Genomic DNA, 72,089 nt, shown 5'->3' on the forward strand with positions numbered 1-72,089 from the left:
TTAATAAAGTAGACCACCAAACCTTTTATTTATGGAAGTGGTACTTGTTGTCTTTTTTTAGAATAAAACTCATTGTGCCTCCAACAGGGAGTAATAGCATCAATTGCATAGAAATGTCTGTAACCATGGTTTTATCATCAGCCACCCTCAGATGGCTTTTATCAGAGCTGGTATAGTCTGCCTAATGAGGCAAGTCACAATCACAGAGTGAGCAGCAGTAAAAAGGAAGGGATGGCCTATAACTCCTCCTCCAAACCGGATCAATCATTCACTAATGCTTTCTAAGCAGCTGATTTCAACTGTCAACACAAGGTCAAGGTGTCCAGGTCCTCGAGATGACAGGAGGTGATGTGAATCTTGACGTAGGCAAAACAGATTCGCAATCAGCCTGTCAACCGGCACTTGAAAGCCCGGAGGATATTAGAGATGTAAATGGGACATAATGGTGCCATTATAATTGAGCTCATCCTGTTCAGCCTTTAATGGCGATGTCTTTTCTCTGTGATTTGACACCATCTGGCTAAATCAGCATAGGCGGGAGAAGCGGAACCAGGAGTAGTCACGACGACCGGATGCAATCATTATCTTTGGCTGCCGACACATCCCATTTGCTGCGACTCAAAGTTGAGTTTTCTTTGGTTCAGGAGCGGCAATTACTGTTCAAACCTTTCATCCATTTTTAAAGTCAAACCTCTTCCTTCAAATTCTCCGAATATGAAATAATGTAGTTCAACTGTCCAATAAGCATCTGTCATGTTTCACCAAAGGACACTGAGTGCTTTGTGAGGCTGAGGCAGTGAACTTTAAGGGCATGCATTGTGACACTGTGTGCTGATGTCGGCAAACAGTTCTCTTGGGTGAGTTGATCAAACAAACAGAGCAGGTTATACAGACCTTGTAAATATCTGCCTATTTCAGTAGCAACACTCTAAAAAGTTCATTTATTCAATCCAGAGTGCAGCCACAGCATTCAGCATTTTGACAATCAAATGGGATATTTGGAGAATAACAGGACCAGTTAACAAAGAACGTTTGGTTGCCAAATTGGCTGGTGGAGTAGAAGAACCTGCCAGCCGTTCAGATTGTGTTTTGTGCAGTTTCCACTCCATCTCTTACATATTGTAAGGAGAATTTGAATTGGCAAATGTCATGTGCAAATGCTTTCGTTCCTTCTTCTTCTTTAAAGCAAAGCGTGCTGTAAAGTCAGCATCAGACAAAGGTTACAATTAATTTAAAAAACGAGAGATTTTTTGTTTCCCTTGGTCTGGATTTCATAATTTCATCAGGACTGCTCATCATTGTCTAATTTAACAATATCTTGGGATATTTATTGATGAGATCAGATTACCCCTCAGTTAGTATAATACCGCGTATATCAATCATTTGGTTCTGAATTATATATCATGAAAAGGTCTTTTGAAACTTCTATCCAGCTGCTCTTTTATCTTTTAAAATGCATTGATAAGCAGAAACTGAATTTGGCGGAGACTCATTAAATGTTGATATGGCTCCTCTGCATTGTAATCGTGCGTTACACAGATTTAACACATCATTTGGATTTATATACTTAATGGACTCATGAGTCTGGAATACAAGAAATATATATATATATATTTATATCAATAGAATCAGAGCAAAAGAACCAAACTTGAAGATACAATAATTTGGGAGATGAGCATGAATGTACACAATAATCTATCAAAACCAGGGTGTTCACATTTTCACATGCTTTATAATGAATAAATCAGGACCAGTACAGGTTATTTCCAAACTGGTGACATCTGACAGATTACTGATGCATCTTTTATGATCCCCACTTTCATCACGGTGGTGAGATTTTGGTTGCAGTGTTATCACTGTGAAAAGAGGCATCTGGCTCCCATCTGGGCTTTGTTGTCTTTCTGCTGCACAAAACATATTTAAAAAAAGCAATCAAAAATTGCACAGCTCTTTGCTTGTTTTTACGCATCTGCTTTGCATAGAAATCTGTCAAAACAATCCACACACACAAACACATTCAAGAGAACATTCAAAAAGACACAGACATTTAGTATGCACATCCAATTAAGCTTAATCAAACTGGTTTCATGTAGCTCACATGTCCTCCTGCACATCCAAAGCTGTCTATTGTTGTGTTTCTGATGTCCCGTTGAAACTCGTGGAAGTGGCAGGTGGCAGAGGAAATGGAATAGCCTGGCGGTAGACTGTATACTAATGACAAGACAGAAGAAATGACACATCCATGTTATATACTGCAGTCAATACAAGTTTTCAATAGTGGTTTTCGGTGGTGAATGTTTTCACCAATACCTCTGGGAATTTAATGGTCACATCGATGCTGTCTGCTGACGTTGCAACGAGTGATGCAGAAATCTCCTGCTTGACATTTTTCTCATGTTTCTGGTAGAAGTCCAGAAGGAGAGCAATACCTGGGATGTAGCTTTCAAATCTGGGAGAGATAAAAAAAATTGAAAAAAAGAAATAAAAAAGCACCTTGAACAACACATGTCCAACAGTAACTGATGTAATTGTAAACACAGGAAATGTTCCCACCATGCTCTGTAAAGCAAAGCAAGTGAATCAAAGTCATTCTTCAGTTCAATCTCCTCTTCCTCCTTACATTTAATATTCCTTGATACACACTTCACCTTGATTCCTCTGAGGCTCACCTTGTGCAAACCTCTGCCAGATTCTTTGGGATCGTGGTCCACTGTATTTTTGCATTGATTTTTGGCTTAGCACCAGGAAAACGTGCATTTTCAGATGTTATTGACATTCCATAAGTTTGACATTCAGCTCCCCATCTAATGTTTGCCTAGACCAAAGACAAGAGATCAATCATGAAGGGATTCTCAACAAACAAAATATTTGGTTTCGACCTCGGTATGCAATATAATAAAAAGAAGAAGTATGATATCTATGTATTTATAACAGAGTATTTGAACTGATTTACTGGGCTAATTATGCAGTATGCAGATGCTACACTGTACTGTCCCTTACAATGCTGCCATGAGAAGGACATTGTGTAAAGCAAGAATTTAAAGCACAAGTAATATGTTTGTCAGCATAAATGTACCCACGTGACAGTTAAGAGGAACCTGAACAAACAGAAAGAGCAGAGACATTAAATATGTGAGATGCTATAACTTTGGCGAAAGAGTGTATTTTGAGGACTGGTTGTAATATATGTAGTTTGTTCATGTTTCTTAAATGTTTTTTAATGGATAAGGCTGATTGTAGTCTTCTCAGGGCAATTGCTGTAGTATAATAATGATAATAGTGTTATTTGTTCAATTTCTTTACCATGGCCTCAACATGGGGCTTCACAGTCGTGTTGATGCACATCTTCCAGTTGATGTTTTCTCCAACCTGCGACACAATCAGCTGGGTGCTTTTACTTGGCTTGGGTGTGTAGTAGAAGACTGCATCGTAACCCTCGGGCTTCTGGTTGCCATTCATGGCAAAGAAATTGACATTGAACACAGCTTCGGGTGTTGAATTCCAGTCCTATTGAATGAGATAGAAAGCAATCGAGTTGGCTGTTATGGGTTTGTGTGCATCATGTGCAGAGAATTGATTTCACGTGTGGACCTAAGGAAACTGTATCTGCTGTATATTTCGGGTGAACACCACTTTTTATGGAGGGTTTTTATGCGCCCCAATAACATGGATCACTATTTTTTCGGGGGGATGGAATCACGAACCATTAGCACAGCTGAAAGATTTGACACGGCTCAGTGCACACTGTGCATACTGTTTTGCAGTGTAACATTATGGGTCAATGTCTGTGGAACAGGTTTAGCATACTTCCATTAAGTTGTCATCAGGTCTTTGATGAGATCCTCTTTCACTTGAGGCTGAATCAGAGGACAGGCGTACTTGCTGGTTGTCTTCCTGTAAACACGAGAATATTTGAAGTGATAAAACATCAGAGCAGGTGCACAGATAATAACATTCCAAGGGTAGCCAAATACCATGGAAAGCCTCCTCAGGGTCTCAAGCAGTTGGCGCGTGCTGACTGGATGTCCGCTCGGGCTGGCATTGACCTCAAAGTGGATTTTGTCGACAGGTTTGATTGACTGGACTGATAAAAGTGCACACGTTACAATAGCAAAGAGTAATACAAAAAATGCTTTTACAGGCTGACACAATAGCATAGCAAAATATTATTTTACTTTGATAATAATGCAAAAAACCCAAATAATGAATTAAAAAACGCAATTAAATCTTGTTTTTGCTGACCTGCAGTGGTTTATTTTGCTGAAGTGAAGTAAACAGGTACTCCAGGGTGTATCAGTACACAGTGAAATCACTCTTAGGTGTGGTTACAGGTGCTTATTGTGACTCAAATAAGTTTAGCAGTGTGACACAAGTTGTTTGCCTGAACTGATACATATTTGTTATGTTCTCGTGGGCATATGTAAGTGTGCTATTTTGAATAGTACAGTACTGTATGATGCAAAATGCTGGACCTGTTGTGCATACCTGGTACTACTTTGAATGCCATGTGGGTGTATCCCAGGAAATAGTACAGGGGGTATTCATCATGATAATATTCTCTCCTGAACTCAGACTCCACACACAGACCAACTCCGTAAATGTTGCTCTCAGCACACATGTTGTCTCTTTGATTCCAGGTGTTTGTTGTCAGGGTCTGTTGGATTGGTTGAAAGTCACAAAGACATCAATCTGCTTTGAGTTCAGTAAATGTTAATTAGTTAGTTAGTTCAATCTGCCAAAGGTTTTGGACTGTACCTGATCTGAATCAGGTTTCACAGCTGTGGGCCCACTGTGGACGACTTCAGCATTGGAGTCAATAGGATTTGGTATTATTGGAGTCATTTTAGCCAATTCTGGCTCTTCAATGTTCCTGGTGACTGCATACACATTGGAGCTGTTGGTTGGAAAGGAAAATAAGAACTTCTGGACTTGGCACGCAGGCTGCATTGTTAAAGGTGCAGTGTGTAGGATTTTCATTAGTCTCCCTTAGTCACCTGAAAATAAGAATTATTGTGTTTTTGTTACCTTTGAATGAGGCATTTATATTTACATACAGAGTCCACTGTGTTGCACCAGCTTGTTTCTACTGTAGGCCAAAATGGATAAACCAAACACCGGTTTCAGCAAGGACCTGTCAAGCTTTTACATTACCTCAAGGCCACCGTAGTCCTTTAACACGCTTGTAAAGGGACCGGTGAGAGGAGGGGTAGTCATCACTAGATGCCACTAAGTGTTATAGACTGCTGCTTCAATAGAAAAATTGTCACTCTGCGTGCTAGGTGCTGTTGATTTGGATTCTTAGTGTGACGACTGGATTCAGTTTAACTTCATTTCGAGGTTGGTTTGCGAGTCAATACATATGTGAGGAGAACTATTTTTACTCCTGTGCACTGCACGCACAGATCATTTATTAATATTTTCAGTCTACTGAGATGCAGTATGTAAAATAACTGGAACCAATTAGTCTTGATGTCGTGCTCTACTTTGCTAACGCAGAACTGTCTGGCCGTCTTGTTAGGGAGGAAGAGCCATGATTTTATGATTGACATACAAAAATTGCATTTGGAAATTAGACATACTTGACTGAATAGATAGCAATATCTTCTTTGCATGAAGGGAAGTCAAGTTCAAACTTCTTTTCTGCGATGTTGATCTTGACAGTAAACTTCCACGGGATTGAAAGAGGTGTTTTGGCTTTGAACTCGGAACCACATTGGAAGAGCTCCGTGTTGATTCCGTAGTAAACCCAGAAATCCTTTGTAAAACTAAAAAGGAAGAGGTCAATTCAGTAGTTGTAAAGCCACACAATTAATATAGATATAATACAAAGGCAGTTTGGGTTGCTAAACATGATAGAAGAACACATTAAATATTTTACCCAATAAAACCATCAGTCTCCAGGGAAATGTCAGAAGTAAGCAGTTGTCCAAGCTGTCCATTCAGTGGTGGATTTGTTGTGGCTTTGGCTATGTAAGAAAAACAGACTTTAATAACGGTTTAGATAAAAAAAGTCATTAATCAATACTAATCTGATTTCTAAGGTGTCATACGCAGTATGATTTGACTCATCACCATTTACAGTGATTCCACTGATGGACTCATAATATTTGCTTATCTCCAGTGGGAGACCCAGGATGGTAGCTTGGAAGTAGCGAACCTCAACGATTAAGTAAGGCTTTGTCCAATGCCATGACACTCCTCTCTGTAGACTCTCAATCACGACCCACAGAGAACTGCCTTTCCCTGCAGAAAGACTGACACTCTACAAGTAGGATCGCAAGAGAACAGCATGTAAGAGGCTTCGTACGCACATGGTCCGTTTACCTGACTGAACTGTTTTCACTCATTCTCTCACCTTGATGAGGGCGTCGATGGTCTCTTTCTTGAGATCAGCGTAGAACCACTCTTGTCCAGAGACCCGTGAATAGGCAGTCATGATGGGCTTATCATTGGGCAGAACTTCCCAGTTTTTAAGCTGAAAATGATACAGCACAATGGTTACACAAACAAATAAAGCTGACAAAAGAAAGTATTGATGCTGCCGTTATACTCACCACATTGAGAACAGCCTGGAAGTCACTGAAACTGAGATCTCCTTTAAAACCAGGGATGCCGTTACCAAGTAGCTCCACGAGTCCCTCAGCATGTATACCCAACTGCGGCACAGAAAGAAGAGATGATTACTGTTCGACACCTAATCTTCAATTAAATCTTCGATGCAAAACACTGTACCTCCAGGAGCTGCAGAATTCTACCAATAAAGTAAAATTTTCCTTTCATCATGATTTCAGTCGGAAAGATGTTCGTTGCACTTTTCAGCATGAAGACCTCTGTGGCCGTACCAATTAAGAAATCATCTGTATCGTGGAGAAAAATCAAATTGTCATGAAACGGTTTCAGGGAAATCCAAGAGTCTATATTCGGACCATACCATTGAACCAGTCCATGCGCATTGCTTTGCTGTAGTGATAGCTGAGACGGCCAAATCTAGGGGCCAGGATTTTCACGGCTACGTTGCAGGCAGTTGAGCTATTTTAGAGAATACAAAAAATGAATGTTGAAAGCTGGAAATCATTGGAAATGCTGTGGCTCAAACAATCCCACCCAAGTGGTTCTTATTACATTGTTTTACTCACAGGAAGTGGTTGTTTGGAGTACTGGATCTGGAAAAGCTTTTCAAATAGGAGTATGCAAAACTAATGACATGGAGGTCTTTTTCCTCCTGTAGATGTACAGTCACGATGGACACCAGAGCCATTGAGGGTTTTGTGTCAAACAGGATCATGAAGGCCAGCATGCGAAGCTCAGTGGCAAGCTTCTTCTGCAGGAACAGACTCATGGTGATCTCTTGGACCTGAAAACACAAGTATTATAATAATTAGGACTTTAGAAAGATTGCACGTTTAACCGCCAACTGTTCTGAATTTCTGTTCACAGTCTCATCACATTATTTTCTGAACTGAAGATGAACTTTAAAAAGGCTGATGAATGTAATTGTTGTAGATATAAATATGTATTGTATAATGTGACAATAGCATGACTGACTTGCCATGTTCACATGATGGTTAAAGCTAATCTTACCTGCCACAATAAGGCAAATTAAATAAGCTTTACAAGATTAGCATAGTCTGATTTTTGTAAATGGATAATTAATCTGAATCTTACTTTATCACAAGGAAATGTTCGACTTGACTATGGAGCATGTAATTAGCATAAACACAACTTATATAAAAACCTAGTACATAGCTGGTAACAACAATTCTTATTGCTGCATGTTGTATATAGTTACTATCTGGGGGTCCCTGGCAGCTATGAGTCTCATAGACTGCACAGCGGCACTCAGCACACGAGGTGGCAGATCCACAGGCGTGGCAGCAACTCCGGGGAGGAAGCGCATGATGGTTTTAATGCTGCCTGGATGACCTGCGTTCCCCAGAGCTTTCAGAGCGATGACCATGTCAGTGTGGTTGCCATTGCTCAGACTTTCCCTGGCCATGTCCAGCAGTGGCTAGAACAGATTAGGATTTTCCACACAGATAATTTGTTGATGCTACCAGACAGCCTTCTTGTTTCTCATCACGTAGAAAATTAATTTATGGGACAAAGTGATTTGATTACCTGAACAGCCGCCACAGGACAAGGTGTATAATAGGCACAGTGCTTGTAAACCAGAGAGCCATAGGAAAGCACCACAGTTTGCCACAAATAGACGTTGGATTTACTGAAAGGCATTGTCAGGAACATCTGTAAAAAAGAGACACATATTTTGAGATGATCTGGTATCATTGTGTGGTATTGTCATTCATGCACAATGAGATAATGGGCCCATGGGCACAGACATCCAAAAGGCCCCACCACCTCTCCTACAGGAGCAAGACACAAGGACTTTATAGATGTTTAGCTTTTTTTATGTTTAGTGTCTCTTTGTAGTCATCTCTCACGCAACAAATTTCTCTGTCTTTATCATTAACTCACTTTAGCCATCTCAACCAGATCAGGAACAGCCTGGAGATGGTCAAATGCCAGCAACAGGGTCTGCAGAGCTTCATTTGCAGACAAATCTCCAGTCTGGAACCTCGTTTCCAGGAACTTCAGGATTCTGGCATCGTTGACTTCAACAATCATGTCCAAAAACCAACGTCTGATTATTAGTAAAAGGGGAGAAAAATGGATAAATCAGACAATACTAAAGATAAGAATTTACTCTAATAAAGAGCGAAAAATGAAAAGATAAAAGTGTCAAGGACAAGTTCAGATGTCATGTTTAACTGCACTTGAAATACAAGGTGTCGACTACGACCTTAATCCTAACGAGCCAGGCATCACCTTTCTGTCACCGTGCCTCACATGATAATAAATTATTCATCGATGGTAATGTGCCAGACTAAATCCCTTCTGAACGAAGTGGGAGGAGGCTCTCCAATTAGCTATTCAGTTGAGTGGATTAGTATCATATTTGAGAGATGGCCATGGACTATTTTTATTTTTTAAGTTTGGTTAAAGGTTATCTACAAAGGCATTTCCCTTTCAAACCTTGCTGCAGTGTTCTCACTGGGTACAAAGACACGCTGAATGAAATCATGTTTGAATTATTGCCTTTCTGAGAAGAGCCATGTTTGAGTAACTGAAATAATTTAGTCAAGGTTAGAGAAGAATCACACGTCTGAGGCTATAAGCTCCATGCACCACCCAACCTCCACAGCATGACCTTGTGCTGTACTCTACGACCTTCACATTACTTCCTGAACTAAACATTTTAATTTCTCACATTGGCTAGAGATTGGTCTTTTCCTATATGTTTTGAATTTCCATTTAACAAGTGCTTATTGAATCTCTGTTTAGGTCTTTGTTATTCATCATTGGCAACCCACTAACCAAGTCCTCACCGATTCTCTTCATTTCCTGCAAATTGCTTCCACAAGACGTCTAATCCTTCATAAGGTATCACTCGGAGGAGCTGATACAGCTTTATAGTGTCCTCAGATGTTGTGGTGTCAATCTGGTAGCGATTGGCCTCAGCCAGATGCTTGATCAACTCAGCAGCCTGTAAAGAGGAACAGACGTGATGATTCCTTCATTCGTGTTTGTCTGCCACTTTCGAATTGGGTTCTCTGTGCACAAATTATTCTACTTTTGATTTACTTAACTTCGAGAGAAATAGTTGATGCTTTTTATTTCAGTTGATTTTCAGATAAGGATTTTTATTTTTTTATTATTGTACCGCTCTCGTTGAATTGTTTCTTTTATTTTGAATTAACTTTGTGTGTTTTTTACACAGCTTCCTGCTGCTTTCTGGAGACATTTCATCAAATATGAAGCAGCAGTGTATCCTTATTACCTTTGCTATTGGGTTGTCCAGGTTCTGCATCACAATGGGGACATTGACTTCCGCATCGACAAACTTAAAAACAAGGTTTCCCTTGCTTTCCGTTGACCCGAGCGGGAGGGCTCTCGCTGTGTCATTCACGCTGAGCAGCACCATTTCGGTCCTGCAGGCGAGGTTATGCATAGCAGATGATTTTTATGGCAGTCAAGCATTGTGGGTAAGCGGACATGATGTGTGCAGATATTCCCTTGTCTTACGTCGCTTCCATCTTGAAGTTGCCTCCCTTCACGTTAAAGGGGCTGAAGTTCTGTTGCTCCAGGCCATGAGCCATGGTGATGAGCCCTCCCTCTACTGTCGGCTTGACTGTGTAAACACTTCTCACTGTTGAAACCACAGATTCCCCTCTCTAGATCGGAGGACACACAAACAAACAAACTCAAGTTGCACCGACTTTGGTCTGTTTCAATTCTAATTGGTCAGAACAGATGCATAGGAGCTAAACAGACCTGTCTGGAGACTGGGTCGAGCACAGCGGTGGCCAGTCCTTTGTAGATGGCCGCCTTTTCCCTGCAGTTATTGACATCCACGACCTGAGTGATTGTCATGTCATTGGTTTCCGCGTTGATTTCAGTAGCATAACTACTCTGACACTTGCCATGGATGCCAGCCTACAAAAAAAAAAAAGAACATTGTTGCATTTTATTTATTTACACTGCAGAAATGAGCTTATTTGTCAGAGGTGACTGACCTCTTCGAGCTCATAGATCCTCTGTGTGATCTTCACAGTCAATTGGAACGAACCCAGCATCCCTCTCACAATGTTGACAATAGTGTCAGAAATCTCAGCAGAGGAGCGGATGTTGTCCACGTGTCCAGCGACATAGTCAAACATGAAGGGTTTGACGAGCTGGGAAGCAATACGCTCGGTGAGCTTTGCGGACACCTCAAATTCGTTTTTCCCCTCGACTCCGTTGAACTCTTCAGAGGAAAAATCTGAAACCTTTGAACCAGAGAAGGAAATAGGCAGTTTTATTGCTCATATGCAACAGGATTTCTTTCTAATTCTCTATGACAGATGAAACACAGGACAATAACTAGTAAGTCTCTGTTAAAGCCAGCTTTACTGTAATTACAACAACGTTTGCAGCATCTGTTTGGGACTGAAAGCTGACAAAAATTCACCTCGCAAGATGACTTTGCATTATAAGTGCACAAACAGTCATCTGATGGTATGCAAAAATGTATCGCTGACCTGATTTTCAGCACTTTCATTAAGAATCCCAAAGGTTCAACCTCATTAAGTGGTTTACAAAGAATGAATGAAACGTTATCTTCCCACCGGTGTTTATTAAATTGGCCTCAAAAGAATTAATGAGACCTCAATTACTGATCGATGCATTTATTTAACTTGATGGATGAATCAGACATGAATCATTGTTGTTGTTGTTGTTGTTGTTACTACTCAGTAACAGGTTGCATTACCTTCTATAATCACTCTCACCTGAAGGACAAACGTTTGCTCAGACACACCTCGGATCTTGATCTTGCACGACATTCTCGTACCAGACTGCGCCAGGTTTGGAATACCGAGTCCAAAATTCACAGTTCCCACATATTTGTATTCATATGTTTTGTTGGGGTTCAGGCCGAGCTCTGGAAGAAGTTTCCAACATGAAATGTCACTTCACTCATTTCTTACGGAACGTTTTGGGAAAATATAATTTTTACTTTCATGATGATTAATAAAAGACTCACCGTAACGGATTCTTTGACTTGCTAAAGGAATACAATTAAAAAAAACATAGCATCACCACCTTTGTGAATATATCAGCACCATTTTGTTATTTATGATTTACAAAACACTAATCCAGCAGACAGCATGTTACACAGCGATATTTGCAGATATTTAAAACAAGACATGAAAGAAAAAATCAACAGTAGAATGATAAAAAATACGATAAAAAAAACGACAAAAACGGCAAAAGTAAAATTCCCCTTACTCTATAAGTGATCATAACTCACCCCTAAAAGTAATTTATGATTGACTGCAAGTACATTTAGATATTTCCTTTCCTGTTATCCATTTTTAAAAGTGTATTTGTCATTTAATGGTGGAATAAATCACAATTGTAAAGTAAAGTAAAATAATTACGAGGCTGGATTGTGAAATCCTTCTACGAGTAAATTAAGATGTATGAATCAATGATAACTTACTGGCCAGAGCCACAAGGCAGCAGAGGATGAGCCCCTTCATGTTGAAACTGAGGAGGTGAAAGCAATATTTTAGAGTTGTGCTGTATTTATATAGCAGCAAGGTATATGGTTGTGGGAACTGGTTGCAGGGAGAGTCTGTGATTGCGGTTTAGAAGTAAACCAAGCTGTCTGCAATAGGGCCATGTTGACCTGCGACATTGTCACAGTGACACAAGTAATATGTGTTCGATAACTGTTCGGTGTGTGTGTTTGTAGAAGGACGAGTATGTTGCATTAACCAATGTTAGACAACACAGCATGTAACGACAAAGATAAATAATTCAGCTACTGTGATAGTTCTGCAGCATTTCAAACTTTTTGATTCTGCTTTAAAAAATTTAAATGGAGAAATTTCTGTAATGGTTCTTCCTTATGTAAACACAGAACCAGGGGTGGTAGAAGTATTCAGGTACTTTAAAAGTACTAATATCACAATGTGAAAACACTCAACTACAACAAACCTTACTTAAGTCACTTAAGTACTTAAGTATTATGAGTAAAATCAATCAAAGGTAAATGTACTTATTGTGCAGTAAAATGCTCAGTGTCAGTGATTAATATTAGTGCTACATTAATGGGTTTGTTGCATTTTGTTGACATTTAAGGGTTGTGCTCATTGTATCTACTTCAGGTACTGTTGGTAGTGTAATTTACAGCAATGCATCATATTCTATAAGATTAACAGATGTATAAACAGCCCTGTTTTCATTTTCCAGCTGATCCAAGAGGATACTTTATTTATCTTAAAAAGCAGGATAATTGTCTCAACACATTGAGGAACACTTAAACCTTCAATTTATCAGGAAAACTCACCAAATTTGGAGATACATGGCTTTCAACAAGGAGATGATACATTTTAATCTGAAAGGCAACTAAAGCTGACATGGAGTACAAATATTAAGTTGTATAAAACTGAAATACTCAAGTAAAGTACAAGTACCTTCAATGTGTACTCCACTAAATGAACATTGTCACATTCCACCACTGCACAGAACCCAAAACATGACTTGTTTTGAATGAAAATAAATAAATAAGAAAGCGAAAACCTCATTTTGTAGGAAATGAAGTAAACAAGTTGTTCAAAGCTGAATCACGGGATAAACCCGGCGGGTTGTGCATCTATTCCCTCAGTGAAACCCAGCTCTGTGGAGGGAAGGCAGAGCAGAGGCAGGCCGGTTTACTCTTTTACTCCTTGAATATCTGGAGCAACTTCTGGTATTAAAATGTATGAACTGTCCCCTGGGATCACAAACGTCAAACGTGTGGCGAATCGCTGCTCTTCGTGCCGATTCTACAATCTGCCGCAGCCTAAAGGTCTCCACAAACGGCCCTCTTTATATGTGCAGTCTGAAAGTGATGCCACCGAGCAGCAATCAGCCAAAAGGGTCTATTTCTGTCGTATTTTGGGGTTATGTATGAATTGCACAACACAGGAGCCCCTGATGTAATCTTACATAAACCATGCTTTTCCTGTTTTTCATTTAAACTACAGCCAGTAGAGGTCTCCAACTTTACATTTTTATCCCTCAATTGAATCGAGAAACTTGTTTCTGCAGACAAACAATGGGGGAAAAAAGCATAACAAATGCCTTTGAAGATCAGTTTGGCTTAGTCATGTCATGATCTGAGTTTCAGCCAAACCGAGTTATTGCTTGTGAGGTGGGATCCAGGAGATCTCCTTAATTAGGGGAAGACAGATGAGGGAACAGAGTGTGTCAGTGGGAGGTAAGAAAAGGCCAAGCTTGAAGTGTGTAAACTTATTTGTCTTTAACATCTGTGAGTGAATGGGTCCTGATGGGCAGGTGGCACCTCGCATGGTGGCCTCTGCCGCCAGTGTACGAGTGTGTTAGTGGGTGATTGATGACATGTAGTGTAACGCGCACATATTCTTTATTTACCACACAGGTTATATATTACACCTCCTGGTATTTATTGATGTCTATAAATCAGACAATGTGTAACTGGAATTTGGTTTGCGTCTGTTGATGATGCCTGTTTTTAAAAATATGTTTAAGATCCAACCAACACTGGTCCGTCTGTAGCGTTTCTTGGTGGCAGCTTGCTGTGTGCACTGGGGACTGTTTCATGTGGCACGGCACCTGCATTTGCAGTGGTGCATGCTGGTTGTTTGTGTGTGTGGTCGCCTAGTGCATTTGGGTTTTTAGTAATAATACTTTTTGAATCTGTCTTTGGTGTCACTGTGCTGCTCAACTGTCCTCTCTCCCTTCAGGCTCTTCTTGAGAAAGATTAGCAGATAGTTTGGTCAATTTGAATACAACTGCTTGTGACAGAGCTTGAATTGGTTATTTGGACTGCCGTTGGATCAGAACTAGCAGCAGCTGTATTTACTGTTTCACTGTTATGTTTTGTCGTCATACCTCAAGCTACACTAGTGAATTCTTTATCCCTGTATTGTGTTTGTGAAAACCAGACATTCAAAGCTACAACGACACAAAGCTCGATACTCAACAGAACAAAATGAAGAAATTATACATTTCATTTACAAGGATAACATTTTTGCACATCATTTACTCATAATATGTCTGTGTGCAGATCTAGTTTTGTTTGGTTTTAATTATTTGGGATTCAGACAATTTATGAATAAAATGTAACAAACACATTTACTGTTGATGGTAAGATCGGTAACTTAGTTTGTTATTCAACACTAGCCTTCTTAAAGTCAATACCCTGCAGCCCAGAAAACTGCTGGGTGATTGCAGCAATAAGGCAAAAAACACTGCAGGAAAATAAAGGTTCGACCACAATATGTATTTCTGTACAGCCCAGTATCAAAAGACCTTAAAGGGCTACAACATGGCTCACATGGACCAACATGCTACACACATCAACACGTACACAACGAGGAGCTAGTGCAGATGATGCAGGTGGGTATAATAACCAAAGTGTTGCCAGCTCTGTGTCATATGTGGTTCCTCATTGTGTCCAGTAGAGGGGGCTGTTGACCTTCTGCAATGCCCTCGTGTGAAACCATCCTGACAATTCAACTCAAATATACTGTACACTGTGTGATCTTCATAAAAGGGAGGTGGAGAATGCATTAAACAAGATTATTGATTTTGCACATAAATGTGAGCGGCAGAGATGCGTTAGTTTGCCACATTCATTTTTAATAATTTACAAATCAATTTCAAACACCAGAAAGGAACAGAGACAACAAACTGTGTTATATGAAGTGTAATGCCAGAAACTGCAGAGGCGTTAAATTAAACTGAAAAAAATATATATATTTTGCTTTACACAGAAGTATGTATAATGTGAAAATATTGATACAGAAGTCTATTTCTATTGTATGTAAAACAAACGTATAGAGCAGTCTTTAACAGGGGGGAAAAGATGTTTACGAATGATGAGTGCTCATTTGTAAGACATCTGTTCTAAATTCCTCCCGTACTGTTTTTCAAAACTGAAAGCGTCGACTATTATTGTACAGCATAAGGGATCAGGCTTCGGTCGCGGTTCTTCATCTCAGGCATTCAAAACAACATGGCACGTTTTTGAAAAGTCTGTAGTACTCCTCCTGAATCTGCAATGACACATTCAGGAAGGTCAGAATTGGATAAAAAATGTAGAATTTAAATACCATGAGTTACTTGAGTATTGACATGTTATCAATATTTATTCCTTTACCTTATCTTCAGTGGGAAAATTGTGTTTTATTCTGCTCAAAATGTAACAATACAGAAATTATAAAACATAGCACTATGAATCTGGCAATTTCGCATGAATCATTTCAAAAAAAAAAAATTCTGTAATTTACACTAATACGTATATGTACTTCTACATTAAGATTTTTAATTGTATTGGAGTATTCTTTTCTTTCTGGTATTGATACTTTAACAAACCATACCGTATCTTCATGCTTCTTCTACTGTTATAGAATAACATTTTCAAATAACATTTTCTAAATGGCAAAAAGATTGTTTATTTCCTTTCTATCAACATACTATCATGCTGCTCATTAGCAACTAATTTACCTTCCTTTGTCTTGATGTGAACTGCTTACTGACCACAACTATAGCCACACGAATAATGTTGAATAGATACATCTTAGAAAACACAACTCAAGGGACCAAAGGTTATTTATTACCTTTCTAGACAAGACGCAGAGGAAGATGAAGATGAACATGCCCTGGAAGGTGTTGGCGATGGTGAACAGATAGGCAGTGAGGGTGGTCTCATTGAGGATGTGCAGGACTCCTAAAGTCCAGGTGGCTCCCAGCACAAACAGCAGAGCCAAGCCACCACGGGCACAGGACCTGGGCGGGATAACACTGACTTTAGCTGAGAGATTGCAAAAAATACATCTTCATTTTAAGTCAACAATAGCTAATTGGAAAAAGATGCTACAAGGACACAACATGAAACCATTCCAATCCACAGGAAGAGGAAATTACTGCTGGATTTTCAATATTCTTTTGACTTTCTCAACAAGAGTACGGATAATCCTACCTGATATTTTCATAGTGGCTGATTTCCGGCTTTTTCACAGCAGTATGCCGGTACACTTTGTAGATGATTACTCCAAAAGCCAAGAGATTAACCTGTGGTGGAGACCGACCAAAACAAACATGACAACAAGCTTGACGAACCAGCCGGACCAAATGGATACCAATCTTTTGAAACGATCCCTATGTGATGATTGTAATTAATAATTTAACAGTCATTATTAGATCTTACCAGAATGATCAAACACGCCGGCCCAATGAAACTCCATATGAAGTGGTTTTCTGTGCTCAGCCAACACCTGCAACACAAATCCTGTTATTCAACAAACACCTTTATGTGTGTGTTTTAGATGCAATAATCCCTCCTCCTGCAGCAGCAATGCCCTCCATCACTTCACTTCAGTCCAATCGCCTAATCTTAATTCTGACAATATTGTATGGGCTACATAGCCTTCTTATCTTACACGCACAAAAACAGTTGGTTAGAAAAAGCTACCTCTGCTCAGAGGTATGAACAATCGGCACTTCTTTTTTGCATAACCTCAATCTTTTAATTATATTTTACATTAATAAACAAAATATGAACTTTTATTTATTAATGGGTTTCCATTTAAACTCTCCATGTTCAGCATTTCTTTTAAACTACTTATTACCTTACAAGGCAGTCCAAGCATCTTCTACTTCCTTTATGTCCCCGCAGGCCACATTTAATCTCTGTCCCCATGTATTTATAATTAATGTCATTTGTTTATCTTTCTTCCAAGAAAAATGCTGAATGAGATTGAAAAAGAGGTGTTTGTATAAACACGTGCGTCTCCCCCTCATCTCTCTTTGCACTTACACTTTATCAGTGCCGTAATACTTGGAGCCGAGTGTTGCCGAGATGGCCACCACCACCGCAGGGCTCCCATAGCCGAAGATGTAAAAGTTGCGGTGCAGGAAGCCTTTGTTGTAGATGACGCCGACCACAATTAAGTACAGATGGATGCCCTCGATGCACATCCAGGCAAAGGCCGCGAGGAAGAAATAGTGCAGCAACCCGGCAATAACAGAGCAGAAAAGCTGCCAAGAGACAGACGGAAGAGGAGGGATAGAGACAAAGATTGGAAAAAAAATGTTAAGATGTGTAAAAGCACAGTTATTTTATACCTTGACGTACGAATCGTCATGTGCGTTTCTCTTTTGCCTGATTTATGAGATGTGTTGCTAACATGTAAGCATTTTTATGTCAGAGGGATGAACCAAAATCATATTGTTCTGTTAACCAACAAAGCAAGTGAAAGTGGTAGAAGTCGAATGAGAAGGGTTTTAATCAATGACATGACAGAATAGTGTCTCTCACACTTCGGTTTCACCGCCTTCACCCGGAGGCTCACCTTATGTGTGTTCATGTTGATCCCCACCAGGAAGATGAACTCGGCCATGAAGAGGCTGCAGCACAGGTTCTTGTGGATGGTGGTTCTGGTGCTCTGGATCTCACTGAAGAACCAGAAGGTGAAGATGCACATAGACAGACAGATGAGGGAGATGATCATCCCCAGCTGGGTGATCCGGGTCAGGATGGTGTAGTGGGCGACCAGCTGAGAAGCAAATGGAAAGGGAGGCGTTTCATTCGCGGTTTCATGGTATGCTGAAGTGTAATTCCTTGTGTTTTCTGCTTGGAGTCATTCGATATACAGTATATAACATGGGGGGGTAGGCTGGGGTTACACCAATATGTTGGGTTGCAGGCCTTTTCTGTTCTGGTGCTGCTGTATCAGATGATATCTTACAGAAATAGGGTCGTAAAAAAGTTCATTTTAATTTACTTAATTTTAAATTAGTTTTTTGGACAAAATAATTCTAAATTTATAAATACACTCCCTGGTTTTGTTAAAGCAGTGCTCCGACATCCCTACAGAACATGTACGAATTTGAGGGCACGATTGAGTGCTATAAAACAACAGGGAGTGTATTTTTAAAGGGTGTGGGTGGGTGGATATCTCCAACATTTCTTTTTTCCTTTTTTAATATGTAGTGAGTCACATTGCCTTTAGGAGCTTCATTGTTTTTGGTTTAGACATTTTGTGTTCCATAAAACGCTGTCTTGCAACTTGTTATCCTGAGTGTAAATGAATACTTAAAACAATAGCAATATGTGGTTTTATTTTATTAAAAGCTAGTAACATTTATTTAGCGCACATAGAGATTTAGTGTTTGATAAAACCACAAAGGTTTTGAATTTGAAGACCATAAGATTATGAACTGAGAACATTCTCATCCTCTGCTTGATCAACCTTCTTCCTTTCAACTATTTTGATGAATAATGTAAAACCGCGGTGGAGAAATGCGAGAAAAGAAAAGAAAACACATGCACAGTTGTATTTTAAATGTATGATTACTCACATTGGCTCTCCCAGAGGACATGAGGATGGCAAAGTGTGTGAGGTGATTGCAGGAGCAGGTGGTTGCATTGCTGCTGACGTGGACCGTCTTGCAGCCGTGAGTGGCCCAGTGGCCCCGGAGGCTCTCTGGCTCGTACTCCCAGAAAGCACACGTGGTCACATCAGCTGTCGTGTCGACGGGCTTCAGGAGACAGAGAGGAACAAAACGCTGATAACTGTTCATGACTCTGTTTGGTATTCTGCTCTGTGACATCACGGCGGGGGATAAAAACGGACTATACATAAATTACTATACATCTAAAGTTCAAATGCATCAGACATGATATTTAAAAGGTTACTTTAGTGTCATTTTCATGTTGAAAAAATAAATAAAAATGTTTTGCTTTGTTTGCATTGGTTTTTGGTACAATTCTTATTGTCTCTCAATTCTAAGACTTATTATTAAAACAATATCGTGTCATATAATTATCATGCATGACTTTGGCTCAATACGACACAGGGGGCAGCTCGTTAAGTGCAGTCATGTGCTGCAGCTCACTGTGTTTTTATGAGAAAACATTATTGGGATGTCCAAATTAAAATTCACATGAACATATTGAAAACAGAGGTACAAATATTTCCATAAATTGCTATGTTAAATTTACATTGAATTACACAAATCCACACAACATCTACACAACCTGTAAAAACACAGACTTCACTATTGTGAATAAATAAATAAAATCTTTTTTGTTTTAGTATTTTCAGGTGGATTTTTATTTTCTAAATCCTTACTAAGCTGACATTCAATTAGATCTGTATTCAGACCAGTTGGTGTAGTCTTTATATTTTTTTCTTTAGCAATTAGTAATGTATTTAAATTACAAAATGTTTCTATCAAATGAATACGCGCAGTGTGTCACAAGAACAGGTGGAAGCAATAAAAATAAAAATACCACAAGCAGAAAGAATCTGCATGAAAATGGAGCCCAAATTATTGATTGTTGCTCTTTAAAGGCAATTTACAGAAGATGTTCATTGCTCAACATAAATCATCACCTCCTTTGTTAGGCTTAAGCCTCAAGGGTCCAACAAAAATAATGATTTCACTTTCTCATACATTTTAATTATCTTAAAAGAAAGAAATACCAGTACATTAACTTTTAGGGTTATTTCCCTCATTACTCCGCTTTCCTCCATCATCTATTCACCTTTCCTCTTCAATTTCCCCTTAACTGAGAGGTCATTGGAAGAAATATATTAAAATTTCATAAAAACCTAACACAAAGCACTAACTATTCCTCCCATGTGAGTTTGTTTGAATTTGACTTTAATGGAAACTCTTATCAAGTTCCTGCAAGAGTCAGTGTGGGAATAATGTAGCTGTACTTTGACAACAACATATATGATGGGATGTTTCAAACTGAACAAGATCCATTTGGAAGCTACCGTAATGTTATATATAACGATAGAAAGACATATTCGTAAGAAGAACGATGCTACTTTGGTCTCACGGTGAGTTTTAAAATGCTGCTTTTATAAATCCAGTCAATAATAGACTGAATAAGAACAAAGATCTGCCTCACAGAAACTATACAGAAAGACTTTTGGACCCAGTTGTACAGTTGCTGCGAGGTGGATCTTTGTTCCAAATTGAACATGTAGGTATCCGCTCTGTCGAGTCTTTACCTCGCTGTGTCTCAGAGTGAAGGAGACGTGGTCGAGTTGGTAAACGTCAGCAGGTTTGACGGCAGCAGCGATGACTTGGGAGTTGACAGTGATTTCCCCAGCCTCTGCATAGCGAGAGGAGTCGGTGACACCCGGGTCGCTGCTCGGCTTCAGGATGTCACCGATGCTGTCGTATCGCACAAACACCACTGACACACTTCCTGATGGACACAACAAAGTTTAAACAAATTAAAGTAAGTTGCTGTATTTTTGTATCAAACTGTCAGTCAATTACAACTTTGTTTTAGATCACGCAGAAACAGAACATTTGTTTTGGAAATATCATGCAATCAGAGTATATTCAACCAATTTATTGACAGTAACTTGAATGTAGATGAAAACCATTTAACATTTACAATTTTCTTTGATTGTTTGATCAGTTTTTTTTGCATGTACCAGGCTACCTGATGAAGAAGCGTTGTTTCTGGCCTGCTGCATGTGTAACTGTTGCCATAAGGACATGGAGGACGGATTGTGAGATGGGTGTTTATACTTGCTCAGATGTTATTGGAGCAAATTCTAACATATGCACCTGAAGGCATCAGCAAAAAAATAACAAAGATAATATGACGATCCTGTACAGCAAAGCAGATGGTGATACATGTGACCATCCTTTAAACATGTAAACTCAGCTACTTTACCATTCCTATCCTCCTCTGGTTTCAGTTTTGGAGTTAGATGGATATGATCACCACCCATCGAGGCAGACAGTTTGGCTTTTATGTGACGAGCATCAAAGGTAAAGAGTTTCAGTTCTGTGGTTGAGGAGGAAAAAAAAGACAGAGATATTAAAGAATTAAAAGTATGAAAATGGCAATTATCCAAAAAACTCACTTTACTGCACACAGGTGGTAATGAACGGCAGGACAATTTAATATAATTGGAGTGTCTGTGAGGGCGCTCTGTGTTAATAATGATCTCACCCATTTCTGTGGCTTTGATTTGGAGCTCAGCTGGAGTTTTGTAGTTGTTAGCCAGAGTCAGAGCACTTTCCTCAACAGTGTGTAGCAGCTTGGTGACGGTTCGTTCCCGTCGCTCTTCTTTCATTCGGCTCCAAGCCACCAGTTCATCCTTCTCCACCAAGTTGTTTACTGCTTCCACTAATTTCTGATGAAAAGCAGATTTATCAGTGTGACATGTGTGTGATAGTTTACCATGTAACATATGCGTGTATTGCGACGTGTTTTTAATCATGGTTAGAACATTATGTTTATCTAGGTTTCGTCTCCGTTGACGTCTCAATAATTACTCCATGTGGTGTGGCTTTTATTTTTTTTGGGCACGTCGTAACCTTGGTAACCTATCGCAGACATTCCTCCACTATTGAATGATACGTTATATCAGAGTGAATTTTTAATGAGAATAATAAATAAATAAATATTTTAGATACAATTCTAAAGATATCATATATATCAAATAAAATCAGCTTGCACCTTTAAAACTAAAGTATTGAAGTGTCTGATTTATCTTTCTCAGAACTGCACAGCACAATAAGAAGGAATACGATGGACTGCGGTGCCTCTTTTTCCCCGAAGCCAGTTCATAGCAAAACTCCAAATGTTGATTGAGAAGGAAGAATGGTAAACAAAGATTACTGTAAGTGTGGAGTTGATGACGGATGGTTTGACAGTGTAATCCTTTCCTCCGGCGGCCAGTGTTGATGCGGATCGACTCAAGGCCTCAACATATGCGATCACTTCCACTGAGGTGAGTTCGCCGGACGTCTGCTTGGCAATTTCCTTCAGTAGACTCTGGGGCTCTGTGAGGTTGCTCATCTGGGATGGGTGGACAAGTGAATGAGAAGAGTATTTATATGATATCACATTCCTGCAACATATCACATCCAGTCCTTCATGGTTTATTAGAACATATTGATGTATTTTTTGTTGATACAGACTTTGAAATGTCCATCATTGATCACAGCTTTCTTCTTTTAGATGGAACTGGTATCGAGCTCACTCAAACTCAATAAAGTACATATCCATATTGAGCAAGTTGGATGTTCCCCACATGGAGGAGCTGTTTGGTCATTCTCAGAACAAATTTTCTCCACCTCTATCAAAGGTGCAGTTTTTCTATTTGTTTTCTGCTGCTCCTTTAATGTGTTTGTTTCTGTTAAATAAAATAAAAGTGGCGGAGCATTTTCAGACAATATACTTAACTGGAGATTGCCCTTCTATACATGCTCAGAAACATTAAGGATTAAAGATGGAACATAAAAACACAGGAAATCAGAGGAATGCAAGCTTGCATTTCTGTGTTTTTATGTTCCATCTTTAATCCTTATATATATATATATATATATATATATATATATATATATATATATATATATATATATTACACAGATTTATTCATCAAACATTTAATTTTGTTATTGAAGCTCTTTTGACAAATACGAGAAAATAGATTTTCAGAAATGACCTCTTATCTCGTGAGGAAAGAGCCTGGAGGACGTTTAAATTAGGGAGTAAAAATTATAAAATCAATACCCACAATTGTACACAATATTTGTTGACGTTGTCATGGTAACAGCAAGGCGCTGTCAATTCATATTTACACCATTTCAAGCCCTCACAGCCTCTCCTACACTCAAAGCTTTTACCTGGTGTGACGTCATTGAGGGCCCAGGGTTTAAGCCCTTAGGGGGGACATTGGGATTGGGACCTTGCAACTTAAAATATTGTTTCATTTCATGTTTTTCATGCTTCTCTCCAACAGAGGGCAGTGTCATCACATCTATTTTTTACCATATTTGGCTGAAATCCCGAGGAGGGGTACTTACATATTCAAGTGTTTTGTTGACAGTCTGTGTGATGCACCCGATGTTGTCATGGCAGTATTTTTGGGGATGCTCTGAAAAAACAACAGTTACCTTAGGCATCTCTTTGATTGCAGAATTTATTCACAATATTTCACCAAGATAAAGCGTGTTACACCAAAGTCTGAATTGCATAAAACCTCTACAGAAATGACATCAGATGGCTCTCTGCGTGATCAATATTAAATCAGCGGTAAATTTAAGATTGCCCCGTTAACTTGATGTATTGCATAATAGATTCTTTAACGCAAATTTCAATCAGCTCTGTGTTGTGTGTGACGGAGTAAGGGAGGGGGGAAAAAAGATGAAGAAAGATGTATGTCCTTGGATGAAAGTACCAGTGCGTGTGCATGCGTGTGTGTGTGCGTGCGCGTGTGTGTGTGCAGGTGAGCTCTTCCATCCTCATACCGACCTTTACATCTTACACCTCTCTCTGGATGAAAGTGCTTAGTGCCTGAAGTTGGGATGTAATCACGCTGACAGTTGCAATAGCAAGATCCATTCGTATTCTGGCAGTGTGAGTTTGGTCCACACACCTGTCCGGACTTGCATTCATCAATATCTGAAAGGTGCACATAAAGAGTTCAGCTCCACTTTAAGATGAACACATAATGATTAAAGTCACTCTCAACATAACATAATGCAAACAACTAATAAATACAGACTTCAACTGAGACATTTATTGATGTCTCTGTTGAAGTAAATGTGTCCACCTCAAACATTTGTAAAAGGGATGCTGGAATTGAAGTAGAGTTAATGTTCTATCTTCACACAAATAAAGATTGTGGCATAAATAGTTTCACGCATTATACTTATTACACTGTTTAATTGTCTTTGGAAGAGAAACTGCCATTCTTGCATGCGTGTTACACATCTGAATATTCATAAATCAGCTTCTAAAATCTGAAAGCGACACGCTTCTACACGGTATTAAATGATGTGCGGCACCGAGTTGGATATCTGAATGAATACTTTGTACACCAACACGGGATAAAGGTGTTGTTGTTCAGTTCTGCAAATGGAGCAAAAGATTTCGTGTGGTTGCTCAGAATAGCAGATGGGAAGGAAGTGAAAGGCCGAAGGGGAGAAGCAGCTCCAGCACGTTCATCCTCCTCAGCTCCAAAGAAAGAGAAAACAGTTCACACACAACCCTGACGCCCTACACAGCTGTGTGGCAACTGCTTCCCCACATATACACAATACCTTGCTACGTCAGGTCCTCTGTCAGCATGTGTGTCCGTGACCGAAAAACACATTTCTCTGCATCTAAAGTACCGAGCCACGGAATCGTACATTACCGATGCATTCAGTGCCATCGTTGGGCTGGAACTCAGCCAGCCCCGTTGATGTGTATCCAGAGACACATGTACAGTAGTAGCTGCCCGCGGTGTTGGTGCAGCTCCCCCTGTCCCCGCAGATATTAGTCACATTCTGGCACTCGTTGTCATCTGTGGTGAGAACATCAAGGTAGAAGGTAAACTGGGTTAGTTGCAAGAGAAAAAGAAAAATCAAATTGTAGTGATGCTTTCATGTTCATGCAACATGAAAGCATCACTACTTAGGCATTCTCATTCTTGGCTCAAATACAAATGTATGATACATATTTAGATCTACACAAATCTACTAATTCAGGAAGTTAAAACTCCTCTTTATCCAACCCTTTATTTAGACAATGATATATTTGTTCATCCTCGGACACTATATTATCAATTTATGATGTTTAATGCATTATTTACAGGCTGCTCTTACATTAATTGTCCTGTAATAGTTTATTTTTTGCTTTTGTTCAGTCTACCATGTCTCGGCCCTCCTCCTGCCACATTTTCCAGAAGGCTTTTCAACGTACTCTCTAGAGAAATGCCCTGACCCATTACAATCGATTCTTTTGTAAGTTTTAGATGGAGAAATCTGGTGATAATTGTAGTTGAGTAATGACAAAGCATCAGTGCAAGTTTATTTAAAGTGGCTTGGAGGCAGCAGTTTGGTAGCTCGGGAGCTGGAGGATAACCAGGTACAGAGTTCTTCTTCTTCATCTTCATCATCATCATCATCATCTTCATCTTCTTCTTCTTCTTCTTCTTCTTCTTCGACTGTGAAGCATTATGCAAAATGGCTGAACTGTCAAAGAGCTCTGGCAAAAACTGATGTAAATCCTTTAATTTGTAACTTAAAATTGTGCAGTAAATTATCTCTGCTTGAGGAAAAGGCTACAAACACTACAAACAGCCGAATTAGCATGACGTGCTTGGACATTTTTTTTCTATTAACATCTGTTTTCCAAAAACAGAAGGGACTGCTGTAACTTCTGATGCCTTTCGCCATCAACTAAGAAATTATGATTTGATCGAATTATTGAGGTGAAACTAACCCCATACAATCACCATAGCAGCATATTTAATCTTTTTTCGGCGGGGGCTTTGAGTGCATGTTCACAAAAATATTGTCTTCATTGAACCTCCACAATTTAATTACTATTGAAAACACTTTGATTTGATCCTGATCAAATGTGTTTGAGGAGTTTGAACTTGATGAGGCTCCATTGTGGTCTCGTCTCAGGCTCCACTAACTTAGTCTAGTCTTGATTAAAGCCTTGGCTGGCTTCTATGCAATTTGTATTGTTGACATTTGTGATTGCTGAGCAGTTATGTGCCTTTGTTTGATTTTGATAAAGTCAAATTGTTGCCCAGATTTAGAAAGCACCAGATACAGAGCAGTTTGCTGATGATGCTGTTTTGGACCGCACATTATAGAAAGTGCCGTCTCTGCTCGCTCAGTTTATTGGAAATGACCTGGGAAGACTTTCCACTGATGTTTAACTTGTCTGTGATGGACGCTGTGCTCTTCCTCTCCTCTGTACTTTTTGCACAAAAGCTGTCCGGGAAAGGAAATCCTCTGCTCTGAAGAGAGAGGTGATTATATTCAAAAGGGAAATACCTCCATAACACACCCTTGGGCTGTCACTGTTGCGTAAACACTGTACCACATATGTTATGATTCACTTTCATGTATTTGTGTTGTCTGTACAAAGTAGAGAGTGCTTTTGTCACTTTGTTTAAAACATTTTAAAAAGTTTAAAAAAAACACTGAATGGCTCAGATAAACAAATCTATGAATTCCTTTTTGGGCATTCTTTTCACCTTTTAATTACATACATAGAAAAAAAGTGAATGTATCCTGAACTGATTCATGGCCCCAAACTTTGTACTAACAATCTAATGACTGGTACAGTATTCCCCCTGATCGTTTTTGTTTGTGTTGTTTTCACACACCAAATTAACAGAATAGTTTTTAAATCTGCTACTGCACCAGTAATCCGTTAACCTTGAACCTCTGTGTACCTTTTTGTTTGAAAATCATTGGCCACAGTGTTTGTGTCACTCACAGTTTGATTTACTTTTGGCCCTTGAAATATGTAAGCTGCACTGTGATTGTGCTCAGGTTTGGTCAGGAAACAAAAAGGGCTCCAGGAATTCTAAACAGCCCAGAGACAAAACAGGAGTAACAATGCAGACTGAGACAACACTAGCCATCAAACATGTTACTCACAGAGCTCTATCGTGGGGATGTCTTTTCACACTGCAATGTGTTGCCTGTAATAAACTCTCAGCTGTGAGCTACCAGCTAGCTGTTGGGGAAGTTTATGGTGGACAACAAAACCCACACGGTGCCTTCATGTATTGAAGTGGACATTCAGCTCACTCGCAACAATTAAATGCAACATTTTACGATAAAAACGTTTTTAATAATTCTAATTTACACTTTTATTAGGGAAATTCTTCTCTGCATTTGACCCATCCTCAGTTATTAAGGGAGCAGTGGGCTGCAGGGGAGCAACTGGGGGTTCAGTGTCTTGCTCAAGGACACTTCGACATGCAACTATGGAGAGAGCGGGGATCGAACCGGCTACCTTGTGGTTGCGGGACCCCATGACTTACAGCCGATTCCCAAAAGAAAAAAAGTAGGTTACTTCCCTTCTAGCCGTGTGGACTGAGATATGCAGCACACTGGATTTACCATTGTTGAACATAATGTGTATTTTGGGGCTTAGATAATAAGAGACAAACAGTTGCAGAAGAGCAATACAACATAAAACACCCTGATTTGCGTTGATCAAATGACCACAGTTAGCATTGTATAGGCGTTTACGTGCATCCTATTTTAATTGTTTTTTTGTGTCATCTTAAGAAGCTTTAATATAGTGCCTGATATATTTTTAACTGCATACATCCAATCTATTTTACATTGCACAGTCAACCACCATTTTCAAAAAAAGTAAACCCACATGTGTCATCATAGAACATACTTATTCACACATGGGTGGCTGTGTGTTTATATTCACCATAGCAAAATGAAGTTCCATCTCCAGTGTATCCATTGTTGCAGAAGCAGGCATGGTTTGATCCGTTCAGGGCCTTGCACGTTGCGAGTTGGTGACAAGAATCACAAATGTCAGAGAGGCTGCATGGGTCCATCAGACTGGAGAGCCATGCTGCGTAGACACAAACGCCACACACAGGGGTGTGTAAGTTTACTTACACCATGAAAGAAATTGTGTAAATCCTTTAGTGATGCAACTGCTGCCTGTGTGATTCTAGTGAAAATGTCATTGTTATCTCCGGCTCTCTGGTTAACCACACGGTATCCACTGAAATAATGAATTAAACCACAGTACGTACACATTTTAAATACAGTTCATGTAGCAAAACAATCTGTTGTTAGTGAAAAAGAACATCACAACACCAATTCATAAAACAAACAAACAAATCGTATATCAAGCTGAATTGTGTCCCCATCACAGAGCCCAAACCCATCATAGCTAACACGAAGAGCCCATAAATACAGATACATCCACCGCTGTCTCACTATTAGACACCTGCCGTGCTGGAGGATAGATAAGTTCACGTACCTGTCAAAAGCACAAGCTTCATTGGTGACTTGAGCAAGGACTCCATACTTGCTCTGCGTTGTCGATTCTACTTTTAACTCAGACTGTGGTGGGCAGGCTGCTGACGTGGTCCACTTCCTGGCATCAGTTTTCCTGTTTCCCTAAACCTGGCCCTTCCTGTCTTGATCTTTAATCTGTTTTTGAAAAACATGCAGCCTGACCCCTTCAACAAACCGCCCCCACACACATAACCCAACACACACTTTCTCATTGTGTGTCACTGTACACCCCATTTAAAAGAAGTCTGAGCAGCATTCGGTCACTTTTGCGCTGGGTGGTTGACACTGTGACTTATGTCGCCATTTTGGAAACCTCCTCCCCATTGTTCTCACTTGAACAAGTACAGCAGGCTGTGTAAACACAGGACGAAACAACACTGACTAACTTCATGGAAGGACGACCCCCTCCCTTCCGCAAAGGATTGTACACAAATTCCCACTCACATTCCAGTGCTGTGTGTCTTCCAGTGGCCATATCAGTGTTCTTCAGACAGACGCTGATATATCCGTATTTCCTCCAGGTTTTTGCTGGTCAACAAACTGGATACAGGCCTTCACATTTCAGTTTATACACTGAATAATGTAATGCAGATTATTTTAGTGTAGTGTTTGATGTATAGGGTTACGCACTGCTTTTTAAAATATTATAAACAACTACATTCTTGCCTTACTGGGTCATATACAGGAACTATGAGTCACACTTTGTTTAAATGAGAGAAAAAAAGAAAGTGAAAGAAAATATTTCATGTCTGGTCCAAGCTCATATTTAGATCCAAGGTTCGGTCTTTTTGACCTTTTCTTTTAAACTGCCTGGTAGTATACACATTTCCTCTAAAACAGGGATATATTGAAGAAACTATGTTCAATTTAAATGACACATTGTGCGGTTTGCTATTGTTCACATTGCTATGCACAGTGCCTTAAAAAGACAAGTATGTTTATATCAGCATGGTTGAAGTAACAGTGGTGTTGTACAAATATGGTTATATAAACAGCATTGTAAGGCCCTTTGTACTGCAGTTATGAGCCTTTGAAGATAAGCGATAGACATATTTTATTTTTGTTTCTTTGACACCTGTCATGGACTAATGAGCTCATTCTTGTATGGGAAACAGGCAGCGCTGGGTTTTTTAGTTTTTTGCTGGTGGGTTACTGACCCACACTAAACAAAGTTGTGTTGGGTTGCCGAATGGCAGATGTCAGTTTTAAGTTTGTCATCTTTCTTCAAAGCATCAAAGCCATCGCATATATTTACAGGAACATTTAGCTAATCCACCATATCCATGAATGTCCTTTTTTTTTAAAGAAGAATTTAATTGTCAGTGGCAGTTAGGAAACAGGTGAATTCACATGTGAAACAGTGAGAATAGTCCAAAAAGAGAAGTGGCCATTCAGGTGTAACTGGGGTCTTTTCAAACTGCCTTCTACTATTGGCACACAAACACATTCATTGATGAATAGTTTCACTTGGAAGATAAGTTCTTTGTTGACTGTATTGCAATCTGTGGAGGCGGTTTGAATTGCTTAGGCAAGGCGTTCAGTTCATTGCTGAGAAAGACAGCTGCTTTGAATGACACCATTAGAATTGCACAGCATTACTGTCCTGGGAAAGTGCTGGATGGAAACCACATCTGAATGTCTCGCTCTGACACTCTCTTAATGCTAAGGAAGGAAGTGATGTTGTTGAGAACAAACCTGGACTGATTGCACCCTTCTTCCTTTGCGTTTTTGTCTCAGGAAATCTCTCATTTAATTTGTAAAGCTCACAGGAGCTTGCTTGCTCCACAATGACATTGTAAAAAAGACACCTAAGAGAAAAGATCTCTTCAACTATGTGGAGGCAGTCTTGTGTAAATGTTTCCTCTTTTCCTTTCCTCTCTCATGGATATGGAGATTTTGACTCTGCATGAGTATCATTTTGCGTGTGTTACTGTGTATGTGAGCAATTGAAGAATGTTGTTTACGGTATTCAGGTGATATTGAGATTTGCAATACAAAGTATTGAGTATTCTCACACATATTTTCTGATGTTGGCCTTAAGTTCAGCCATGATGGGGGAACTGAACGATGGGGCACAGATGGCAGCAACTGTCTCATAAACTTGGAGCTCTTGAATATTTCAGTACACAAGGTTGAAGACACAAAGTACGCTCTCTGTTGGGGTTCAGAGATGACAGCTGCTGTGCGAGGGGAGAACGCTACAATATTTACGTTACACTTAAGTATAGATGGTGCTGGTTTAACAAAACAGTCTACAGTTCATTCAGACAGAATATCCATTTAAATAATACCTGACGAGCGTTACAAGAGTGGACCTTGGGTTTAGTCAGCATTTGGTCAGGGGAAGATAAGAGGATCAAGAATATCCTCTTATAAAGTCAACAAATCAACCAAACATTCAGGAGTCTTTTACAAGCTATTTGGCTGGCCAGTAAAAAATATACCTTACAGGCATTTCTTTTGTCAGCTTATATGTTTTGAACTGTACTTTTGGGGATCAAAAACTATCTCTTACATATAAAGGCTGATTTTATATGACAGGACAATACCCATATGCCCTGCTGCATTATAAATCATATAAGTGATATACAATTCAATATAATTCATGAATGGTAATACCAACGTTATTGTGTAAAGCAAAGCTGCACTCTGTGATCTCGTACAAAAACTAACATATTGGTATTGAAAGAACAGGGTTTACACTGTGAGAACCATACGTTAGGACATAAGAGACACATTTGATAATAAACTAATGACAAAGGGAAAGAAATGTCATAGAATGTATTTCTTCAAAAAGAAACAATTTGACTGATTAAAAATACCACAGTTGTTTAATAGTTTTCTGGGGTCCAGTTTAGTAAACTTTGACACCAAATTTGCACCGTTGACCAATAGCAAACAGTTTTGACAGTGACGATGACCTTTGAGCTAAGTCCACAAAGGAGGAAGCTATCGTAGCTACCTGTGTTGTACATGGGTGTATAGCTGTTGTTCCCCAGTATTATTTAAGCCACCTCTTCTTATAAAATAGAAACTGCTGCACAATAGTTTGCTAACAGTTATGAGACAGGAGTTGACGTGAGATTTTTGAAAACACTCATGTGAATTTATCGTCCAGTTAGCCCCTAAACTAGCTAGCTTGTGGAGCTTTTTTATTAACTAAGGATAGCTCTTTATTAAATGAAATGATGTGATGTCAGCATTCCGCTCAAACAAAATGCCAAGGGGAGTAAACGTCCCTGTACAGAAAAACTAGAAATAAGTTTAGAAACGTTAATGTTACCTGCAGTGGACGAGGATGGGCAGCTGCTCAACAAAGAGTAGAAAACATGCATTTCTAGATTCATATTCTGCTTGTTGGCCAATTTTTTTTATAGATTGCTGGTGTTTCCTCCCTTACTTTTGAACTCCCTTGTGCAAAAACAGACACAGAAACAGTTCACTTCTGTTTCCAAAAAACAAGATGGCAACAGCCTATAACCAAGATGGCGATGACCAAAATGCCAAACTCAAGGCTTTTGAAACGCTAGTCCACCAATGGGTGACATCATGGTGACTATGCCCTTTTCTTATATAGCCTATGGTAACCAATATCAGCAAATACTAGCTGTAGCGAGGACTGTATAAATTACTTTTTTAATGTGTTAGGAATTTGTGTGAAATCTGGATTTCCATAGCAACTAACATTGGGAGGAGGAAAGAGGACTTTTTACATACGTTATCTACTGCAAAGCCGGTAGCCTGCGGCTCCGTGGGCCGACTTCAAGGCAGAAATGAATTGAAAAACAACGTGAAGGGACGTGGATTGCAACCCGCTTAAAAAACTTTTGAAATGGTCAGGATTTTCAAACTTGTGGCTAAGCTTTGTGAACTGTATGCTCTATAATAGTCCAATCATAATACCCCTTTCACAAAAGATGCTTTGTCTGCTGTGAAAGAGGTCTATGGAATGAAGAAAATAGTGTCCATGGCATGGACCTCCTGCTAACATCCCCACAATGCAATGTGTCACATCTCAAAGATGCACAGACATTTTTACAGAAGTGCAACATTATACCTCTCAAACACACATTTTTCTCAAAGTTTCTAAAATGGCAACTTACTGTTCACTTTAAGTATTGAATGTTGATTGTATAGGGAACAGTGAACGAGTGAATTTTTCGTGTGGAATTTTGTTGGTAAGTGACTTTGCATTCTGTGGTTATTTCACTGCTCCTGTAGATGAGAACTTATGATGTGAAAGTGTTGTGTGCCATAAGTGTATCTTCACCGCCCACACACTGTATTGTTTCATAGATTTATAGATGGAGTGGAAAAGGGGGTTCTTGGCTCACAGTTCAAGTCGCTGTCTGGTGGTCAGGAGTCAGGTTATGGTCTGCTTCCTCTCACATCCGGACAATAGGAACAGAGCAGCCAACAGCATTTTCCTCTTCAGCGTGTGCGAGTGCCTTATTACCATCATATGTAGTATCAAGGGCCTGATTGTTATATAACTTAGTCTAAATACTAAGCGTCTTCAACTCTCAGGTTTTTGACCTTGAGGAATGATTGATTTAAATGTCACCGTAAAGTTAATTCAGAGAAATTTGACTATATTTACCATGATGTAAAATGTTTTGTTTTCATGTCTTCCATATATTGCCACCAAGGATGACATGCATGGTCTAGTTCTATGGTCTAGCACTTAGTAATATAATCCATTAAATATTCAACATTTCTGGAATTTAATGCGGTAGTTAATTTATCATTTTGAATAGTAAGAGCTAGACTCTCAAAACTTTTATCCATTGATTTTTAAAACAGTTTTTCAGACGCAAGTGTCCCAAAGTCTCCATGTTATTTACAGACAAGCAGCCAGCATAAAAGCAGGATTCTTCAACCGAGTTAAGCTTAAGAGATGCAAGGTTTTCGAGGCTACCCGTGTCCATTTGTTACACTGAAGCATCAAGGCCCGTGAAGCTACTCTTTGCTAAATTGTTTCTTGACTCAAAGTGGATGTCCCTGGAAATATCTGACAGGTTTTGATAAACGCATTTGAAACCACTTGGCGTGATTTTAAAGTAATTGGTTGGATGGGTCACCAGTTTAAAGTCCTTGTGTGTGACTAAGGAGAGTGGAATACTGTCCGTTGTTGTGTGCAACTGACCAACCAAGTCCATAAAGGGTACTTTATTTCACCTCATAGGGAAAAGGTTTTAAACAACTACAACTAAGTGGCTCAATATTATTGCTTTTTCTTCCCTTCCTTGCTTCCTAACTTTAGTTTACCCGGGTCAGATTCAAGTTGGTATAGAGTGAAATACAGGATTTTTAAAATGTTATATTTCGTTGTATAAAGCGACCGCATTCACATAGAATATGTATCCACATATTTAGGTAAATAAAAAACGTTTTTTAAAATTCAAAATGGCACATTTCTAAAAGCAGTCACATTCAATATGATGAACTGAAATAGTCTTAACTCAGATGAAATCCATGTGCAGATATATGAAACAGACTTTGCTTTGAATGTCAATTCTGCATCTGGACTTGAATTTGAAAAAAGGAGCAATTTCTCCAAAGATGGGGTGCAATTTACAAATGAATTTCCTTCACGCTTGACTGCTTCATGAAGGAATTTGTACTGACTCAGATTGAACACAGTTGAATGATCCTATACATATTCCCGACTTCTTTACAAGACAATGTTTTCCATTTTCTCAAACACAGAAGTCAAACATTTCCATGTTCTCAGGTGCAACAAGTGTTACTGATTGGGCCTTTTTTTCTGTCACCAACCTCTTGTTAGGTTATTGACTGGAACAAAATGACACGGGGAAGAGCTCGTGCTCTTTCAAGGATAAAGGGGACCCTATTGAGGTGACACATCTTTACACTGACACTTTTCACAAATGCACAAAATAGCGTGATCTGTATTGCTTTTCTGGTAGGTTTTTGAACCATATTCAAATAGAAAGAAAACTGATCAATATATCAAAACCACTTATAGCAAATGCTTTTTCACTTTCAATATATTGAGGATATTGCTTTTACATTGTCTTTTTTGCACATTTGAATGTATTTAGAGCTGCAACTAATACATTATTGTTCATTAATCTGTCAATTATTTTCCAGACTCATTGAGTCATTATTTGGTTTAAGAAATACTGAACAGAGAAAGCTTCTGGTATTGTCTTCAAATGGCTTGTTTTGTCCAACCAACAGTTATAAATATAGTATGAATGAAAATAATGCCCATGTTTTATTTTATGCTGGAACCAGACCATGTGATAAATGACTAAAGCTTTGAGAGGCATTTATACTTTATGCGCTGTGCATACATTTTAAAAGAAAATCATCATTCTCCGAAACGCCAGATGGCGTACAAACAAAATGAACTTTAAAGAATCAAAAAGAAAACAAGTTTAACTCATCAATCAGCACATTGTAGGTGTAATCGGCAAAAAGCCATAAACTAACCTCTACCATGCCGAGAAGGGATCGTGATTATCTGTAAACTCAAAAAAGTCAAGTATTACATAGTATTACAAAGACAAGAAGATTGAATGTCCTGTAAACAATTTGATTTGGCTCGCAAAATATATACTCAAATTATGATTTTTAACAACACCTGTGTCTAAATCTAAAAAGAATTTGCCAATTTTGTATAATCCCAAGACATGTAAATAGTGTTTTTATCAACCCCAAAAAATTCAAAGGTCCGCGACCAAGCACAGCTCACGCCAACTGTGATTACGTAATTTTCTGGCCTCGCGCCTGCTTCAGTACAGCGAGTATAAACTAAGCTTTATCCGATGAATCAATTATCCAAATTTGTGGCTATTGATTTTCGATTTTTGTAGATTGTAGATGTAGTTTATTATTCTTATTTATTTATTCTTATTTTTTATTCTTAATTGTAAGCATGTGATGTGTAATATAAACCCATAGCAGTTAGATATATATATTATATTATAGTTGTATATACTTTACATGATATACTACATGATATATTGCCTTTACTGTAATCAAATGTCTGTGCAAAAATAAAGGTATACACAAACTTTCTCCCTTATGACCTCATACACCTGCCATTCACACTTCCGAAATTACAACATGTTATGATGTTAAAAACTGCATTGATACATCCTGGCATGATGTGTTCTAACCTTTGGTGCAATTGATTTATTCAAAGCTAAAGGTGAAGCCATTAGTTTCTGGTATGAGATCCCTCTGTGAGGCCGATTCTGAATTTATAAAATTTCAAGGAGCTCTGATAATTTAATTTGGAGTGCCCTTTTATAGGTTAGGTCACCTGCAGCGCGCCCTGCAAATTGAATAAAGAACAGTAATAGAAAACAGGATGTCAGGTGGGCTCCCTGCTTATAAAATCATTAACAACAGTGTGTCTTTTCTCATAAAGGAACCCATTTAGTCTGAGCAGGAAATGTTATGAAAGTGTAGGGAGCAACTCAATTTATTTTTCATTAGGAATTACCTCAGGAAAATCACTGAGAGGGTTAATAGCTGTATATGGACATCAGCAGTGTGAACTAATAGGTTTGGGAGAAAGCCTGTACAGATGACTGCTGTACATGTTCTTTAAATAATGCTCTCACTTGATGTGCCTTTTAAGTAAAATGCAGTCGCTACATAGTATGGTACTTTATTAGTTAAACACATTTAAATACTTTATGTATATGTTCTTAATTGTTCACAAATTCCTTTTTGAAGGTATTGCCTATTAACATTACAGAGATTATCTTGTTAATGATGTCTATATATTCATAATAAAGAGGGAGGATAAGAGACATACACAGACTGCCCCCCCTATTCTGGTCCCATGCTGATGGCTTTGTTTGGGTCATATCAGAAGAATGCAGCAGCGAGGTCAAATCCTCTCCTTCCTCACCAGACGACCACAGAGCTCCTGGTGCTCCCAGCATGACTCAGGCCGTGTACCGCAGGAGGTAAAAACCCTGCCTAATCCCTTCAGTGCTTTTACAAATATCTATATTTCCTCACTAAGGAGATCTGAAGATTACTGCTACAGCCCATGTGTCTGTGGACAATGTGTTATTATTGTACCCACTTGGTGGTTTTTCATAGGCACAGCAATCTGTTTCACGGTACAAGCTGCTTTTTTGACACAGATCTTGGGAATACAGTAGAGAACAAGTCTCAAGCAGCTGCAAGTCTCAAAGTGGTTTGTGTTTTGTGTTTACGGGTTCACATTGGCTATTGTTTGGCCGAACATCAGGAGCAATATTTTTTTCTCTTTACATTTAAAAAGAAATATTGAAACAAAGTTTCGAACCATTCGTTTTTAATAGAGCAATTTTGGGATAGGGATGTTGGGATTACCGATTTTTGACATTGCCACGGTCGCATAACTTCACGTTTTCAAAACCGACGGATTTGTTGAATCTTTGATCTTGATTCCTGCATTGTTGCCCTGTGAAAACGAGTCTCGCGAGACACGTTTGTTTGTGCAGTGAAATTTCCTCTCGCGTGAGTCACGTAACACTACTTTGCGCGCCGGTTTGTTTTCTGTGTGTGTGTGTGTGTGTGAAGCTTTGAGAAGAGTAGCTGTAAAAACTGACATTCCAGCGTTATACGCACCATAAAGGTGCCTTAAATCAGCAATGTGGGAGCATTTTATATATATAAAATAGCCAGGCAGTCATGTGAACCACGGAATAATTACACTATCATAGTGTAATTATTTATACTGCCGATCGTTATCGGCCCTATTCAGTCGAAATATGCAATCAGGAGATTGGCATCAATGCTTTCTAGTCGCACAACTTCAAACTGTGTTGAAATTGTCAGGTTGAGGGTTCGTAATGTTTGCAGCAATATCTTACAGCTGTTGTCATATTGTACAGAGGTTGCATTTAAGCTCCAGTCGTGTACAATTTTGTATTGGACAAAAGTAAATATAGCGTGTCCAAATGTATCTTGTAAAATGTAGCTTTAGTGATAAACATAAATAAATACAGTTGTTTGGAGGAAATGTTTTCACAGCAATATAAAATAGATATTAGAGAGGGAATTATGACCTGTTTGACTTCCTAATTTTTTTATCAATGAAAGTATATTTTATTTCCTCATCATTTGACTTGCTTGTTTTTATGCCAATAAATAGATGACTTTAATAAGGTAAACATATATAGTTTACGGTAATACAATATTTAGTTTATTAGCTATAGGCCTAATTGTAATATTCAGATTTATTAAAAAAGGGAAATTTCGTGATATCAAAATATCATATCTTAACATCCCTATTTTGGGGAATAATATTTCTGAAAGTTATGATTTATGACTGTTTACATGGCGGTTTAGCATTTCTGTACTGCAATTTATTGTTAATCAGCAATCTGATAATATTGCTGTTACATTATTGGTTGGTCTACTTGTGTCATTACACAAACTTATCTGTAGATTAGACAATGATAAAATATTAGGTTATATGATCAATATATAGTCAAGTTTCAGAAATATTTTAATAAAAGGAAACTAGAGCTGAAAGTTTATTAATTGTTTGACTTTTCCAAACATTTTATGTTGATTCATTGATTAAACTGTCTTATCAGAATAATTAGTTGTAAAAATGATTTTTACTTGCAGCCCTAAATGAAACCCCCCATTTGGAGTTACAATGTTGTCACCTGAATGCAGTAATATGGACATACTGTCTCCATAACTTACTTGATTTACTCAATTAGCCCATCTAAACTAAAGAGCTCATTCATAATGCCTGGCTTTATTTCCCCTGCCTCTACAGATGAAGTCTCTTTAAAAAAACTGCATAACAATAAACAGATGTTTAACACACTGTCATCTGCATACATCATGATATTGAATACAGTTAATGTATGTTAATGTATGTTTTCATTCGAATATTGTGTAATGATCGATGCTGATAGTGTAAGATTGAACTCGGAGTATACACATATGAGTTATTCATGCAGGTTGTGTATTAATTAGTGTTGTGCCTCTCTGGTGTGTTTCATTAGGGGCTGGCCGTTTGAAGTGTTTCTTTACCGGCAGAGGATGCTCATGGCATTACAGACATCTCTGAAGAAGAAGAGCCTCTCTTCCCTTTTCCCTGGAAGTTCACCCACCAGGGACGCTCTGCTAATAAGTTCCCTCGGCTAAACTCAACCTGTTTTCTGTCTCATCCACTGCGATATAAAGAGAACTAAAGATGCAGTTACTCTTGTAGACTTTTTACTAGACGTCCTAACAGTTGTACAACGTAGATTTAAGAGTTGCAGCCCTAGTATAAAATATATGAAATATAAATGTATTTTCACATGTTTTTCTTGCCACTGGTGTTTGTCCATCTCAAGCTCTCCCTGTACATTTTTTTCTCCTTAGTACTTTTCTGTCAGCATGATGTTTGTTGACACATGTTTGGACAGAGCAGAGCCTCTTCTATCAGTGGAAGGTGTCCACGTGCTTGTGAAGTTATCACCTCCAACAGATCAAAGACGTCGGCACATTACTTATGCATTGGTGAAAGGTGAGGTATTCAGTTGATGTCGGGCAGCAAGGCATAGCTAGCCCTTATTCTGAAGTAATGACTTCCTCTTGACAGAGTGCTCACAGTCAAATACAGAGGCACTGCTTTGTGTCCTTGTTGCTTTGTTCTGTGTAAAAGGTCACGATATGGGACACAAGGCCCTGAGAAAAAGTATCCACAAAAAGAATTGTGTATTCTCTTTCCAAAACTCCAACTGACTATTTTTTCGCAGAGTATTAAATGTCAAGCATGTTGTCAGACCAAAGAACTCTGGTCTATTCTTTTCATAGAAAATAATCTTTAAGAAAATCTACAATCACAGAAATTATTAATTGCACAAATACACAGGCCTAACATCGAGGTAACATTCTCCAGATTGTGATGATTCTTTAAAGAAAACATGTTTTAGAAACAAAACAGTGGTGAGCCCGAGGCTACTCTTGTGCTCCTCTTTACTGTGAGGCCTAAGGCAACATCATTGGTCCGTAAATTTCCACATCTTTTAATATCAGATGGGAGATATATGTATACCATGTCTTCATTTTTGAAGATATGGTATACATATATCTATGTTAAATACTAAGCTAATCAAGGTATAGCTCATGCTCATGTCAGATTTGTAACATGCACTCCAGGTAATAAGAGTGGTCCTGCGGACTGTTTTGTTTATCTCAGAAGTTTTAACTGAACCAGCATTAAAGGAACTGCGCCACTTTAAACAAATGTTTCTGACGACCAATGGAAGCAGATTTAAGCAATTTGCTCACTAAGGACTATTTTCACTCAAAGGTCAACCAGGATAAGTGGGGAGGAGGAGGTACACCTCGTCACTTTTTGAAGGACTAAGTGTTCTACTCTGAAATGGACCATTGGGAGACTCAAATGACTCAAAAGGCTATATCAGCGAGCACTTGTGGTCGACGTTATTTATTTATTAATTTGAGGCCTGTCTACTGACACATCTGAGTGGTCTAATTGCTGCGAATTGACACCGGTTACTGTCCATAATGGGAGCTTGGGAATCTTTGCTAACCGCAGTTCATTCAGCCGCCCCTCGCTGCAGCTTAACTGCCCTAAAAATGTCTGATTGCAACACGGGAGCTGTGGGGCGAGACAGGATTATCAGTCTTTGTTGTGTGACTGTGTCTATTATCCTGACCTCTATTCACAGTGGGCCCTTAGGAGTGTCACTTCCAGCCACACAGCAAACTACCCCATCCACGACAAACAACAAGTGAACCAGAGATCTCCCTCTGTCCCAATGCACTAGACACTTACAGCTCCAACACTGGGCAAAGCACTCCGCTGCAGGTAAGGCTATCACATCTCTATTGATTTAATAAAGATAGGTTGAAGGCACTTCCTTTCAATGTTATTGCAGCAGAATCGACTGATTGTGTGTGTTGACTGGTGATATAACCGTTAGTTTAGGAAGTTCATTACTAGTGAAGAGCTGCTGGTAAAGTCTTTCATAGGGAGATAAAATGCAGCCAGGATGTTTGGCTGCTCGCACTGTTCTGTGTTGTTATGAACTGTGTAAGCCCTGTAGACACGTGTGTGTGTGGGAGTGTGTGTGTGTGTGTGTGCGTGTGTGTGCATACATGTGGTTTCTTTTGCCCAAAAGGTTTGCATGTGTGTCATATATTTGGTATCCTTTAATACTGTTTTTTTTCCGGTATTTAGTTATTGTATAGTGTTTTTTCTAATAAGGCTAATTAGGACAATTGAATTGAGAATGTAACCGTTTGTGTTTAGGGATATATAATTCAATTACATTTTATTTCAGTTTTAATGTAATTATAATGGCTATTTTATTGTGTTTATGTCCCCCTAAAATCACTAGATAGTAAACCTGTATTTGGGTTAAACTGAATAATTGAATGCAGTTGGAGTAATAAGTCATAGTTATTAAATCAAGTGTTTCATTGTTATCTAAAGCCTTTATTAAAAATATATTCTGTTGACCAATATTTAATTAAACATTTGAGGATTGAATGCAAAAAATTAAAATATTGACAGAGTACCTCAGTTGGAGGGGAAATGTATCTATGAATATATCCAAATCAGGAAATTAAACTTGTTATCTCTATAATTTCATAAAATAAGTGTTATCGTTGGTCACCTTTTGTGGACAACATTTAATATAGTTATTTTCCTGGATGAAAATTAGGTTGCTATGCATAGAAAATCCAAAGCCTTTTCTCTTTGTGCCACTGACATACTGTAAGAATAGTGATGAACTAGCCAGAGGATACAGATAAGGATCCTCATGGCTGCTCCCAGAGGTTTGTGGATTGAGGTCGTACACAACACAAAGGCGTCGTAAGCTTTGGGATACAGTTCCATAAATTCTTCCCCATTAAAGCTCAACTAATTAATTAATCATGTTTATTTTCACGGTGGATGTCATGTAGCCTACACATACACTTTCTATAATCATGAATATCTCAAGGCGGCAAAAGTTTTGAGGGCTTCTTTGGCATATTTTCAATATTAAATTTGACCTAAAACCTAAATACACACATGATGAATGAAGGGTAAAGAGAGACAATGGAAGTTTTCCCCCTTCTTTTTCTTTTAGTATTCGCATAGTCGATTGAAATGTCTCTGCTGTCATGGCAGGTTAAAAAGAGGAAAAGGCATTGCATTTAACATCAATATGCTTTGTATAAAACCAAATATGGCCGTGCTTTGTTTTTTCTTGAGCCTATTTTGTTAGAAATACAGTGTGAGCATATTCTTCTCCATCTGTCTTGAGAAGTTTCAACCACAGCAAGTGTGAATTCAATTTATTTCTGTGTGCCCTGATTCACCGCAAATTGCTTAATGGTTTGAAACTCACTCCTGACAGCACCATTAGAGACTTGTACAGAGATAATTTCCAGTGAGGGCCATTAGAGATGTTTTGTTCTTTATCCATTTTTTTTTGCTGAAGAGTATTGAAATGGGTGCATCGTACAAATGTGCTCTGTTGGACAAAAGTGGAAGAGAAAATGTAAACCACAGAACAGAATGCTATTTATAAAAAAACACAGCTTTTAAATGCACAAAAAAAACCAGCCAAATAAATAGACCAGATGCCACCATCTGGAGGGCGCTTTTTTACATCTTACATACATGACTAAATAAGTTTGTTTACAACCCTTTTTGCCATGACTAAGACAAAACGATGACAAGACACCACCAACGTCATTACACCACTGTGACTATATTGACGAACAAAACACAAGACTAAAATGTAGTTTAAAAAATATAATATCATATCATTGATAGAAAAAGGAGACAAGATATCATAGACTGTTTAATATTCAAGGTAGCACATCTATTTCCTGTGCTGTGCACGTCATATCAGGACTTTAAAGGCAGGTCAGACAAGAGGACTCACTTACTTTACTTATGTGAGATTTCACAATGACAGCAACAGGGCGTGGGAGACAGAACAAGGTGATATTTTGTCTTGACTAAATGTTCAATATAATCTGATGACTAAAGGAAACCAAAAAGTTTTCATTGACTTTTCAAAAACAATACTCACATAGTTAAGGTGTTCATTGGCTAATATTACACTAAATTGCCCAAACAGGATAAGGATTAATTTTGCACAGTACGAAGACTAAATGGAAAGACAGCTTTAGATAACTCTAAATTAGAGACAATTTCACACAATTGTTAAGAAGTTATTGCTGATGTTTTGGCATCCGGTGGTTGCAGGAAATAACTGTTTAAACTTACTTGATAGATTGTTATTGCTGAAGTTATCTCAAACTTGTCCCACTGTCAAACAGAGCTGGTCGACGGACTGTGAAGCCTCACTTATCCTCCCTCAGCCCACTACATCAGATGGGGATGATTGCAGTCTTGAAATCAATAAAACCACAAACCTTCCTGATAATATTCCCTCTTGGGGTGCGGTGGCAGTTACAGTTGAGGCACTATTTACACGTCCATTCAGAGTCTCTACTGGAGACATTTGTGGGCTGTACTTAACGATTTGATGCCGAAATCTGCATGTTTACCAAAACTGTTAAAGGGTTTGAGCGGCACAGATATCATTTGTTCGAGAATAAAATAATTTCATGATACGTATGTTAATCAATCAATGTTTTATTGTTTTATGTTTTAATTGCCAATCCATTGTGCGTTACCATTGCGTTAGAATGGTTTGATGTTGCTACACTTTGGTCTTTAGTGTTAAGAGGAACCTTACATGATGACACTTTTGTTTTTTGGATTTGTGAGTACATGCCCCCCCCGGAGAAACAGCCACAGATCTCTGAATGGACCGATTCACAATATAAAAGTCTCTCAAGCCCTCCGATCAATCATTGCTTCCCTCTGGATTATTCCCAAAACAATAAAAAGACAATATCAGATTAATATACGGTCTGTTCTTGGCTGGGATTTATTCTTGTGGGGCGGGCAACATATCCTTGTCTGAAGTCACCGAGCAGTAAGAAGGATTTGGTTGACAGGGCACAGTGGGCCCTGAGATGTCTCTGCATTTGAGGTCACTAGTGGATAGCAAAGTTATCTAAAGCCTTAGTTTGCGTCCCCGTCCCCCCATCCCAGAGTGAGTGTCAGAGATTAGTGGTGCATCCATCCGCCGTGACCTCCAGGAGCTAAAGAGATGCTGCGTTGCCATCTTGTGACGTGTCAAACAATGCAAGGGCAAGACTGTCATTTCAATGCCATGCTACGCCACTGGATGGCCCTTTTGTTAAATGCTTTATAATGGTGGCCTTTCATGTAATTTCAGCCAGTATGCATTATCAAGGGCACCTTCCCCCCATCCCCTGAACGGGCTTGAAGAGACACAAATGTTGTTCTGCAGAGGCAGATACTGTAGTGGTATCACTCAGAGTAGGAATGAACTTCAGTTGTGTGGGTAGGTTGAGAAGACTGTGCCCCTCTTGGGAGATCACATGCTAATCTTATGACACTTCTCAGTGCTTTTTAGATCATGTGATTGTGAGAAACACTTTGTTGTGATCTACCAATTTGGCAATTGATCTTTCTTTCTTTACCTTACATTTTCTGTAATTTCTCCTGACATCTTTATCGTAAGTTTAACCCATCTGACGTCCACATTTACAAAAAGAAGCCACTGACTTCATACTGACTCATACTATCAGAAACCATTCACCCAAACCTAAAAGTCAATTCTAATCATGCAGAATAATGTTATTGTGGAAAAATCTTTCATTTGGGTCTGACATTTTCTAGCCTAATTGGTTATTTGATAAAGGTCCATAGCCTTATAATTAATTGACGGACCTTCATGCATGATTAATCAACCGTTTTTTGCATATTCAGACTTAAGATTCCGGCTTCTCTCTCACTTTGACTGACACACCAGTGGTGGAAATGGACAAAACTAATAGAAGTAGTGTCAACATGTCAAGCAGACCATCTCTGAGAACATCAACAAAATGTCTGTATTGACACATCTCTCTGCGGCCTCAGTATTCCCTGACCCAAACCACAGAACTCAATAAAACCAGAAAATTGGCATAAAAACCAACCAGTCAGTTATCTGCCATTTCCATTTCTGAGGCTGTCTCCTGGTTCAGGCATGGTATTATGTATACATTGTTCCCCTCAGGAAGTGGAGTTACTCAAACACCACAGTTTGAATCCACCATGTTAGACTAGAACACGTCAGACTATAGCAAGAGGCATGCTTTACAATATCTAACGAAAAGCTTCTGCTAATATGTATTGTGGTGGATATTGCCATAGTTAAAGCATTATCATAGAGTAACACATATCAACAGTGACAGTGAAAAGTGACACATTTTTGCTGATAAATGAAATCCCTGTAACAAAAAGGAAGAAGAGCAGAAAGTCACCCATTTTATGAATGCAATCTCTCCAAATGCTTCCAATGAAATAATGTTGTCTATTTTGAGAAAATGGCTGTTAAAGTCCACTGTTGTAATATTCAGATATATCTCCTATTCTTTCACGTTATCATTATCGTCTGTCCTATGTACTATAAAAAATCATGTATAGTATTGTTAATGGTTTGGCCAGTACACATATGGCCCAAAGTAAAGCTCATAAACCCATCTCAGTAGGGACAGGCAGAGTCGACTGAAGGGGCAAGTGCTTCAATATAAAACAGGAAATCCCCTTTCCTTCAGCTTTGTTTCCCCCCACACATTTAAAACAACAGTGGACATTTATTCAGATGTATTTTCTGTATGCATCTGATAAGCTGTTCTTTAACTAAATCTTGATCTGAATAACGAAATGTAGGACTCCAAAATGACTGTATCAATTTTGGCAAATATGAAAATGAAAAGAAAAGGTTAACTCATGCAATGAGCTGCAACTCCCTTCAGCAAGTAATCTGTATCTGTGTTTAGTCAACAGCACTGTCTCTCCAAAGGAGAGATTTGCAATTTTTAGAATAATTACAAAGAGTAATAGGCAATTTATGGCTTTAAATTAAAGATAGTTCAGTTTTAGAGGTCACTCGAGGTGATAAAGAGTTTTTTTAAATAAGATGTTAAGCTTTAGACATTTCTACAGTGCATTTACAGTTCCTCACTGCTTGATGTGAATAGAAATAATAATTTTTCAGGACGAATTAAATGTGGTTTTCATCATCAATTTATAATAATTGATGACTTGAAGGGCTATGAATTCAATTACACTTGGGATAGTTACTTATTTTTAGGATTAGAAGGGCATTGTTCACTCTATGGCCAATGTTTTCGTGCTAAATGTTTTTTATTTTCTTATTTTCTCTCTTTTCATGGTCATTCGAGCACACCGAGAGAATACATACCAAGCATTTTTTACTTGAGAAATATCACACAGTTGTTTATATATTCATACAATTGATAAAAGGGTGTAATGGAAAATTGTCTGCGCCTATTTGTTCTTTTCAAATTTGTATTATTTATACACTATTTACACAAGTGTATTTTCTTGGGTTGTCTAGTTCATTACAATGCAGATGACAAGAGTTTCATGTGTACACATTTACGGCAAAAGATTGTCATGGAGCAGTATTTGTGAGTTGGTACGTATTGATTACAATGGTTGGAAAAGAAGCCGACATATCAGTTCTGATTGATTCATACATATTGTTTGAGTGACATGGACTTTTAAGTTGAAACAGTTTGTCTCTCTCGCAGTGCTGCTGCGCTTTGTTTATCGGAGTCTTTGTGGGAGGATGTGGAAGAAAGGACAGGCTTGAGAGCATGCTTTACCTATAGTACATATTCTGGGTGAAGTAAAATAGGAGTTACTTTTCATTGTGCCCGTGCTCATGTTTATTGTGAAAGTGTCAGCAGGTTCATACAGCCAGACTGGACTGGTGTAATAACCATATCATTTGAGTTGTCAGCCCCTTTCCACGATGCAGCACAGAGAAGGAGCTGTCCATCAAGTGCTGCAGCTTTCCTTTTAAATGACCCTTTTCAAGTGATGCTAGCCGCTCGAGCACTTGCGTTCCAGCTTCATGCATGGCACTTTCATTACATTACAATTTTAAGAGCACTTTGAGGGCTGTTTAAGTAGTGTTTAAAAGGAAACCATTCGTATTACTCTTAACTGAGTGGAACAGACGGTCAGGAACTGAGTCATACCACCAATGATATGGCCTTGTCCCAATATGGGCTCTAACAATATGCCTGGCAGTCAGGAGTTAATGATGAGTATTGGGAAGGAAAAACATTATCTGCTTAGTGTTCATCTCCAATAGTGCTGCCACATAATGTGCTACCTGGGCCCAAGGCAGAATCAGTGTTCATACCTAGATAGGACCCCAGCTGCGTGTTCCACTGAGATAGCAAACCACGAAAGTAGCTGTGACCAAAACGCTGATAATGGAAACTGTGACATTTGATGTCAGTTTAATCCCCCCACTTTGAGACTCACTCACTTTATTTATCAATTCATTTTGTGGATTTGCTCCACCTTGCCTGAGAAGGGTTTGGATTTGTGGCTGCAGGAGGACTTTCGTTTGATTGATATGTTATTCATATAACACATGTCTTGATTCAATGTTTGTAACTATTCTGCCCTCAAGGAAAGGGATTGACATTTAACGTTTTAGCCTGTTATTTTTTTTATTTATGTGGATCTTCACTTAATAAAGAAACTATTTGTGTGACCCATTTTTCAGGTCCAAAAATGCTCATGATCAGCTCTCTGTCAGAGCGGTTGCTGTGTGATTTATTTAAAAAATGTGTTAATTTGACAGGGAGGAGGCTCATTTATGAACATAAAAATAAATGACAACTGAAAGGCTCATTTTTATTCATTGTGCCAATTATCAAAAAAGCACCCTAACATGGAATAAAAGGACCTAATACACACATGATACGCTGGCACAAAATGGTACAATAAATATCCACCAATTGAGTATGACAATATTTTTCGGTTTTTAACAGCATTGAGGGGCCAAAATGTGACATTAAATAGGATTTTATTTTACTTTTACTACAAAAGAATATGTATACTGTCTAAAAGGTTTAGGTCTTGGGAATATCTCCATATGAAGGGCAATGTCTTTTGGTCCAGAGAAGAATTTCAAAAATGTCATTATTGTTATATTCATTATTATTAGTGATTGTGCAGCATTACCAGCGAGCCTCAAGAGATCAATTTGGAGACACTTTGAACATGTGTCCTATTGCCATCCCTAATGTCACTTATCTAAAATAACTCCAGGAAAAAAATGGAACTACATTACAACTAAATCCTTCATTAATGAGAAAAAAAGCCTCAACAAGGAAATAGAAGATGCTGAATATTTAAAAAAAATGTATAAGCTTTATACTACAGCCTAGATATCATAGGCTGCGAATGTACATGCTGTATGGGCTTATTTGAGCTGCATGAGATTACTATGCAAGAACAGAGAGCTTTCTTCCTTGATTCGACTTCAGAGCAGACTGTTTTCAGATAGCTCTCCAAGTTCTACCACATGCCATGGTTAATTCAGCCATAATGTATGTAAATGTATGTTAATCTGTATCACTGATATGCTAATGAATATCTAACTCCCACAATCCAACTTGTCCGCCGTGGCAGCACACACTCGTAGAAGGAGGTATCATTTTGATATTCTGAGGAAGGATCATTTTATATTGTATTCATACAGTAGGCCTGTGCTCCTTTGGGAGATGTTTGTTGTAAACACAAGGCTTTCCCTAAATATTGTCCAATATTTCCTCAAAGTTATGATGTGAAAACACTGGACTATTACTGTAAGACCATAGTAATACATCTGTAATTAATGTGAAATAAGTTAGTGACAGATTCAGGGAGTCTTTTTTGTCTGCGTTTGGTTGAAGTTGAAGAAAAACAGAAGAAAAATGTCTGATTTATTTTTTTGTTGAAGACTTGAGTTTTTTTTGTGTGTAACCCGATCCAATAAACAAAAGAAGATAGAAGTTAAAATATGTTACTTAAAATCTCAGCTGACCTATTCTGATTTTCTTGTTTTTAGTTTTTAAATGGACGTAAATCCCCAAGCATTATTATCTCTATATTAACAGTAGATGGCACCATGTCATCGTGATGCTATTATTTTGAATCCAGTTCCAACAGGAATAATTAGGTTATGGGGGAAAAGAGAAATACAATATATCTGCCCATACAACTATATGGTATGGAATACTTTTCCCGTATATGTTTTGTATTTTAAGCTTCCATATTTAGAAATGAAGACATGAGATAGCACTGCAATTCATAGCTCATCTGAAGAAAATAAAAAATAAAAAAAACTCCCTGTAATCAGATCAGTCTGGTATTGTTTGGGAGCAGCCATGCTGATATTATTATTATGCGACGTTTATTAGAGCCAAAAGCTCATTATTTGTGTTGATGCTCATTTGAAAGATTACAAGGGTGTTTACAACTACACCAAAATACAATCACTGTAAAATACGTTGCTCGAATGTCTGGGACAGAGTGAAGGTTTCGGCTGGAGATAACTCTCTTTGAACCTTGACCCGAAGGCTTCCTGGCTGCTGTTACTTGCTGTATTGTATAAGGCCTGCATGCCTTGATGGTATCAGTTTGACCTTCTACAGCTGTGATGCATGTTTGCAATAAGAAAACAAACAAGAAAACAACAATTTTGTCTAATGGACTTTATATTTGTTGTCCCTTACCTTAAAGTTCATGGTCAAGATACCTTGTCTCGACTAGGAGACCTGCATCCATGTGAAAATGACTTTGAAATGAATAATTATAATACATATTTTATGATTCTATTCCACTCTATTTGTCTTAGTTTGTGACAATCAAGCCATTGGAAAACAGCTATCAATTATTCACATTTGCTCAACAAGCTCATCAAAATGGATCAGGATTGTCAAATCACAAGACACCTACTAATACAGCAAAAAGCTGTTGAACATTTTTGTTTTCATAATTAAGTTTTTGAAGACAATGTGAAAACAATTAATGAAGACAAGATACACGATGTCTGATAATGGGGGTTGCAGTGAGCGAGGACAATATTATCAATGAGTGAATTGTTCAAAGAGAAGATTGAACTTATACAGTACATCACACCATCATACTTTTATCATGTTTATTCATAACTCCTGTAGTAATAGCTTATGTATTTAAATCTCTTTTATTTTTAAATCTTTGACTATGACTTGCACTACAAATTGTCTTGGACATTAACAAATATTATCAGAGCTTAAGTTTTGTTGGATATCATTTTATAGTACCAATGCCACTCTTTAATTTCATAACAAAAGCTCTTTGCAAAATAGTTGAATGACAAATAATTTCAAGAGCATTTTTCTGTTTGCACCTGTGTGTGAAGCAATTCTTATTTTATATTTATTTATTTATATATATATTTTTTTTGTTGCAAACTATTAATAATCAGGAAAACACAGCTTCCTCCAACACACTTTGGCCATTTGCTTAGTCAATGCTGTAAAAGATAATGACATGTTGAAAATAAATGAGCCCTCTCATAATCATGCCTAATCTGCCATTGCAGCCCTTCTTGCGACAGACATTAATCACTTCTGCATCCAGTGGGGTATTTTATTTGCAATGCCTCGGGATAGGTAAGTGAGTGTAGACACTTCAGCCAGATTTGAGTTGCACTGACTATAATACAATGACCACTAATTGCTAATTATGAAATCCTCTGATTGGTACAAGCACAGTGAGTCCATTCCATTATTGTGTATTCCTCATTATGTTGAACTTGGTGCTAATGACTCCATTTCATTCACAGCACATACACTGACGGGTTTACCTACTGTCTCTGTGCTGGATATAGTCATTGCACATAGGTCAAGACTGCACACAAACAAAGCTTTAAAAGTACTGTTTTCAACTGCGCCATTTCATAGTCTTAATTGAATTTAAACGATTGTTTACTTAGAGTGCCATAAAGTCCCTTAACAAAATGTACCTAGAATAGAGCCATAACATCAAATGAAGTCTTTAAAACAGTCAAGGAAACATAACAACAAATCTCTGAACAGCTCAACTGTAAAAACTAATTGTTATTGTTTGTGGAAAAACTCTTTCACAAAGCAATTCTGCTTTGAATCACGATGAGATTTAAGCAAATATATGGAATGGAATTTTACAGCTTAGTTGTGTATCTGCAATCCCCAAATGATCACCCTCTGGATAGACTAAAGACTGCAACGCAGCAGGGCCACTAATGGCTCTAATAGTTTTGCCGTTGTGAAAATACTGCTCAGCAACCAGCACTGATCATACTATCTGAGCTTTTGAACATGCAGCTCAGGCAATTACTGCATATCGATGCCTTAATACCTAGAGTCTCACAGTAGGCACCTGCCACATGTTTCCCGGGAGGCTCGGAGGCAGCAATACAGTAGATCACCATCGCAGGGCCACTCATCAGCACTTCTGCTGCAAGACAGTATCATTACTAATGACTCCTAAACCTGTCATCAATTTCCTTCAGACCATCTCCTTGCTGCCCATTACACATTACAGGCTGATGTAAATGTCTTTAAATCTATTTAGATATAGAGAAGTATGAGTCAATAACATCAAGAGCTACATCTCACTCAGTCAGTGTTGATCTTCCTGAATTCGTACTTTTTTGAAATTGTGTTGAAGACGCACCAGGCGACGATCTTGAGCTACAGATGAGTATATATGCAGTGAATGTGAAGAACATTTTCTAAAGTATGCTTCATAAAGCAATAATTTGGTTACTTTGAACCCGATAATGTGTCTTAAATTGACTTTGTCAATACATGTTTGTGCGTGTAGTTACATAAGGACATTTGAAGTTGTGATGATCTGGGGCAAAGGATTTCTTTGCAAGCATGTGAGCTTCAGCTCATTTATTAAAGTAGGACACCCCCGTGCAGCCTCCCGCTCTGCTCTGCAGTGTTATTGTACAGTACAAGAGGTGTGACGTGACAAGAATAGCAATTTGTTCTGTGATTGACAGTAACTTCTTATTAGGTATATCGCCTAATGCTTGTGTACGCTGTTTTAGGGCATCTACCAAGTGTTTTAAGGGGAAACTGCTCCAGGTTAGGTTCCTTCCTGTAGAGAAGCCCACTTGTGAACTACTGTACAAGATAAGTCCATTGGACATTGATCAACATGCCCTGTAAACCTTTTAAAATGTAAGCATTTCCCTGTAGCATTACATGTGTGTGACTAGCTAAGCATCAATCAAAGTTAGAGTTAGTTATTATATGCTGTAAAAAAAACATCCTTAATGATTATTTTAGGTAATGTGCTGTGTGTGCGTCATTCAGATTTGATTGACAGTGGCATATGCAAACAACCCCACAAGTGTCATCAAATTCTTCTTCATATTTTGCTCAGTCCTGATTGGCGCATGCAAGTATGTGACATTACATATTTCCAACTGATCCCTGCCCACTTCAGACTGCTGAGAAAAGCACAGAAACACATGAAAGACATTCAGGAATCTCTCACATGAATAAACCAGATAAAAGTGTGATCTTGGACATCACTCAGAGAAAGAAACGGTTTGAGAAAATAGGTTTTCAGGGCATTTAAAGGTTGGAATCAGTAGGCTTGGGTCTGGAGGTGCTTGTTTGCCCATTTAATATTCCACACGGTTCACGCTTGCAGCTTTAATACCTATGCCCTGCTTTAAGTCTGCTGAAAGCTGAATCAAATGATAAGGTTTTTATTTCTGGATTTGGTTTAAATTGGGAGCAAATTCAATTGAATTTCTTCAGAGCTTCTTTGTGAAGAACATTGGAGGATTACTTCATCCTCCAAAGTACAGACCAAATCTACAGTACATGTAAAGCCCTTCCAACAACCCATGGGATTGTCCCAATCAATGTAGTGTCACCTGGCAAATGTATTGCATTCAAATGACCAGGGAGTAAAGCTAATTTAAATACAGGATAAGTTGATGTTTGTTTCACCCTTTGCTCTTGAGTGGGCATTCAATTATACATCCTCGGTAGCTGTGGCTCTCTGCTGTCAAGGGAATGTGCAGTATCTGGCGTCAGGTGTCATTGTGGGGTCAGAAAGCCCACAACACTCCCGTCCAATTGAGTATTCTCCAGTCTTACATCTGTTTCCATGAATGATTCTGTATTTTTGTCGATACTGATCATTTCTGTCCAAAAATGTGCTGCAGAAGTCACAATCTTAGCCCCGTTTGTACGGCATTCAAAAGCAGGAGCGGTGATTAACAGGGTGGTGTTTTATGTGTTTTAAAAGTTGGAAGCTCCGAGTAGTTTTTCAGATTACTTTCTTATTGACAGTAAAATTATCTCTGTTCAATTTGTCTGAATCGGACTGAAAGGGGCTAACATGTATTTCATGTGGCATTTACAACACAGTGAGATACAGTATCTCATATCATCCAGCCATCCATCTTTTCATTTTTTATGTAATTGCTTCAGGGTAAAGAATGAAGAACAGGATTCAATTGCAGTTTGATTTTTGAGATTTTCTTTTTATTATTATCAAGTTTGCAATGGGTATAATTTGATTGAATTCTGCCATCAGCTCAACTATTGTATTCTAAAACACCTCTGTTCTTCTATACTTATTCATTTCTGACAGTCCAATTATCTTTGTATCAATCATTAAAATCTATTAATATTCATGTCTTTTTATGGATTATCATAGACTACAGTTCGACTCTTAATGCCGATTTTTTTTTCTGACTGAATAAAATATGTACCGCTCATTACATTTGATTCTGTGTGTCATTATATCAAGCAACATCCAAATGGACTCATATACTTCTCCCCTTAATGATTATAGCAGTATCTTTTGTTTTATGGCTTTTTTTCTCCTTTTATACAATTTAGAAGACAAGGTTTGAATGTGAGCTACTTTTTATGGTCTGATTTAGGATACATGCAGTATTAAAGCTGAAGGCATTAAAACATGTACATTACATGTACACTGGGGCTGCAAATACTGATATATATATATATATATATATATATATATATATATATATTCATTATTGTCATCATCATCATTTTTTCAATTAATTGTTTTGTATATCATTTGTCAGATATTTATGAAATGGTCCAACGTGATGTTTTTAAATGTCTTTTGTTGGACCGGTAGTCCAAAAGCCAGATATGATATCACAATTATATGAAACTGTGAAAAGCAGAATGTCCTTTTTTGCAACTTAATCAATTATCAATACATATGTCAATTAACTTTCTACTGGGTGAATGATGGATTAATAACCTAACAGTAAATGTATTTAACCAGTGCAACCCCTGACACTTTGTGAAAAATATCCTTAAACATTTAATAATTTAATACTTACAGATTGTTTTAATTTTACTTCCATACACTCGTGCATTTACTAGGCATGTCAATGCTTTTGTATGAATGTTTGTTCTTATTCCTTCAGAAACTATCACTCTTTGGGTTACTTTCCAGAGAAACCTAGTGGTAAGATCCATTACAGCCAGAAAGGGGATCAGTGCTGAATAACCTGCTCGTGGTGGCTTTTAAAGGCCTCCAACCTCCGCAACAACAGGAACCTGAAACTCTAGACCATATCCATTAAGTGCATAACTTATGGTGGACAACACCTCAACTGGATGAACTTGAAAGGATTGTATTTGTCAGCAGAGGATTGGTGTCAGGGTTAGACTGGGTCCAATTTCAGGTATTGTGTAGATTTGGAGTTCAATAAAGTCAGAGGTTAGAGGTACATTTACCAACTGTGTGCAGTTGTGGCTCTAAACCACAAAGGGATGGTCACAATTTGAAAATTGTAACGTTATATACCACAAGATATTCAAATGATAAAAGAGGAAATTGCAGCTCACTTTTTCAATGTGAGACCACTTGTGGAGTGTAGCTAAGTGTATTTAGTAAAGTGCTCTACGTGTGTAACAATTCTTAGGGGTAGTTAAGTATTTACATCTCATCCTTCCAGTCCGCTGCATTTCAGAAAGGAAATGTTGTACTTTGTGCATCACATTTATTTGAAGACTAGTCACTAGTTCCACATTTACATTATTGTAATCTTTTTTATAAAATATTCTGCATTATTATTTAAGTATTAGAAACAGCCCGATCTTGAGCAGCCACATCAAAATGCTGCTTTTAACAAATCAAATAGTTGTAACACTATTGATAACACACTCTCTTTGATAATTGAAGTACATTTTCTGATAATACAAATACACTTTTATTTCAAGGCGTTTCATACCAAATTCAGAGCATATCTATAGCCTCACATCAGGTCTCAACATGGCGACGGTTGAGTCGGCGGCTCGCAGCTATCAGTAAAAACGATAGCTGCATAAGCTCCGAGCATGCAAGGAGGCGTTCATACTCGCTGCGCTGTTCATTGCATTATCGTCCGAAACGCCAGAGGGAATGGAAACAAAATTAACTTTCAAGAATCAAAAAGACAAATGCTGTAACCCATAGACTGTAGGTGTAACCGGCAAAATGCCAGAAACCAACCTCCACAATGCCGAGGAGGGCATATAATTATATGTAAACCCATATCTACTTGTGCTTCTGTATGAAACAAGAAGTTACAGGCCTTTTAAAGAAGCGAAGGTTAAATATCCTGTAAACAATTTGATTTTGCTGGGAAAATATATTCTCAAATGCAAGATTTTAAGACCACCTGTTCCTAAACCATCTAAAAAGAAATGGTCCTTCTTTGTATAATCCCCAGACATGTAAATCGTGCTTTTAACAGTGAACTATTCGTGACAGTTAGGTGATTGTGCGCTCCCCGGGTGGCAAGTTACAAAATTTCAGAGGTGCATGACCACGTGCCGGCCGGCATTACGTCACTTTCTGGCACGCGCATCTCGTGCCGGCTCTACTACGGTGAGTATGAACTAATCTCCATTATGGCAGCGTAGGGTGGGTGCTACACCTCGGGGCGCCATTAACCGCTGCAAATAACGAGCGAGTACAGAGCAGTGGCCTTGAGCACGCTCACATGCACCAAAAGGCATATGTGGCGGGCCCGGCTTTATGAACAACATACAGAGAAGCTTGGTCTTCATCCTCTGCTCAGGTAGACATTACGCCACAAAATCTTTATCACACAAATAGTTGTTTGCTGCTGTATTAATGCTCTGAATAACAAACAGAGCAGATTTAAATAATATCTTCAACGTCGGACTTCTGTAGCAAATATTTGTTCAGTACTTCAACTTGAGGAATGGAACGCATCAGAATACTACTACGTAACACCACTGTTTCATTAGAGAAAGACCATATTGTTTTATTTTTCTTGAAAATACTCGTAGGTGTGAGTGATTCATTTGATCATTTGCTACTGTCATTGTCTCCCATGCATAATTTCACACACATACCTGCACTCTTCAAAGAAAGGCCACAAAGGCCTTTATCGGGACAGAGACATGTTATGAGCTGTAGATTTTCACTGATACAAACACAGTTCTGAAATTAAGTTATACAAATAAATCAGAACGAAAGAATATCCTTAGGAAAATAATGCAGTGTACTTTTACTTTAAAAAAATCTCAGCGTAGTGCCAGTCAAGGAGATTGATTTCCATGTTCAGAGGGGGGTCAGCTTTCATATCAAAGATGCTGAGTTGTGATTTTGATTATGACTGCGTCAGTGCCACCCTACTGAGATAATGTTTTGGTTGCTGTCTCAGACATTTAAATTAGCTAACAACAAAATAAACTGACAAACAGAAAGACAAGCAGACATTCAAGAGAGCAGATAAAGGAGTAAAACCTATTTCTTCTGAAGCGACCTTTCAATTGTAACTTAAGTTATTAAGTGGTTGTATGGTATTCAGAGTTTACAAAAGTTCTCATGTCAATGTCGACCAATGGTTGTGTTTATGGGAATAATGAAAGGGCAGTGGTATTCTTAGTTTCCTCTTTTGTATTGCAACAGAGACCTCTGAATGCTTCTGTGAAGACATCCAATTAAAATCAGGAAATATGGCCTTTGAGCTGGAGGTTACGGCTCCCAATGGTGTTCTACAAACAAGTTATTAATGGACAAATGTCTGTCGATGGAAATATACATCCCTCACAGCGTTCGGCAAATTCGATGGCTTTGTGTGTATGCCTCCAAATAAAGGCAGACCTGATTGCATCGGTTTCCGTAGTGTGGTTATGGTTGTGCAATTTGGTACGGTAACAACAAAACACTTTGATGAAGAGCATGATCCTAGAGTTTGGTCAATGAGATGAGTTGATGAAGTGTTTTATCCTGTAGAGTAGTAAACCGTGGCTGATAAGGATGATGGTGAAAATCCAAAATTACACGAGCGTGCTCCAGTGCGGGCTGTGATTACCTTCCTTCTCAAGATTCATGGCTTTAGTTGTGAGCATGTGCGTATAATTAATCATCTCAAATTGAATTCATGTTGATGAAGTCATAATGAGATTGATCATTTTAAAAAAGTGAGGTCACTGTGGTCCCTGTAAATCAGTGGAGCTGTCATAAATATCTCAGCCATAATGGTTATGGTTAAATACAACGGGTGCTCCAACAGTAAACTGACCGACATTTGGTCTGCGAATGCTTTACACCTTGTATGAATTAGTTCAGCTTTGCCTCCATGCCTGTAATTACTGCCCCCATCTGAATGAGCTTAGCAGGCTAGTGTGAAGGAGTCCCAGTGGGGCCCAGCGTGGGTCCTTTCAGCTTTGTATATTCCAGCCGTGCCATTTCAAAAAAATGTATTACCGCCTTGCAGCTCTGGTAAATGTCATGCCATTCTCTCCTGTGTGGGAGGAATTGCTGCCATGGCGGTGGTCAAAGAACCCCAACTCTGAAACCAACAGGAGGCCGGGCATTTCGAGAAATGGAAATAGATGAGCAAACAATATATATCTTTTTTTTTTTCTTGTCCAGAGAGAGAGAGAGAGAGAGGGAGAATGAGAGAGAGAGAGAGAGGGAGAATGAGAGAGAGAGAGAGAGGGAGAAAGAGAGAATACGAGAGAGAGAGAGAGAGAGAGAATTTAACAGAAATTTGCACGTGGTCCTTATTTAAGAGCCATATTTTATAGTACTGTACATAAACACTGACTCCTAGAAATTAGAATAATATAGTACTATTATGTTTTGCACAATTTTGAAGAAAATATAATTGATGCATGGATTACTTGACATAGTTGGGGTACAAAGTGCAGGAGGTTATGTTTCGGCTACTGACTCTTTTTTAAAATGTTTAACAAAGATTACAATCTTTACTTAAATACAAGTGCTTAACTTTAAAAAAGTCGTCATGTTTTTGTGGCCACAATTGGATATTGCATTGTTATGCTTGATTACCATCAGGAGAAAAATATGAAATATATTGTCTCTGAAGCTTTTGCAAAGTTTCCCAATAATGCCCCTCGAGACTATTAGTCCAAGGAGCAGATAATCCTCATCTCTGAAGACTTTACTTTTATAAAAAAGAGAAATTAAATATTTTGCCAAACCCAACATTTGGTTTGTTTAGTCAGTCAATCACAAACTCTCACTCTCCTGTCAGACTCATGAAAGCAGTCAGAATAAAGTTCTGTCAGTTAGCGTTTATTTAAATATTTGTTCAGTTTATGACCTCCTCATCATCTGTTGTAATTCGAGGCAGTTTGACAGATGACTTGTCTGACGATTTCCACTTTCCACTGGAATTTCCTTCAAAACGTGCTGAATGTTTAAACTGAATATATGCCACATTTAAACTGCAGGAGTTTATGGCGGCTTGCCATAAACTCCTGCAGTTTAAATGTGGCTAACTAAAGATTCTCCGGACTCCGGACTGACTAACTCTAACCGACCTAATGAACAGACGTTAATAAAAAAACTAGCTTGGCTATCAATATTTAGGATACTAACAACCGAGAATGCACTGGTATTCTCTTCATTGAAGACATTTGTAAATGTGCAGTCCTCAAATTGAATTCAACCCTGGCTAGCTGATCACTCTTCATAAGAGTAGATGTTGGTTTCCAGAGATGATCACTCTCTATCTGTTCTCATTTGAATATCACTGAACTGTTGGGAACCTGAGATGTGCTCATTATCAAAGAGGTATTTAGAGTAACTTGGCTCTGTGGATGATGTATGGTGTCATGTCATGTCACACTGAGCCTGAGGAATGACTTGTAACCAGAATGAATGAGGCCTTGTGGTTTATACACAGACAGAAAAAACATACCTGAGGTAATTGCAGCATTTTGACTGCTTCTTAATCTTAAAGCACATAAAATGGACATGTTGCAACACTCAAATAGCATAAAGCAATATAAGCATGGAGTGTTTTTTTTTTGTATCGGTGCGAGATATCAATATTGTTCAAACTTCATTAAAAATAAAAGTTTTTTTTAAATGTGAATTTGTCGATGCGTTCCAGCTAGGAATATTAATTAGGAAGAACAAATTAATTATCTTTCTATGCCAAGGCAATTAGGCAAGCAAGAAGGTATCCCGTGTGCCAAAGGAGTGTGTATTTTTACTCAGAAATGAGCATTCATGATACCAGAGCTTGGTTTTCTGATGAGCTAAAATGGCTCTGAAAATACTTTCACCTGACCCCTTTAAACCCCCACAATAACAATAACTAGGGGATACGTTATAGGCCTGTGTTGTATGTTCTTAACAGACGTGAGAAACATTTTATGAATAACGCACAAAAAACATTGCGCTTTCTGAGGAGAAAGCGCAATGTTTTTTGTTATATGAAGAATATGCAAAAATAAAGTCCACCACCATGTTATTCAACATCGCTATTGCTGTTTCTGCAACTACCACATTCAACCTATTTTTATATCAAGTAAAATCTTTGAAAAAAAAAATCCCTGGTGAATTTTCCAGGAAATATCAACACTTGATTCTGTTTTCAATACTTAATGTCAACGCTTTGTTGGTTTCAAATGTCAAGGTAAAGTAGGAATAAACACATTTCCTGCTTTAACTTATCATTATGAAGTAAATGTAAGCACAAAGAGCTTTTCTTTTCCTCTGTAACAATTGTAGCTATCCCCAGTTACCAAAGAGTTTAAATGTGTGTATATATATATATATATATATATATATATATTTAAAAGGTTGTACTTAATAGCCTAACCTTAAAAGTTCTAACATCAATCATGTCCTGTAAATAGTAAATACACAACACCATGGTTTAAAATGACTTATTTTTCAAAAAATTATTATATCTGTGAAGGCTAAACTGTAGCTTCATGTAGAGGTGGATCATATGCAATATTATAGTATATAATCTCATTGCTTAATTTGCAATGTTTTCTAAATAGAACATCATGTGGTTTAGTCAGACCTCCAGTCAGTCAAACATCCAGAGTTTTAGCCATGCTTTTCATTGAACATTAATTCAGAACACCATGCAGACACAAAACAAAAAGCTATCTGTGGATTTGTTTTACTCGGGGCAAGTAGAAAAATAGATGAATTCCCAAAGGTAAAACTTTCCCTTTTACAGAAAATGTCTTATAGAAGCAAGTATAAAGTAGCGGATACAAAACTGAATACCAAAACCTAGAAACTACTTTGATAAGATATTTCTTATGTGCTGCGACAAAAGTGTAAGACATTGTTTTTTTTAACCCTTGTACCTACTGAAGGTGGACAGGAACTCATCAATCTTGAATCGTCTGCACTTCCCAAGCTTCAGGGCATTGAGATACCACTCAAAGAGTGGGTCTGTTTCAGACGCTTGTTTACAGGGAGGGTGAAACAAAGGTTATTGAAGCTCTTCAATATTTTACAGGGGAACCCCTCCCGTGCCATAATTAGACAGATTACCTGTAAGCCATGCTCCAGTGTGCAGAAATGTTTAAACAGATCTATCCTCCAAGCAAATGGAAAGGAAAGTCAAAAAGAATTACACGCTGTCCGAGCACTAGTGTATGCGCTATTAATTCGCTGCAGCCACGCAAAAAAAAAAAAAGACCTACTCATGTTGAGTAGTGTTTAATTTTTAACTGGTTTGGAGTACAAAAGGTTTGATTAAAAATGTAGAGGCCTCGTGGCTGACAGTGGCAGTCAAATGTCGAGACAGTTCAATCCCTACTACGCAGGCTGTTTGTGTGCTGTAGCTCCGCTTGGGGCTCACAGCTAGGGTAAATCATTTGCATCTGCAGTACAATACAATGTAATACAATGCAACAACATAGATGTACAAATGTGCAAAACTACAAAAACAAACAAGCATGCGCTTTTATTCCCATGACTCTGGCTTTTGTTTTTATTTATGTGTGGTAGGACATTGGGTCATGGAGTCCAATGCCTCAAAGCCAGCATCAGCTGAGGGCAAAGGAATTTCAATGTTGTATTGGTCCTCCGTCCATTTGTCCCGGTATACCATATCACACAATATCTCAGACAGGAACACCTGGTGGGATAATATTCAAATTTGGTACATATGTCCACTTGGACTCAATGGTGACCTCATTAGAATTTGGTGTTTAAAGGTCAAAGTCACTATGACCACAAGTCTGTCCCAATCTCCTGAAAGCAATATCTCAGGAATAGCTTGAGGAACATTTTTGAATTTGGAACGAACGCCCACTCGGACTCAAGGATGACTTCTAATGTTTTTGACCATAACTCTAGAATTAATGAGCTAATTCTGACAAATGTTTAATGATGAAAAATGCTGAAGTGATGACAATTTTTGGACAGCCATGCATGTGAACTGCAAATTGACTGGATGGCAGAGGCGGTAATTCAAGTTAAATAGAAGAATCACCTCAGGGAAACTTTAAGCTGATCAGGAAATCAAGCTGTGATATGAACAGTGCTCAGTGTAGACATTCTGAATCCGTTGGCACATGGGAGACCTCGTCGCATGCCTGCTGCTCTATATGGATTAAAATATTTGAATGATTTACAGAGATACTTTCAAATCCTCAATCCACAATTGATCGAAATGATCTTTCGATAACCTTCGTAGTCAAAAGCAGGATCAGCGATTCCCGCAGTGTTTTCTCTTCTCTCCACCCACACACGTTTGAAGTAAAAAAAACATTGTCCAGGAACGTGCAGCTGCACCTTTCCAGACACCGTGGCCGCTGCCGGAGACGGGGATGAACTGTAAAATCCTCCTGCTGCCCTGAACTTCGCCCAGTGTGGCAACAGTTTAGTTTGTTTAGTTTATTAACTGGATCCCCGTTAGCTGACGCCTTAGCGGCCGCTAATCCTCCTGGGGTCCGCAGAAAGGACAAAAAAGTAGAGGCAACAGTTTGATGTACACAACAAATGTGTCACTGACTAAAAAACACTACAATTTGTAAGCTGCAGAAGATTTGGAGGCTGCAGCAACCAATGTAGAGCCCCCACCCCCCATTAAAGAAAACAACTTACATCCAAGGCTGTGCTACTTACACTTAAAATCACTTTGTATAGTGAAGTGTGTGATAGCATACAGTATGGTTTTAGACTTCTTACCTATATGTTTAATTAATTGTTGCATGGTAATGCAGTTTTGAAAACGGTCCTTGTTGGTGTATACACATCTAGATTTGAGAATTGTGAGAGATGAGGTTGTAAAATCCCATCTCTGAGATGAGCTCTACATTGACAAATTCTGAATGCCTAGTCCATCTATTAAACTTAATCCATTAATCTTTGCACTTTTTAAATTTTTAATGGGTGATGAAAAGGGAGAGCATTCACAAAGCTTCTAAGTGAGTTGTAATTGTGTACATGAAGGTATATTTACCTTCACAGGGCATTGAAATACTTTAGTAATGGAATTGGAAACTGTAATTAGTTTGGACTTTTAGTTTTTTTTCACAATCTTTAAAGTGAAGCTTTTTTTTAACTTCTAAAATACGGATTTCAGTGGTCTGTCTATTCTTATAATCAAACTGATATCTCTGAGCTGTAGGGAATGAAGTCATTATGAGGTTCACCTTGCTTAAAAGGTTCCATAAATGCCATTTAATATACTTCATTGTATGAAGTGAAAAGTATTTCCCTAATACAGTGCTGGAGTAATTAATTGCTTCCTACTTTTCCAATATAATCACTTTGCTATATATAAACCAAGTACAGTCTGTATAATGTTTCCCCTGTGGACAGCAGGACCATCTGTGTTGTCTTTTTTCCTTTTTTCTTTTTTACTGATGACAACAGTGCTTCAGTTGCACAATGTTTCTAAACTCGGCCCAAGCTGGATGTAATCACCTTGTCTGTTGTATTTTATTTTCACAATATATTTTTGTTCTGAGAGTTCAGCCCTCACGGTATCTCATATTAGGTCAGATGTGGATTGTGAGGCCTAATGGCCAAATAAATTGGAGTCCATTGTGCTCAAGTTTGTAAAATATGTGTCACCGAATGGCAGCGTTTCGCATTGCGGTGGGATTGGATCATCATGCTGTGGCGGAGGCTGCTGATGGATGCTTCTCTGCAGCAGGCCCTGAAAGGGTTGTGAAGGTAAAGGGTAACATGAATGCAACAAAATACAGAAAAGTGTCTGCAGTCTGCAGTAAAAGTGCCAATTGTGAGACAATTTATTTGCGAACAATATGACACATATGAGGAATAGCTTAAGAACAACTCAAAATCAAGGTCTTACGTGGCCAAGTCGGAGTTCAGATCTCTTTCCTATCACAGATTTGAGGTGTGAAAAAAGCCCCGTCATACCCTCTGTGATTCAAAACTACAAAACAATACAAGATGAATAATTCTTAGCGGGGTGAACACTTTCATAGGAACTTGTATGTGGTCATGTGTACATGTGGCCTTCATATACATAATCTATAATGCTGCTGGCTTGCTCCAGTAGAAGCAAATTAACCCTTGCCAATTAGACTTAGTCGAGATAAGCCTCATATATTTAAATCACAAAACAGGAATTTCTGTCATCTTATATCCATCACTGACACCAGACCCCTGCCTTTGATTGAATGTATGGAGTTCAATTGTCAATGGCAGTCAGGGTTTTAAAAATAAAAGTATTAGTGAAATCCTGATGCAATATTTCCTCGTGCAGAGGCCAGATAAAGCCTAATGAAAAGTGAATGCTTCACTGACACTGCGCTGCTCGAATGGCATCTGCACGCCTCCACACTTAGTCCATCAGTATGCAAAGCATTGGACGAGAGGCTCTAGAATCACAGTCTTATGGGACTCCCCACAGAAGGGTTGAGGACATGCAAGTACCTTCCTCACATTAATCTAAAACATTCCTTTTCTCAGCGCGTAGAGAAAAGGGGAATTGGGTAAAGAGATGTCAGATCCAAAGAAAGGCAATGAGATATGCAATGTCACCGCCAGGCTATCAGGAGACTCTTTCCTTTTAATCAAAGGTCTCCATCTTAATGTCCACAATCCTGTTCATTTGCAGTGGTCTGTGCAGAGTTGCACGAAACAGCTAGCATACTGAAAGCGCTCGCTCACGCCCTGCTGCGATTCTCTGTAGATCATCTTTGATTGACCCAATTAGTCAAGTCCACCGGGTGATGCTTGCTGCTTATTAGTGTTCACATCGGCTTAATCATTGGATGCAGTACGTGAATGAGGTGCAGAGCAACCTGGCAGAGGGTTGACGCTGGCCTCCTTTAAAGTGCAAATGAAACCAAATGATGGTAACCTGTGGTAACTCCAACAGCTGCTTTCAGTGCTTATCAAAATCAGTCTTTATACAATTTAGTAGGTCACTGGTTTGGAGAATATTTAAGAAATCTTAAAGTACAGTCGGGCTTTGACGTTCATTATATTAATTCCCAAGCAGGCCGATCTAATCAAATTTTCTCCCCAGTGGCAGTTTAAGTGTGTGTCAGCTAACAGTTTTGCACATTATTTAAAACTCGCAGCATTTGTGACATTCTTTCAAGACATAATGAAGCAGTATTTTATGAGATGAGCTGTAGTGTAGCGGGACCTGAAGGAAGCGAGCAGCATGAGCACCGCGCTACAGACGCAGGTGAGCTCCCTGGTGTGACGGGTGGAGGGGAAAAGGTAATTTGTGAAGAGACCTACCTGCCAAGATGATGAAGAGTTCTCCTTTGTTGATTTTCCCAAAAGTGTCTCCCAGTCAGGAGTCATAAGGGAGCAGAGCTTACAGAGACACCTTGACTGGCAATCAGGGAGAGGGAGTCCATTCTCCAAGCTTTGTGTGTGTTTTTTGATAGGTATTTCTCATTTGCAGAGGTAATTTTTCTTCTCTGCATGACAATGTTGCCTTTGGGCTTATTGTATGACAGTATTTGTAAATAGATTAAACATTCCTTAAGGAGTGCGATAGGCAGTAACCGAGACAATAGTTCCTTATTTGGAAACAAAGTTGCACAGTGTTTGTGCTGCGTGATGTTTAAAATATGAAGACTGATTAATGTCTGGAACTTTTAGAAATGTTTGATTGTTATCTAAACAGCCGTTGTCACAAATTCTGGAGAATAAAGTTATGCTTTTGAAAGTGAATGCATTTTAAAACTCTATTTTGACCATTTCTAATGTTTTCATTGTAGTTTCAGTTGGTATTCTTTTTGGTATTTTGGCGCCCTGCATCGTTTAATTAAATGTAATAAGGTGTGTGCTGAGATGAGGTATCATGGCCATTTGCTTGTGTGCCACAACTTTAATAGTTGTAGTTTCAAAGATATTTGTTGTTGTGTAGGCCTCCCAATGAGAAGTTACTTTCTCTTCTTCTTCTGTGGCCATTCTTTTTTAGTTTTACTCAGAGCCTCCCTCAATGATGCTGCAGTCTATAGATCTCAAATAATCTCTTCTATTCTTCATTGTGTCATTAGATATTAATGATTGAAATATGGCAGTGTGTTGATGTGCATGTGACAGTTTTATAATTATTTGATGTGTGATAAAGCCTTTTTATCCAGGTCACTGTAAGGTATCTCTTATCTTTATATTGTATTCAGACACTTTTTTTTGCTTTAAATTCAACCTTTTTTAATACGCTTGTAGATCTATTCAACCTGTTGTATATTGCATATTGGAACAGCTATCAGCTGTTTAATTCAGAATGTAATTACACTCACACTTTATGAGTGACTACTTGGAACTATGCATCAGTGATGCATATGGTGATATGTGTTTACGCAGAAGGACTTGGAGAGAAATGTAGACAGGTGGTGTTTAAACAAACAGCATGCGCATGAACACATCCCTTCAATGAGATGCAGTCAGGAGCACATCAGGATCCCCGTCTGTCATAAAGAGATGGAGGCTGGCCCAGAGGAACTCACACAGGTAGACTCAGTCAAATCAATAACAGCGCTCTCTACGCATGTGTAATGTGCTGTCAAACTTCATGATGCTACGACATCGTCATTTGTTCCCAATCAAATTGAATTACAAGTGGCAAATGCTACAGGACACACCTCCTTTAGGCAAACTGATCAGCGCTGGAGCGAAGTTGGAACTGCCATTACACAGTTTAAACGACACATTATGGCGTATGAAGTGTATTGTAATGATCTTGTCTTACACTGTATTTTTTAAAGAGCCAATGAAGGTTCACTCATTCTGGTCAGCGAGGAATGTGAGGCGAAAGTAAACAAATTGAAAATAATAAAATACGCAAGTTTCAACAGATGTTTGATGCTACAAGAACTAAATGTATACTCTTAGAAACATATACTTTATGGAAACTAAAATACAGTAAATACTAAATAAACATAATAAATACTAAATACAGTACCAATTTTTCAGTAAGAAGAAGCTGTGCCTCAATTGATCTGGAGTTTTTTTCTCACCAGGGGCGACCTGGAGTTCTGTCATTGCTAATGGACGCTAAAATACATTGATTCTGCTGCTCCAATGGATATATAGAAACAGTTTATTAGTTAATTTAGACTTAAAATATTTAAACCTTCATAGTTTGACTTTGAAACTGTCCAAAAGAAACATTAGTTTTATTTAAATGACAGATTATTGTCGTATTATTTTAACAATGTGCCTTTGTCAGGGTAATTTGTTGTTACCTTAAAAGATCATCATTGCTTGAAAAAACAAAACAATGCTCTATTTGGTACCCATAATGCTGTCTGTCAGAGGAGTGACGCCCTCTCACAGTTGTCACAAGTGCTCTGTCTCGTGTCTCCCCTCGGACTGCATTAGTGTCAGCATGCGCTCTGCTCTCCTCATTGTGTGTAATCATTGCTTTGTCTCTGGTGCCCTGACACACACCTCACTGCATGCAACTTCCGCAGTCTCACCAACCACCAAATCTCTTTCCGTCCCCTGAGCCTCACACCTAAAGGGATTTCTGTCACGTTGAAAAGGCCAGGCTCGCCATGCCTGACAACTTGCGTATTTGTACACGGTGATGCAAATGTTTCCCCACTGATATTGTTTTGTCACTTAATGGTGACCCCCCCACTAGTGCGCCATTAAGAGCTCGGCATTCCTCAGTCTCACAGAAAACAAGGCATTTCTGTAAACTTGTCCCCATAGGACATTTTCAATACATGTCCTTCTTGTTATCTATGTGCTATTGTGTGGCGCACAAACCCATTTTCTGCTTTATTCGTCCCCCGCTGCATGATGTTGCTGGGAACCCATGGGGGGTGACAAGAGCCCTTCACGACTTTCCCTCTGAAAACTTTCTGCTTTTGTCTACGGCCTTATTTATGTGTTAAGATGAGACCTGGGAATAATCCCGGGGGTTTTGACATAAATGGAATTCAAATTAACTGGATTAAATGCTAAAACCATAACAGGCATAATAACTATTACAACTTTGGATATATCTTGATCATGTCCTTCATCTCATTTTCACTTTCTTTTTTTTACATTAAATAAAGGAGCATATTTTAGACTAGAGCTGAAAATGGAATCAGATCTTAGATAGTAGCAAAATGCCTTACAAAAGAAATACATCTTGAAACTACTTGTTTGTAACCCCAATTATTCTGAATTTGCAAACTTAATGTAATGGATGTGACCCAAAAAAGACATCAGCAAAAACTAAGAGAGCATTTGAAACAATTTATGTTGGATATGAATAGTAATAAATCATGTGTTCTACTTTCCAATGCAGTGTGCAACATATGAGCCATATGGTGCTATATTCTTTTGCTACCACATCAGGGATTGGCCTGTCTCCAAGGTGCACAACGTTTTTACCCTGTTACCTGTCACTACCTCAGCTTTGAGACTTCGTGGCAGCAATCACTGTCACAAGTCACATGGTTATGAATAAATTCTAGTGGTAACGCTTTGAGCCTTTCACTTCTCTTGGTGATGTGCAGGCGAAGCTGCCGCAAAGCCCTTTCGAGTTTCATATTTGGAAACAATCATTGGCTGAGATTTTAAAGGCTTTCCTCGTAACATTTTTACATCATTATTGTAATTTAGCTTTTGTGTTGACAGCCACATCAAAGATACCATGGTATTAGTATCAAAGATACCATGGTATTAGTATCAAAGATACCATGGTATTAGGAGCCGTTATCAATAAAAAACACTTTAAGTTTGAGAGGGGTGGCTTGTCCTTGAAAGTTAATAACTGTCATTACGATATTTAAATCAATGCATTTTCACAATGCAGCGTTTTCAAATTGTTTAGCACAACCTTTGTTGTGTGCTGACTTCAAGTTGGGTGTGCAAAGCAGGGGTAAGCAAGGCTTTATTGTCATCTTGTGAAATGTTCACGAAAGGTCAGAGAGATTAATTGAATGTATTCCACTTTTCCATACGAGTGCAGTTAGAGACTTGTCTCCATTTTATGCAAAAGTTGAGGACGTACCGAGAGAAGAGAAAGTACGCTGTCTGTTGAAACCTTGCTGCTTTCAAGGACATGCCATACATAACGCATAAATACCTGGGGGGATTTGCTTTTCCCTTAACGGTATATATTTTTACAGTATAGAATGAAGCGCACCCTGTTTCATCCCCATTTTAATTAATTGTGAAGACTATGATACTTGCATATTTATGTGGACGCAGTTTCTAAATAGGTAGAGGGTAGCAGAGGAGCCATATGGTGTTGTCTGACATGAAGAAATTAGGCCACCAATGCTGTCTGTTCATTGTCATCAACCTGGCCACCTGCTTTGCTTCTGCAGCGGGTAAACTAGTGTGGGCCCCCTCCCACCGCCGCCTCCGCAGTCCAACTTGTTATATCTCAATAAAACAAGCTTTAACAGGAAACTAAACTATTCCGGGGCAAGTCAAAATTGTTATACAAATTTGCTTGAGGCCAGTGAAGGTCGGCTGGCTTTACTCCAGCAAGTTCAGTACTTTCGTCTAATATTAAAAGTAAACAGATATGTTTATTTGTGGCTTGAGCACGTTGATACAGATGGTTGGATTGGCCTCTGCCATATCCTCTTAGGTTGTGTCCTTGACGTAGGGATTCTGGGTGTAAGTGCCAAAGCCCGCACACCGAGTAGCCTTACTTTTAAAGCGTCGTCCAACAAGCTTTTTTCCCCTTCAACATAGTAAACGGGACATTTCTTTCTTTGTGCATTCCTCTGAGACAGAATAGCATGCACACATTTTACTAGACCCTTCATGACATTATCCCTCTTGTGTCACCTGGATGCTCTGTGTTTGCAGTGTAACCATTTACTGAAATTTACTGGGTTGTGATATGTGCTGGTGAGAAAACATATGGTGTGACTAAAGCTCAGACTATCAGTCAGCAGACAGTTACTTAGGTCACATTACAAGCTGCTGGGTTCCACTCAGAATAGACACATTTAATGCAGACCTCAATGCCGAGAGAACACCCTCTGGGGACAGACTACACACTCTTCCTGGGGCACTTAATTTTTTTTTTGGTGTCTGAATTAATTTTTCATCATTGTGCTCTAGACTCAGCGAGGCTCCATGGTTTCACTGATCTACAGTGGAGCGAACTGTCATATCCTTTTGGCAACAACTCACAGGCTACACCCAGCTGCTCTGTGTGGGGCTTTGGTACGGTGATACAGATAGTTATTTAGATTGTCCTCTGTCATATCAGCTTAGTCTGTGTCCTTGACTCTTGGATGCTGGGAAAAAGTGCCAAAGCCCACACAACACCAGGCAGCTTTAGTTTGAATACTCCATCCAACTAATTCTTAACTCTTTGCTGCCAATGCTGAATCCCATTATTTTATTGCTAACGAGTTTTGTTTTGAACATATCCCCAAAGAAATTGTAAAATGTCATTTATTTACCAATCCATTACATTTTCAACACTGTTTACAATTTAATTTACGTATATTAATTTCATCTACTCCATGTGAGATGTGAATAATGCCTGACTATATACGTACTCTTTCAGATTCTTTCATCTACAGAACACAACCAAGGCTACATACAGTGCACAGTTGTGAACACTGTCTAATGTATTATTTGTCTTATCTGCCACAGAGCTCGAAAGATGCTGGCCTAAAACATTTGTTCCAGACCGGAGATGGGTATTGGCACGTCTCAGCCATCGGGTAGAAAGAGTTAAAAGGTCCCCTTAGTTGATTTGGCCTCATCATCTGTCAACAAGTCTTCTAGGCCTTTGCTTGAACCTTGAATGTGCTGGATTCCGGCCTCCTTCTGGTTTTTACTCACTGCGGCCCCACGAAGCCTGAGGAAGGATTAAAGATTGATGAGAGCTCTCAGAATCAGTTTATTGCTCCAGAGATCCTCGTATGTGTTATGAGTGGGAAAATTGTGTTGCTGTTTTGCCTCCTACAAGTTCATGAGGCTGGCGCAAAACTGAAGTGGTTGACAATCAAGGTTAGATTGTTTTTTTTTCCTTTCTTTCTTTTCTTTCCGCACAGCAGATAGCCTTTGGATTGCCAAAGAACTATGAGTAGGCAGCAGTACAGTATATTCTGATGTGAAATGTGATGAAATGCTTGTGCTATCAGGAAGAGAAGTGTTCGTATTTCCACAGATTATGCATGTCGCCTGACTTCAATGTTGATAAGGGCTACACTCACTCACTATTGCAGATAATACCTGCACCATCTTGAATGAATTCTCACTTGTGCCCCTTTGCTGCAACACATCTGTTTGAAAAGAACATGATCTGTATCAGTTCAGTCTCAGTGAGGAATATAATTCATTTCAATACATGATGATGGTCATTTTGAGACTCAGTGCTCTTTATGAACTCTCTTATTTGATTCCAGTGATCAGTACCTCATCACAACCTTTGGTATGGGTTACTTTGCGAGTACTCTTATATTCAAGGTTCAAGGTTCAAGGTTCAAGGTTTTTTATTTGCCATTATTTGCCTATCCAGACACATCGGAATTATTTTTGCAGGGTTCTCCGAGTCAACAGAGGTACAAAACAAACACACTATAATAATAATAGAAATATGAAAAATTAAAAATATATTTAAAAAAACACTGTACAAAAAAGACACACTGTACACAGTGGTAAAGTGTATGCAGTATGTAGTATTTACAGTATTAACAGTATTAAGTACAGGAACAGGTTATCAAAAATAAACATAAGAAAGGAAAGGAGAGTGCAGATAATAAGTAGGTAAGTAGTACATCCGTAGTAGTAAATTGTAGGCTAGTGCTGTACCTAGCTTGTAAAAAGAAAGAAAGAGGGGGAAGGGGACAGTTATATGGGGATATTGCACATGTTCAGATGTTGGTGGAAGGTTGTGTGAGGGTATTGCACTGATTGTGGTATTGCACATTTTTCCACACTTTCAAGGAGTGCGCATTTCTCAGTAGTTCTGTTGTGCCATCAGTCTGACTGTGGCAGGGAAGAAGCTGTTAAAGAAGCGTGTCCTGTCGGTGACGATGCTGTCCGCTCTGCTGTGTCTCAGGTTGTATGTGCAGTGTTTGTGTCTGAGCAGAGAGTGAGCTGGATGAAGTGAGTCTCCAATGATTCCCTCTGCTCTTTTACTACAGCGCTGCACATACATAGAGTCCATGGACGGAAGTTGTGTCCCTGTGATCCTCTCCGCAGTCCTTATGACTCTTTGCAGAGCCTTCCTCTCTGCCTGTGTGGTGTTCCCATACCACACAGTGATGCTTGCGGTGAGGATGCTCTCTATCAGTCCTCTATAGGCCTGGGTGAGAGGGCGACGGTTCAGACCAGCTTTACTGAGCATCCTGATGAAATAAAGCCCTTTCTGGGCCTTTTTCACTGTGGCTGTGGTGTGAAGAGTCCAGCTCAGGTCAGATGTCACCTGCATTCCCAGAAATCTGTACCCGTCAGCCCTCTCCACCTCAGTCCCTTTAATGATGAGAGGCGTTAGAGGGGGAGGGTTCTTCCTGAAGTCCAGTATTATTTCCTTATATGCAATACATAGAGGATTTAGTGAGCCCATAACAGTTGAAAAAAATGGGAAAAACATCAGAGGAAACACAGCAACATTATTGCTGTGCAACAATATTGCAAACATCACTTGGTTTAGTGTAAAAAGTTGGTGTATTGATGAAGGCAAAATTCAATCATCCTACGAAGCTACCATTTCACAGATGAGACAAAGAATTATGGGAGATGAAAGCATCACCTCTTTTTGGAGCGAAGAGACAATATAAAAAATATGATATAATATATTCAATTATTACAAAAATATATGCAATGTTTACATCACATTCGCCACATTTGTTTGTTTGAGGTTTGACTGTAGCTATTATTACGTCACCTTGTTCCGCCATTCTTATGCAAACATTTAATGGCGATCGACAGGAGAATGAGTGCCACCCACTGTTTATCTTGATGCGCACAACTCCTACTATTCCAGTCAATTCACGTTTTCTTTTGCCAATTTTCTGTAAATTCTGTTAACATTTGCAAAACATTTGGATGGCAAATCAACTATTGCAAG

At 38.6% G+C, this 72,089-nt stretch overlaps 2 protein-coding genes across 3 annotated transcripts; both read right to left on the bottom strand.

The window, feature by feature from the left end:
* Positions 1-2,124: 2,124 nt before the first annotated feature.
* vtg3 (vitellogenin 3, phosvitinless) lies at positions 2,125-12,080 on the bottom strand. The gene is made up of 27 exons (XM_034530674.1): positions 12,041-12,080; positions 11,582-11,602; positions 11,328-11,479; positions 10,575-10,826; positions 10,333-10,494; positions 10,084-10,232; positions 9,839-9,989; positions 9,387-9,544; positions 8,476-8,641; positions 8,119-8,244; positions 7,790-8,008; positions 7,137-7,354; positions 6,932-7,029; positions 6,733-6,857; positions 6,555-6,656; positions 6,356-6,475; positions 6,073-6,262; positions 5,879-5,966; positions 5,580-5,765; positions 4,756-4,894; positions 4,486-4,654; positions 3,975-4,084; positions 3,808-3,894; positions 3,304-3,507; positions 2,670-2,815; positions 2,311-2,449; positions 2,125-2,211 (listed from the first exon to the last, which is right to left on the bottom strand). Exons 1-27 carry the CDS (start codon positions 12,078-12,080, stop codon positions 2,125-2,127), a joined length of 3,804 nt encoding a protein of 1,267 aa, XP_034386565.1.
* A 2,713-nt stretch (positions 12,081-14,793) lies between these two features.
* On the bottom strand, positions 14,794-28,451 carry adgrl4 (adhesion G protein-coupled receptor L4). Of its 2 annotated transcripts, XM_034530867.1 has the most exons (16): positions 28,364-28,451; positions 27,797-27,946; positions 24,756-24,905; positions 23,870-24,019; positions 23,422-23,492; positions 22,232-22,411; positions 21,560-21,743; positions 21,278-21,391; positions 20,598-20,797; positions 18,931-19,110; positions 17,922-18,125; positions 17,387-17,607; positions 16,778-16,844; positions 16,550-16,641; positions 16,188-16,356; positions 14,794-15,623 (listed from the first exon to the last, which is right to left on the bottom strand). In XM_034530867.1, exons 1-16 carry the CDS (start codon positions 28,407-28,409, stop codon positions 15,561-15,563), a joined length of 2,241 nt encoding a protein of 746 aa, XP_034386758.1. In that variant the 5' UTR covers positions 28,410-28,451; the 3' UTR covers positions 14,794-15,560. The 2 variants fall into 2 exon arrangements, with proteins under 2 accessions (XP_034386758.1, XP_034386757.1); XM_034530866.1 differs by having other exon boundaries at positions 14,794-16,356.
* Between the last annotated feature and the right edge of the window lie 43,638 nt (positions 28,452-72,089).

The sequence above is a fragment of the Cyclopterus lumpus genome, chromosome 4 (genome assembly GCF_009769545.1).
Source record: "Cyclopterus lumpus isolate fCycLum1 chromosome 4, fCycLum1.pri, whole genome shotgun sequence".
Lineage (NCBI taxonomy): Eukaryota > Metazoa > Chordata > Actinopteri > Perciformes > Cyclopteridae > Cyclopterus > Cyclopterus lumpus.

Bases quoted from the DNA above. Each gene is read 5' to 3' on its own strand.
- vtg3 (XM_034530674.1), bottom strand. From the start codon at position 12,080: ATGAAGGGGCTCATCCTCTGCTGCCTTGTGGCTCTGGCCA. The intron at 9,545-9,838 runs GTAATAAGGATA...TCCTCTTTACAG, and splicing joins TGGACAACCCAATAGCAAAG to GCTGCTGAGTTGATCAAGCA. The intron at 6,476-6,554 runs GTGAGTATAACG...TATCATTTTCAG, and splicing joins TCCAGGCTGTTCTCAATGTG to CTTAAAAACTGGGAAGTTCT.
- adgrl4 (XM_034530866.1), bottom strand. From the start codon at position 28,409: ATGGAGTCCTTGCTCAAGTCACCAATGAAGCTTGTGCTTTTGACAG. The intron at 23,493-23,869 runs GTCGGTATGAGG...TTGTTTTTTCAG, and splicing joins GAGAGGTGTAAGATGTAAAG to AGCATCCCCAAAAATACTGC. The intron at 19,111-20,597 runs GTAAAGACTCGA...TGTCTCCTGAAG, and splicing joins TCACTCTGAGACACAGCGAG to CCCGTCGACACGACAGCTGA.